The 72,089-nt window shown below is 43.2% G+C and overlaps 4 protein-coding genes across 5 annotated transcripts in view; 2 read left to right on the top strand and 2 right to left on the bottom strand.

The window, feature by feature from the left end:
* Positions 1 to 114, bottom strand: part of LOC139457520 (methyltransferase-like protein 27) — a 6,069-nt gene extending 5,955 nt beyond the window's left edge. Inside the window, exon 1 of the mRNA XM_071238907.1 lies at positions 7 to 114. Within this exon, the coding sequence (XP_071095008.1) occupies positions 7 to 114 (108 nt within the window). The remainder of the gene's footprint in view (positions 1 to 6) is intronic.
* Positions 115 to 14,079: 13,965 nt separating this feature from the next.
* LOC139457519 (integrator complex subunit 10-like) lies at positions 14,080 to 48,220 on the bottom strand. Its single transcript, XM_071238906.1, has 17 exons — positions 48,074 to 48,220; positions 43,756 to 43,823; positions 42,917 to 43,020; positions 39,575 to 39,714; positions 36,053 to 36,134; positions 34,196 to 34,342; positions 32,565 to 32,733; positions 31,212 to 31,366; positions 29,404 to 29,482; positions 27,675 to 27,826; positions 24,994 to 25,076; positions 24,577 to 24,642; positions 23,406 to 23,459; positions 22,027 to 22,221; positions 20,017 to 20,176; positions 18,020 to 18,116; positions 14,080 to 14,244 (listed from the first exon to the last, which is right to left on the bottom strand). Exons 1-17 carry the CDS (start codon positions 48,218 to 48,220, stop codon positions 14,091 to 14,093), a joined length of 2,052 nt encoding a protein of 683 aa, XP_071095007.1. The 3' UTR covers positions 14,080 to 14,090.
* A 6,899-nt stretch (positions 48,221 to 55,119) lies between these two features.
* Positions 55,120 to 67,082, top strand: LOC139457518 (uncharacterized). The gene is made up of 7 exons (XM_071238905.1): positions 55,120 to 55,283; positions 58,451 to 58,771; positions 60,451 to 60,579; positions 61,690 to 61,726; positions 63,845 to 63,879; positions 65,327 to 65,410; positions 66,201 to 67,082. The coding sequence occupies exons 1-7, from the start codon at positions 55,211 to 55,213 to the stop codon at positions 66,278 to 66,280; spliced, it is 759 nt and encodes a 252-aa protein (XP_071095006.1). The 5' UTR covers positions 55,120 to 55,210; the 3' UTR covers positions 66,281 to 67,082.
* Positions 67,083 to 71,512: 4,430 nt separating this feature from the next.
* The window catches only part of LOC139457516 (uncharacterized), a 34,562-nt gene continuing 33,985 nt past the window's right edge, over positions 71,513 to 72,089 (top strand). For both annotated transcript variants that reach the window (XM_071238903.1, XM_071238904.1), the window contains exon 1: positions 71,513 to 71,605. The gene's annotated coding sequence lies outside the window, so the exon portion shown is untranslated. The remainder of the gene's footprint in view (positions 71,606 to 72,089) is intronic.

Raw genomic sequence — 72,089 nt, 5'->3', positions numbered from 1 at the left:
CCTTACCTCATCGTAAGTGCCAGCGGCGTTTGTGAAGACATCGGCAACTTTGCCTGGGGTCATGCCATCTCTCTTGCCAAAGTCATCAAATGCGAAGTTTCCTGAGTTTTCCATTTTGAAACTAAAGGTTTGGGAAAAGGGAAAACAAGTATATTATGAATCTAGCTGACTTAATAATATATTCTTTATAAAAACTTAATAGCACACCCGGTTTAATGACATCACATCCAGATTGTAAAAAACACATACTTTTCACGACATTTCATTGTTGCGGAACGTACTACAGCCTCAGTACCTTGATAACGAATTGATAAGCATTTCCGTGTTCAAAACATAATTTTTGCTTAGGAAAAACACATGCCTATTGTTTTACATTTAGTCATTTCACTAATTTCTGATCTTGATATTTGACACAATCACGGACTATTGTCTACGTACATGATACTTATGATGATACTGCTTTCAGCAGAGTATCAATATTTTTTCGAGTAATCGACACTCGTTCTGGGTCAGTTGTATGTTACCAAGGGGCTTAAGTAATAATTACTCATTTGTGTCGTCTTTCTAACTGGACAAGTCTATAATGAGGTATTATCTAAACATTGCATAAAGTAAATCTTCCTTTTAAAAAGTCAAAGTTACAGGAGAATAATACACGCCATACTCTCTTACAACCGTAATAAAGAGAGGAGAGCACAAAATGTTCTCCAAACTACAAACTAGTCTAGTGGTTAAAGCGTTCGCTCGTCACGCAGAAGACCCGGGTCTGGTGTCTGGTGTGATATTGCTAGAGCGGCATAAAAACTAATTCACTCACTCTTTCACTCATTCACTCATTGAGGAAATTAGGTTTCAGAGGTATAACGTGAAAGTGAAGAGGTGTTTATCATTCAAACTATAAACCTATATGAAACCAATACTCGTCAGCTTCCAATAAAACACTGACGGTATAATTCCGCAGTTTGTCTTTAAATTATAGCGTTTATAGTTTGACAACTAACATGCTCCCAAACATTTAATAAAATCAAAAGGAATTAAGTAATCGCCTTTATTAAAAATATATGTGTTTTCACTCAACTAGGGTCGCAACTACACAAGGCAATATCACTGTCTTAGTAATGATACTTACGATTATAATATCACTTACGGAGATGAAAGTATCTTCTACGTAGGTGATGAATTTTGTTTAGACTGTGGCACTGATACGCCTCAATATTAATTACTGAATGTCATCCATTGATTTTGTTCGAAAATACACCAGGAGTATGCTGGAGGAAACGCATATTAGTCCATTCAAATTCAAAATGACTTACAATGAATCGTGATCCTTGTCATACAAAAATCCACAATTTGAAATCAATGCCGAATAAATAAATGTTTCGTTGTGTTTACTGTAGTTGCTGCTTTCTGATTAGCTAAATTGGCCCCAATGATTGTGAAACAATAGCCACACCCACCTGAATTATCATGCACAGGACTTTTCAGTTTAAAATTCTATTTGGTAATAAATGAAACATATACAAATTGATATGGTCAAAATCAGTTATTTTACTTTGTTTAATTCGACAATATTTGTCTTAACATTAAACATGAAATACCTTTTTAAACAGATAAATGCCTGTTTTGGTCACATGGTACAGCATTAATAGTGTAGTATCAAATGAAGTAAACCACACGTTCACGTCACTTTCAAAAGGTCCGGTGAAAAGATCGGCAACACATTACACATATTTCCCTCTGCAAAATATTTCTATCTATAGTCATGTATTTCTGTTTGTAATGTCACAGTTATGGGCAAAATATAATAATTACTACTACTCGATGTATTTGAAGTCAGAGACAAACGTCAGCGGTGCACACTGTACTGTGCAAGTTCATGTTGCAATAGAAAGAGGCATTATAAGATACTCCAATGTTGAAACCAGTGATTTTACTACAGACAATAATATTGGATATTTTGACGATTGTGTCAAGTCCTGATGGACATTTTCCAATATCATTACCAAATCCGCAAAAACAATCTTCAGGACATTTTAGATGACAATCAAGCAGTGTCATGGACAATCAACCGATGTCAAACACTGTGGCTTAATATATATATATATATATATTGTTTTCGTTGCGTGTATACATATATATATATATATACGCAAACAATATGAACAGGATTGTTTCGGCACAGGTAATGCAGCACAAGTGATGAGACATGTCTCGTTTCCATATATTTTAATCCTTGCTAAACAGTATAGTGTATGAAATATTCATGGAAGAATATTAGCATGTATTACTATCAAAGAACGTTCCCTGGGTACTACATGCACAGTGACCAGCCTGATGGAATACTGTATCAGGTTACAGCATAAAATAATAATTACCACAAACATGTAACACATTTCCCGTGGAATAATTGCTTATGATGTACGAGGAACAAGAGTATTACATTTACCTGTTCTTGATTTGAATAGGTCGTCCATATAAACAGTTAGTGATTAATTTCTTACGTGTCCATCTATTCAAACCATATACAAATTTAATTCACTGATAATCATCTATTCCCCATGTCAACATGACTTAGGCATTACAAGATTCAGTTTGCTTAGCGTTAGTCCTTTATATTTGACACAGAAGAATATGCCAATACTTCATATTTAAAATCGCATAGTGCTAGCGTTCTCTGTACTTACGTTCTTGTGTCTATCTGTTTAGTTTATTGGTGTGCTTGATCTCGTTGTGGTGATCCACATAGGCAGTCTGCACCCACTGGTAACTGACAGTGTTCTGAGGTGAAGATGATGTTAATGGTATAATTACCATCGAATGTTCATCTGACTATGACTCAAGCCAATGGCAAAGAACCCACCTATTCCTTCGTTGTGACATTTGCTTATATCTTCTATTAATATGCAGTTTGACTAGTTCAACATGTTAAGGGCCAGTGTCAATGCAAGTAGCTTTGTTGTTCCTTTTCGTTGACCTTACATTTGTGCATATTCACAACGGAGATACCTACTTCACACACGAATATATTTGTATACATTATAGAAATATAAAAATACATTTGTGTGAGGAGTACACAGCATAACTGTGAATGAGTTATAGGGGTGTGCACGTGTGTGGCTTATCACAATTGTTTTATCGTGGTATTATCGGGTAAGCACTGGTGTGGTCTAATTAAATTCATTACATAAACTCAATTTCATTTATACATTTTGATGAAAATCTCACACGGTTTCGAGTCGGAAGTGACTGGTCTTGAGCAGCAAACGGAAAGCCTTCTGTTTCACTTTTCAGGCCAGGATTCTGCTGGGTTACTGATCTTATCAACACTCTGTACATAATACATGACTTCTAATAAAGTACTTCTAATAAAGTATAGGTTCATGTGATCCATGATCTGAACAAATTTGTTTCACAACGACTACCAGATAAAAAACACGTTGTATTTTGGGCCCTGACTCCCCTACTTGGACCTTTGCTCAAAATATATGAAATAAAACTTTATCTTTCCATTTTTTATTATGGATCCAAGCTATTTTAAAATTGTATTTATCTCTCATATTTCCTTTCTCATCATAAAGAAGAACCTAAAATAGCTGAGCTATTTTTTTTACTGTATATATGTATTACCTTGTAAGACCATCAACAAGAGATCCTTATGTAGGCTGTGTTGGATCTTGTGTGTTTTATAGGAATTCTAAAATACATTGAGGAGATAAAAGATAGATCATTCCATAAATCAATGGAAGCAATTGTCATAAAAGAAAAGGAACAATAAAACGTCACACGATCCTTTTCTTGAAAGTTGTGTGATCAAGGTCATAACATTTAAGGCCTGACTAAAGCTTTCATGAAGCTTTCTAAAAGACTATTGGAAGGGGTGTTGTCTAGTACCGCATTTCTATGGACAGTGTGTCATGTCGGTTTTGCATGATAGTATCTAGAGACGGAACGACAGTGTAGATTGTCATAAATCATAAGATGATGATTGACGAAACTTTTTTTCAAATATAAGCAAGATATACTTGAAGATATACAGCAAGACAGCAATTGTCGTCATTAATTTGGTAGGCTACAAGTACATCTACGTCTAAAGACAGGGAGTTCACGTTCGACACGTAACTATTTAATGACCGAGCCTGAAATGTTTGCATCATAACGATGCCGCGATTACTCGTCTATCAGTTTTCTAACATGCTCGCTTCTTTTGATAAATTATTGTTGCTTTTTGAAATGACTGAGAGGTAGCTGTAATTGATTAAACTATGCGACCGTCTGAATGAATCACTCTAACCGTTTCAAACATTATCGCAAAACGAGACCCAGCCCGTCAACGCCATGCTGTAAAGAAATATATTGTGTCAAGAACGGTTTCACATGTGCTACCTCACACCCAGATTATGCCCATGTTACAAGGAGTGAGTTGGGTTTCATGCCACCTTGAACAGTATTTCAGTGAGTTCACGTCATGTCAGCTAATTGAAGGAAGAAAGCCCCAAGTGATGCAGGTCTCATCCCGAGGTGAGGTGAAATGGGGTTTACCGTCGAGTCCAAGACTGTTGCACGTCCATGCGTGCGTGCGTGCGTGCGTGCGTGCGTGCGTGCGTGCGTGCGTGCGTGCGTGCGTGCGTGTGTGAAATCAATAAAAATATTATCTGTGACCAAATTATAACGTGGTGCAGCACAATTGGGAATATTTCTATGTGACGGAAAAATTCATAAAACCGTTTATTGCTTGACCAACACTGAAAGAATTTGGTATAGTTTACTGACGTGATTCAAATGATATTCTGAGACGTTGTGCGTTATAGTTGTGTAAGGACGTGGAATGTTTTACAACGAGAAACCTGTCAGAACACATACAATATTGAAGAGCCTTTTTATCACTTAAGCCCTATAAATTACTTTCGAATAGTTCCGAATCATTAAATGCGTCTGTGATAACATCTGTTTGGTAATATTCAAATCCATTTGGCCCATAAAACAAAATACTACAATTTGTAAACCATAAATCTTGTCATGCATTCAAATTAGATGTTTATCTAATGAAATCTATTATTTTTACCCCCATGCTCTAGTTAGTTGAGAAAAAATACAATACGGAGGGCAATAAACAATGGCGGAAGATAATCAACGAATATTAGTTCAGTGTACTTCTTTTCCTTTTATGACAAAGTACTTCATTGCTTTCTCTATTGCCATTATCTATTTCAAAATATTCATTTTTTAGATTTTTCGAATCATGTTTTCTTGTGTTTCTGTTTCTTGCATTCCATCTCATCTCGTCCTTTTGGTTTTGTATGGGATGAAACATACTTAATGAACAACAGCCTACATCAGCATCTTTATGTCGAACATCATCCAAGGTAATACAGACAAAGTAAAAATGAACTTGATTAGCTATATTAGGTTTTTCTTTCTGATGAGAACATAAATATGACCGATTACTAAATAAACCTTAACCATAGCTTTGAACTTTGAAAGATAAAGTTCTATTTCATGAACTGTCCATAAAATATATTTTGAGCATAGGTCCTAGTGGGCAGGTAGTCGTAAAAGACAAAATCAGAGGAGAATGTATTTTTTTTCTGGTGGTCGTTGTGAAACAAATCTGTTCAAATACTTGAGCATATGAACCTCTACACATATGTTTAATATAAATATAATAATACTGTAAAAAATGCCCTCCCTCACCCACGCAAGCTATGGATTTTATTGTATTAAGAATAGCCAACTCTACAAAATAATAATGGTATGTCATTCATGATCATGATAAGATGCTGGATCACGAAAAAAAATTCAAATACGGTAAACTACGGTTATAACGAACACGCTTATAACGAACTGACGGATAATACGAACTTACTTTTTTGGTCCCGACTATTTTCTGTAGTTATGCTGTATATATGCTAATAACGAACTACGGTTATAACGAACTAAAATTAGTAGTCCCTTTGAGTTCGTTATAACCGTAGTTGCTATAAGATACAGCAAGACAGCAATGGTTGTCATAAATTTTGTAGGCTATAGGTATAAACCTATAAACATATTTCTTTATGTAAATATAATAATACTATTAAAATGCCTTCCTTCCTTCCTTCACCCACGCAAGCTATACACTTTTTTGTGTTAAAAATAGCCAACTCAACACACCTTATGATTGTATGATTATTTCACGTTTCAATCTGTTTTTGTTTTCATGTATTGTTTAGACAAAACAATTGGGAGAGTACCCGGGTTTGCTACAAGGAATACAGCCCTTTTGACAATCTAGGTAATGCAGAGGAGAGGGCTACAGTGTTGGGGAGTCTTCACATTCTCCGAATCGTTCTGGGTGGGTTTGACTAGGCAGCGCTTCCTGGAAGAAGTCCCATTCACTGTCTGGGCTGCGTGTAGGTCCTTGAGATGATGATGAGCCTAACCAGCATGACAAATGAGACCCCTTGTAAAGGGCTGTAATTCAACGTCTCGTGAGCGTGCTCTAATCTGAATCTCCCGTTGAAATGGAGTTACTTGTTTCTATCACATTTATATATTCTCAGAGACGAAGCGTTAGACTATGGTGGCCGAGAGGGGACATCGCTTTCTCGCTTTATCGTTCTATCGCTTTCTCGCTCTATAGCTTTCTCGCTTTCTCGCTTTCTCGCTTTCTCGCGGTATAGCAATATTCCCTCTTGGCCACGATATGGGTCGCATGCGTTATGTGTTTCTTTACGATAAAAAGTATATACGTAAAATAACATTAATGAATTGTTATACCCTAATGTGGGGTTTAATCATAAAAGAGAGCTGAGATTTTTCCAGTCGCATTTCAAATTATACATATGGATGGAATATTGAAATTTTCTCACTATCTACTTAAATATATTTTGACAGTACAGACATATGTGCTTTTATAACAATCCACGTATTTCTGCGTAAAAAAGAATTTGATTGATTTATGGCCCTATTTAGCTATTGGATCCCCCGCCCCCGGGCCATGTTATCAAAACAAATAGCAAATAACACCGCTCAATAGCGCTGAGTAGTACGTACTTCCTAAAAAGCAATAGTGTTTTCCTAAAAACAACGCTTATATCAATGTTTATTCTGTTTGCGGAGTAGATGTCATCAAAGTGGAAGTCCTCACCCAAGCAGTGGTAATACTACCGGATGTCCATTATGTAATTTCTAGTTTTTGGATGACATATTGTTCTCAGTAACCGTAATGTGGAAATAAAAAGATTGTTGGTTTTATATTCAAGTTGGTATTTCCGCTATTCAAAGTGTTCAGTGAGGCCGTCTTATCAACAGTCATTTCTGAGACATAAATGCAAAGAATAACTACCGTATTCGACGTAATAAGCGCCGCGTTCTAATAAACATTTAGTGATATTTGTTAATATATTGGCTAGTGAACAATCCCAATTAGCACCCCTTCCGATTGATTAATGTGCACAAGATTTATTTATTCGTGTATAATACGCACTCGTGCGTTATATGCACACTTAATTCTGGGCAATTAAATTCGGGAAAAAGATATCTGTCGTACATAAACATTTCAGGCTGTCAGCTTAAACCACGAAATTTATCTTTCAACTCAACTGTTTTTTCACCAAAATAATATTCTAATTCTGAGAGCGCACTGGGCGCTTATTACGTCGAATTATGTCTACGCTCATGTTTTTGCATTTATAATTAACTCTAACGTTAATTTCAAGATTTACAGTACATACTATTCAAAAGAAGTTAAAGAACACCCGATTCCTTCATATGACTATGGTTAGTCATTAGAAGAAGCGATAGAGCGAGAAAGCGACAAACCAATAGAGCGATAAAGCGAGAAAGAGATAAAGCGAGAAAGCAATAGAGCGAGAAAGAGATAGTGCGAGAAAGCGATAGAGCGAGAAAGAGATAGAGCGAGAAAGCGAGAAAGCGAGAAAGCAATAGAGCGATATTTCGCATAATGCTGTACATTAAAACGGTTTTTGCTGATATTTAGTGATCCATTCCTGTAATTCTCACCGCTACTTTGCCTCTTAGGATTAGATTTTTTAAACATCTTGTAGTAGATAAAAATACACACGTAATTTTTTCTCGTTTAGCTTGTATATTTTCTTGTAGTGTAATAAATAAACAAGACTTACAGAATACAGACAGTCACTGTTCATATTTTTGCATTTATAATTAACTGTAGCGTTAATTTCAAGATTTACAGTACATACTATTCAAAAGAAGTTAAAGAACACCCGATTCCTTCAAATGACTATGGTTAGTCATTAGAAGAAGCGATAAAGCGAGAAAGCGATAGAGCGAGAAAGCGATAGAGCGAGAAAGCGAGAAAGCAATAGAGCGATATTTCACATAATGCTGTACATTAAAACGGTTTTTGCTGATATTTAGTGATCCATTCCTGTAATTCTCACCGCTACTTTGCCTCTTAGGATTATATTTTTTAAACATCATGTAGTAGATAAATGTGTTACAATATACACACGTATTTTTTTTCTCGTTTAGCTTGTATATTTTCTTGTAGTGTAATAAATAAGAAAGACTTACAGAGTACAGACAGTCACTGTTCATATTTCCATTTTGTTCATAGTACCCCTCCACACACACACACACACACACACGCACACACACACACACACACACACATTCCTCCAACAATCATAAAACTGATAAAAAGGAGATCATATGTTGACAAATACTTGTCAGTTTTATTTGCCAGTCTGTATTGTTTGCTACGTCCAAAGAATTTTTTTTTTGGTCATTAGATTTGGAATTGAAGCCGAATATGTGCACGTCCGATTTCGGGATCACAATTATGTTTATTAAGTCGCTTGTACATTATGCAAACAAAAGTTGTACATGTACACAGTTAAGTTTCCCTTACAAAATACAGATGAATTAGATATATGTCTCTACCTTAAGTCACATATACGACTTTCGAGAGCGTCATTAACCCGTAACCCCATTCCTTGGACAATAGAAATGAAATGTGTTGTAAATATTTTTTTAAAACAACTCGTTTCTTATAATGACTTTCGATCAAACTGTCTTCGGGAATTAAATTTAATGCTAAAGTGCTTGTGAAATAAAGTTTAACTTTCCCGCCAGGAGAGACTAGATATCCAATTATAGTACAGGCTCAGGCAAGAACATACATATTTATGTAGCAATTCTCTATCCATTTAAACTGTGTGGTTAACAATTGTGCGTTCTGTCTTTTACACAGACAATGAGTCGGACACACACACACTCACTCACTCACTCACTCACTCACAGCGGTGTTTATCAAATTACTAAATGCAAATACATATATTTGTAGATTTGAACAAGACAAGAAACACAATTCGAGTTAAACATACATCAAATGTCAAAAAGAACATTTACGGACAACTTTATGACACACTGTAACATCATATACTACCGAAAACAAGTTATAGAACACCAACAATTGTATTTTTGCAAAACAATCAACCATGACTAATTAACCATAGTCTTCTTAACTTCTTTTGAAAAGTATATATTTAGATTTTAACCTGATTTATTTAGAGCGTATTGCCATGATCTGCCACGCGCTTTCGGCGTGATGGTCACATACAACTGAATAGGGCCATTACATTTTAAGGAAAAATCGGTGGATTGTTTTAAAATCACCTACGTCTCTACAGTTAAATTATGTTTTAAGTAAACAGTGAGAAAAGTTCAACATTAACTCCCAATTGCAGCAGATATCACATGCGGCCCCTATCGTGGTCAAGAGGGGATACTGCTTAACCGCGAGAACGCGAGAAAGTGATAGAGCGAGAAAGCGATAGAGCGATAAAGCAAGAAAGCGATAAAGAGAGAAAGCAATAAAGACAGAAAGCGATAAAGCGAGAAAGCGATAGAGCGAGAAAGCGAGAAAGCGATGTCCCCTCTCGGCCACCATATTAGACCAGCAATATTCCATTTTTATCACGATGGGGACACTGGTAATGGGGTTCGCACATGGTACCCATTCTTGGAATGGAACCTGGGCCTTCGTTTTGGCAAGCTTTAACTGGACTACCAAACATCATTAACTCTCTTGACTGAAAAGACGAACACAAATGATTCAGGTTCCTCCAAACTGGCGTGCTTCCAAACTTCCTCCACTGGCGTGCTTCCTATCACAAGGGCGCTTCCTCTAACAGCGTGCTTCCTCTCTCGGTGATTCAGGTTGGATACATGCTTAGGTGGCTTGAGGGGCGGTCGGGAAGCCTGGTAGTTAAACCGTTTGCTCATCACGCCAAAGAGCCGGGTTCGATTCCCGACATGGGTACAATAAGTGAAGCCCATTTCTGGTGTCCCCCGCCGTCATATTGCTTGAATATTGCTAAAAGCTGCGTAAAACCATACTCACTCACTTATATAAAAAAGAGAAGTAGCAGTCTCACTGATCTCCTTTATTTTAAGGTTCAGGTGGGTAAACCAGCATAAGGAAGTTGGCTATTTGATTGTTATCGAAGGATATCAGCTCAAATTACACTTTGCATTATCTTGTTTGACCTTGAGAATCACTCACTCGCTCACTCACTCACTCACTCACTGAGATTGTTTGAAGGCGGGGGCCATAGAAAGCATTTATAGTCAAGTTCTAGTTCCTAAGTTCTGCCTGAGTTAACATCTATCTTGTGTGTTGAAATTGTCAATCTCACAGTTAATTGTATCCCGCGGCAGAGGGTGATTATTCTAAGCCTTAGTTTAATGGGGTAGTTATTGCGACTATTGGTTTTTTTGTACCTCCAAATAAATATGTAAATTACACTACATTTTGTACCTCCGGTTCAATGCATAACTACAATTTATGTGCGCTCATCCGACGTAAACAGATTGCATGTATATACATGTAGGGCTGTCTTCATTTGCGTGCTTTCACCTCTAGCATGTCCCGGCCCACTCCAAACTGAAAAGGGGTTCATAAAAGGGTAACGCTATTTTTCAGGGCATTATCATTTGCAGAAGCCCGAGGTCTTCCATTAACTGCCCGACGAAGGAGTGCAGTTGAAAAGACCGAGGGCTTCTGCAAATGATAATGCCCCGAAAAATAGCGTTACCGTTATTATAGCTAAATGGATGGAATTTGTTATCAAATAAAAAGAAACAACAATGTCGATTTTGAAACATTTACTGGAATCAACACGAATGTCACTGACCCACTTTTACAAATATGGAAACGTCATAGAATAAACCAGATGACTTCACTATTGAACGTTACGTCACCTATCCCTATCCAATGACGTCACCTAACAACGGGCGTGATAATGGACCGTCGTCAAGTAATATGAGGGCATTATTAAGTTACAGTGGCCCGCTCATTTCTGATAACATGCAGGCGTTTTTATGATAATTCTATCCATTTTAGCTATAATATCAATTCATCCCCGTCCTGAACATATATATCATCCCACACTGAAGTCAACATTAACTATTTACCCTTTATTCTACCGAAGTATGCTTCATTCTGATTGGTTAAAATGAGATATCACATTTGCAAACATCAAAGGTAATTATTCTTCAAGCAGTATTCTTAAAGTAGGTTAGTTATGTCTAACAACTCAAAAACTCACATAACTTATACTGAAGTACATCCTGAGCGATTAGTATTGGTCGACGAGTCGGAAAATCAGAGCAACAGTTGCTTTAAAAGGTAGGTGCCATTGCATGTGACAATTGTTAGTCTCATACAGTTCTTAATCTGAAACATTTGTAATCAACATTGGTAATCTTGTGTGTATCTGACAGTAAATTATATCCCACGTAATGAATACCTGTTGGGGTGATACCACAGAAGGCCGAAGTGGGCATTTCCTTATCAAACCTTGATATTACACACGCACGCACGCACGCACGCACGCACTCACGCACGCACTCACGCACGCACTCACGCACACACACAGCAATATTAGTATTAGTGCAAGTCTTGGACGCGACGGTAAACCCCATTTCACTTCACTTCACCTCAGGATATGCATAAGTTCCATATGTTTATCATAGAACATACCAGTGTCACTGGAGCTTAACTGAGTTACACAAAAAATTTAACTAATTAATATAATACGTATAATGTATTTTCCAAATCCATTACGGGCAAAGCATCTGGTTGTACCCCAATTGTAAAACAGCTAACACTACACAGTCCACGGTTTGTGTACAAACCTACAGGCAGCCTACAGGTAAAAACCATACACACAGCCCGTCACTTTGTGTCTCACCATTTTCATTTCATTCTCCATGTCAAGAATGTGTTTAACGATGGTAATTGTGAAATGGGTACATACACCATGGTACATTTGCAATATCCGAAAAGCAATTAAAATAGGAACAGTTGAAATAAACTTAATTTTCTTATCCATCCCACTTGATCTAAAGCTCGAAGATGCATTTATTTAAAATTATGTTAATTATTTTAAAAAAATGATTTGGCTTCCAAAGAACAAAAATGTACGTTACGAAGTACTGACCGAAGGCTATTATGTTAAAAACAGAAAAACCCAGGCAACTACTGCAGTGCAAATAACTTTCTTACGAAGCAGGCTAGAGGATGTAACCTTCTGCATCTCAGCTCTACTTCAGTAGACATATGGTTTCCACACCTGGAAGTTGAGTAATAAAACCGAAAGTGCATAAATCCTTTTCACGAAGGTGGAAATTCAACTGTTATGGTTCTCTTAAATAAGATAGGATGCCATTAAACATGGAAGTACTCATTAAAATACACTGAGACATGCACTACCTCAGACCATGTTTTGATCTTCCTGGATCATCTTCCCCTCGAGCACCACTCCATACCTCTCAGCACCTGAGGGGGGATCGGGTAGCCTAGTGGTAAAAGCGTTAATTTGTCATGCCGAAGACCCGAGTTCGATTCCTGACATGGGCAAAATGTGTGAAGCCCATTTCTGGTGTCGCCCGCCATTATGTTGCTGGAATATTGCTAAAAGCGGCGTAAAACCATACTCACTCGCTCACTCACTCTTAGCACTGGAAAAGGAAAGAGCATCATCTTGAGTGCCCGTACTAGGTATAGGAGTCATTCAGGATGATCCATGGTTTTACTTAGTGGAATACGGAACAATGTCTATGTCCCAGTTGCCCAATAGCCACAAACTGGTTTTTTGCGACAAATTCTGGTGGTGGTCTGATTGTGATAGAGCTTCAATTCTCTGGATGAGTGAATCCCAAAATGTGTAAATAAATGATACTCCAGCTAGAAGGTAGACTGTCTTTCTGGATATCTGAAGCAGGAATGCCCCATCTGATGATTCATTTGGATCCTCAAGCAGACAACCGACAAAAACACAAATGCCCCTAATATCTTCCAGGAAGATGGATCTCATCCATCTGTTTAAGAACACAGGGATTTATTTCTTTCAAACCATCACACTGAAGTGCAAGGCTAAGACTGAACTCTATCCCTCTATGGCAGCACGACAATAGTTATCATCCTGCCGGAGATGGAGTTAATTTAACACATTCCCGCCTGTACGACATCCATATCCGTGGCTTGTGAGGAGTCCATACGGTAGCTTTTTGACTTCTTGATGTGCTTGGATGGACATGGTTAAGGACTCCAGCTGATAAGATAGGGTGGGGAGACCATGCTGGACGGTTGGCCAAGCCTCAATCAGTGGTCTTCATGGGGATCCAGGGCCAGCGGTCTATCTGTGAGGGACCGCCTTAGTAGTCTAGAGGTTTGATCCCTGGCCGCGTCATGGTGTTACTTGTTGTTTCGCTGTCTGGCGCTCGGCATTAAGGGGATAAAATAAGGACTGGTCAGTATACCTTTTCATTTCCTTCAAATGGAATCTGTGATTGTCCAATGATCACGTGTTGTTTTCACTAATTGCAATTTTTGTGTGAATACTAATAATGCTTTTCTTTTCTCTTCAATGAGTTTCAATTTTGTTTTTGTAGAAGTAGTAGTTGTATGTACCAATGTACTGGAACCAAAGCTGTCTGGCTACCTCTCATCAAGGATTCTCCCTGAAATTGAGATAACAGACAAGCTGTGCAGACCAATAACGACAGCAACAATGTGCTGGAGGTATTATGTACATTTATTTACAATCTGTACAACACTGGTGTTAAATGTTCTGAAGCAGCAGCTCTCTCTCCTCCGTCATGAAGCACAGCAGGACTTTGTTGACTGGGTCACTGACGGTCTTCACCTGTTTCTCTAGGCTGGCCCGGAAGTCCTCCTTCACACCCTTGTTGACGCCCCGGGTGACAGTCCGCTGTCTGCAACACACACAAACAGGCTGTGTGATTCAGTGGAGGTCAGACCTAGCATACCCTTGTAGGTTATATAGCAGAGTCTGGATCCAGCACACCCTTGTAGGTTATACAGTGGAGGTGGGACCTTCCATACTCTTGTAGGTTATACAGTGGAGGTGGGACCTAGCACACCCTTGTAGGTTATATAGTAAAGGTGGGACCTAGCACACCCTTGTAGGTTATATAGTAAAAGTGGGACCTAGCACACCCTTGTAGGTTATATAGTGGAGGTGGGACCTAGCACACCCTTGTAGGTTATACAGTGGAGGTGGGACCTAGCACACCCTTGTAGGTTATACAGTAAAGGTGGGACCTAGCATACCCTTGTAGGTTATATAGTAAAGGTGGGACCTAGCACAAACTTGTAGGTTATATAGTAAAGGTGGGACCCAGCACACCCTTGTAGGTTATACAGTGGAGGTGGGACCTTGCATACTCTTGTAGGTTATACAGTGGAGGTGGGACCTAGCACACCCTTGTAGGTTATACAGTAAAGGTGGGACCTAGCACACCCTTGTAGGTTATATAGTGGAGGTGGGACCTAGCACACCCTTGTAGGTTATACAGTGGAGGTGGGACCTTGCATACTCTTGTAGGTTATACAGTAAAGGTGGGACCTAGCACACCCTTGTAGGTTATACAGTAAAGGTGGGACCTAGCACACCCTTGTAGGTTATATAGTGGAGGTGGGACCTAGCACACCCTTGTAGGTTATACAGTGGAGGTGGGACCTTGCATACTCTTGTAGGTTATACAGTAAAGGTGGGACCTAGCACACCCTTGTAGGTTATACAGTAAAGGTGGGACCTAGCATACCCTTGTAGGTTATACAGTAAAGGTGGGACCTAGCATACCCTTGTAGGTTATATAGTGGAGGTGGGACCTAGCATACCCTTGTACGTTATATAGTAAAGGTGGGACCTAGCACAAACTTGTAGGTTTTATAGTAAAGGTGAGACCTAGCACACCCTTGTAGGTTATACAGTGGAGGTGGGGCCTAGCGCAAACTTGTAGGTTATATAGTGGAGGTGGGACCTAGCATACCCTTGTAGGTTATACAGTAAAGGTGGGACCTAGCATACCCTTGTAGGTTATACAGTGGAGGAGGGGCCTAGCACAAACTTGTAGGTTATATAGTGGAGGTGGGACCTAGCATACCCTTGTAGGTTATATAGTGGAGATGGGACGTAGCACACCCTTGTAGGTTATACAGTGGAGGTGGGGCCTAGCATACCCTTGTAGGTTATATAGTAGAGTCTGGACCTAGTACACCCTTGTTGGTTATACAGTGGAGGTGGGGCCTAGCACAAACTTGTAGGTTATATAGTAAAGGTGGGACCTAGCATACCCTTGTAGGTTATACAGTGGAGGTGGGGCCTAGCGCAAACTTGTAGGTTATATAGTGGAGGTGGGACCTAGCATACCCTTGTAGGTGATATAGTGGAGGTGGGACCTAGCATACCCTTGTAGGTTATACAGTGGAGGAGGGGCCTAGCACAAACTTGTAGGTTATATAGTGGAGGTGGGACCTAGCATACCCTTGTAGGTTATATAGTGGAGATGGGACCTAGCACACCCTTGTAGGTTATACAGTGGAGGTGGGGCCTAGCATACCCTTGTAGGTTATATAGTAGAGTCTGGACCTAGTACACCCTTGTAGGTTATACAGTGGAGGTGGGGCCTAGCACAAACTTGTAGGTTATATAGTAAAGGTGGGACCTAGCATACCCTTGTAGGTTATATAGTAAAGGTGGGACCTAGCATACCCTTGTAGGTTATATAGTAAAGGTGGGACCTAGCACACACTTGTAGGTTATACATTGGAGGTGGGGCCTAGCACAAACTTCAAGGTTATATAGTGGAGGTGGGACCTAGCACACCCTTGTAGGTTATATAGGGGAGGTGGGACCTAGCATACCCTTGTAGGTTATATAGTAAAGGTGGGACCTAGCACACCCTTGTAGGTTATACAGTAAAGGTGGGACCTAGCACACCCTTGTAGGTTATACAGTAAAGGTGGGACCTAGCGCAAACTTGTAGGTTATATAGTGGAGGTGGTACCTAGCACACCCTTGTAGGTTATATAGTAAAGGTGGGGCCTAGCACACCCTTGTAGGTTATACAGTAAAGGTGGGGCCTAGCACACCCTTGTAGGTTATATAGTAAAGGTGGGACCTAGCACACCCTTGTAGGTTATATAGTAAAGGTGGGACCTAGCACACCCTTGTAGGTTATACAGTAAAGGTAGGACCTAGCACAAACTTGTAGGTTATATAGTGGAGGTGGGACCTAGCACAAACTTGTAGGTTATACAGTAAAGGTGGGACCTAGCATACCCTTGTAGGTTATACAGAGGAGGTGGGACCTAGCACACCCTTGTAGGTTATACAGTGGAGGTGGGACCTAGCACAAACCTGTAGGTTATACAGTAAAGGTAGGACCTAGCACAAACTTGTAGGTTATATAGTGGAGGTGGGACCTAGCACAAACTTGTAGGTTATACAGTAAAGGTGGGACCTAGCATACCCTTGTAGGTTATACAGTAAAGGTGGGACCTAGCACACCCTTGTAGGTTATACAGTAAAGGTGGGGCCTAGCACACCCTTGTAGGTTATATAGTAAAGGTGGGACCTAGCACACCCTTGTAGGTTATATAGTAAAGGTGGGACCTAGCATACCCTTGTAGGTTATACAGAGGAGGTGGGACCTAGCACAAACTTGTAGGTTATACAGTAAAGGTGGGGCCTAGCACACCCTTGTAGGTTATATAGTAAAGGTGGGACCTAGCACACCCTTGTAGGTTATATAGTAAAGGTGGGACCTAGCATACCCTTGTAGGTTATACAGTAAAGGTGGGGCCTAGCACACCCTTGTAGGTTATATAGTAAAGGTGGGACCTAGCACACCCTTGTAGGTTATATAGTAAAGGTGGGACCTAGCACACCCTTGTAGGTTATACAGTAAAGGTGGGACCTAGCACACCCTTGTAGGTTATACAGAGGAGGTGGGACCTAGCACACCCTTGTAGGTTATACAGAGGAGGTGGGACCTAGCACACCCTTGTAGGTTATACAGAGGAGGTGGGACCTAGCACACCCTTGTAGGTTATACAGTGGAGGTGGGACCTAGCACAAACTTGTAGGTTATACAGTAAAGGTAGGACCTAGCACAAACTTGTAGGTTATATAGTGGAGGTGGGACCTAGCACAAACTTGTAGGTTATACAGTAAAGGTAGGACCTAGCACAAACTTGTAGGTTATACAGTAAAGGTAGGACCTAGCACAAACTTGTAGGTTATATAGTGGAGGTGGGACCTAGCACAAACTTGTAGGTTATACAGTAAAGGTGGGACCTAGCATACCCTTGTAGGTTATATAGTGGAGGTGGGAACTAACATGCTCATCATTTTTCCATAGTTGAGACATTATCTATGTGAGCTTTGAAGTGACGATGACATAGCATTGAAGTAACAATGACATTGTATTGAAGTAACAATTACAATGACATGGAATTGAAGTGACAATGACATTGCATTGAAGTAACAATGACAATGACAGGGAATTGAAGTGACAATGACATTGCATTGAAGTAACAATGACAATGACAGGGATTTGAAGTGACAATTACAATGACACTGTATTGAAGCAACAATGACAATGACAGGACAGAGAAGTGACAATGAGAATCAAAGGGTCAGCAACAGCATGTGAATGAGTACTGAAATGAGATTGTACTCACTGAGCAAGTGCACGTGTACTTGTGGGCATGATGTCCAGGCTCACTCGCCCTCCTTCTTGTGTGTCCAAGAAAGCTAATTCTTCTAGCATATCCATGTCTGGGGCTGGTTAAGGATTTCATGGCATGACATAATGGACAAAACCCATACACACATATTTGCTGACTAGGTATTCAATTTCCAGACACATCAAGTAAGAAAGTTACAATTCAATCACCAGTCTTGAAATTCAAGTAAGAGACTTTTACAGATATTTTGACAGGTACATATATCATAACAAATCTATCCATTAAACATCACACTTTAATTATTTGAAGTGAACCATATCAACGTGGTGAGTCACGACGTCATGACGTCATCCGTCCCAAACATTCCATGTGGAGGGACATCCCTTGGTTTTACAAACGGCAGAAAATGGCAGCTACGGCAATGTCATTCACTTGAAATGAGCACCAAGAAAAAGTTAACGCTGGAAAGAAATCCAGGCCCGGCTGATGCTGAAAATGGATTGATATTAACGTTGCTGAGGCGGCGCAGTTGGATTTCCCAAAGCAATACACGACAATTTTGTTTGGTAAGTTGGGCATTCTCTGTTATAGCTTCAAATGGACGCTTCATTTCAGTGACCTGACATGTATGAGGGGGCACGGGTGGCCCAGTCGTCTAAGGCGCCCCAATCCGTGCAGTGTTGCGTCCCTTGGGCACGCCAGAAACCTATGATTGTGGGTTCGAATCCCGGTTCGCCGCGATTATGTTTCTAGGTTTGTCAGCACCATACCCGTGCTCGTGGGTTTCACCGAAGTGGTAATCGTCTAAGACCTGCATCAACTTCGGGCTTTCCTCCCACATTAAGCTGACACGCCGCGATATAACAGGAATACTCTTAAAAGCGGCGTTAAACCCAACTCACTCACTCACTCATATATGATCTGTCTGGCCTCAAAGCCCGCAGGCATCATTCATAGGCTGAATCGATGTCGTCAGTTGTCCCTTATGATTCTTAATGTTATTTTTAGACATTGAGGAATTCCCCTATGGTAGTTCTGTTTGTCTCTGTGCGATTGACAACGTAATCACGTGACATACTGACATTCATCGGGAAATGAAAGACAGTCAGCTTGGTAGTTTTCATCTAGGCGAGGTCACCCGCTACTGTCAATATTGTGAAATGTATGAGCATAGGTATGGTAGTAACAAGCTAATATTTCTTTTTGACCAAAGATTAGGGAATCCTGGTACAGCTACGGGAGGCAAATTTGAACACCAAATTGCTGACTTATGCTAGTTCTATTGTGCTAGCATACGTAGATACTATGCCACAGGTTAACATGGATACCCCACTCAGAAACTACAAACTGATTCAGAGCCAACCAGTCAGGGTAACAACAAATACCATGTCTATGCCACAGGTTAACATGGATACCCTACTCAGAAACTACAAACTGATTCAGAGCCAACCAGTCAGGGTAACAACAAGTACCATTTCTATGCCACAGGTTAACATGGATACCCCACTCAGAAACTACAAACTGATTCAGAGCCAACCAGTCAGGGTAACAACAAGTACCATCTCTATGCGCACTCAACCACCTCCATGGTCTAGTGGTAGAGCGTCCGCCCGGAGAGCGGAAGTTCCGGGGTTCGATCCCCGACTGAGTCATACCAAAAGACGTTAAAAGATGGTACTTGTTGTTACCCTTTCTGGTGCTCGGCATTAAGGGACTAAAACAAGGACTGGTCGCTGGTCGGCTCGGAGTCAGTATACTGTGTCTGAGTGGGGTATTCATGTTAAAACTGCGGCATGGTATCTCAGTGAGCTAGCACTATAAATCGGCATCACTCCAGACTAGTACAAGCAGCCACACAAACACACACACGTACATGCACGTCGTTATATAAGTGCAATTATCTTGGACGCGACGTTAAACCCCATTTCACCTCACCTCTATGCGCACTATGTAGACGCTACTTTTACTACACCAGGGAGACAGGAGGATACTGAAGACGTAGGAGAAGAAGAGGTTGTAGGTGAAGCTGCCTTGTTTCTGGATCTTCTGTATCACGTCAAGGAATATGCTCTCATATTTTGGCCAATCATACTGCAGCAACACGATCAGGTGACCAAGGTTAAGGTCATTGTTGTGGTTGGATATCCGTTCCTAGCAATGAAAAATTCAAATGAAGTAAAGATGTGTTTAAACAGGAGAAAGTAATTTCAAATCGAGAATTGTTGAGAACTGCAAACTGTGAGCAGTTATCTCCCCTTAAAACAACAGGCCTGAACAAATGTTTGGTTTGGTTTGTTTGTTGTTTAACTCCACACTCAACAATATTCCAGCTATATGATGGCGGTCTGTAAATAATCGAGCCTGGACCAGACAATCCAGTGGTTGATATCATGAGCATCGATCCTACGCAATTGGGATCAATAAAATGTATCAACCAAGTCAGCGAGCCTGACCACCCGATCCCGTTAGCCGCCTCTTACGACAAGCATAGTCACCTTTTACTGCAAGTATGGGTTTCTGAAGACCGATTCTACCTAGGATCTTCACAGGTCCCTGAACAATTGACAGACTCGGCTTAAAGACTGCTTCGAACAGTTTTCAAAATATCATATTTGCCGTAATATGCACCCTGGGTGCTTAGAAAACTGACAAAAGGGGCCGCTTATTAAAACCATGCAAGATTTAAATTGGTTCTCTGAGATCAACAAACTTAGCTCAAACATTGTTGGATGTTTACTATATGATGTTTATTATTTGATGTTTACTTTTTGATGTTTACTATTTGATGTTTACTGTTTGATGTTTACTGTTTGATGTGTACTGTTTGAAGTTTACTGTTTGATGTGTACTGTTTGATGTTTTCCTTTTAAAATTCACTATTTGATTACTATTTAATGTCTGCTCTATGATGTTTTCTATTTGACGTCTACTATTTGACATCTACTAATTGATGTTTACTATTTGATGTCTACCAACTGATGTTTAATATTTGATGTCTACCATTTTAAGTCTACAATTTTAAGTTTACAATTTGATACCTATGATTTGAAGTCTACTATTTGATGTCTACTATTTCATTTCTACTATTTCATGTCAACCATTTGAAGTGTACTATTTGAAGTCTACTACTTCAAGTTTACTATTTGATGTTAACTATTCTGAAAGATGAATCCAAAATAGAACTGAGAAGGAAAAGATTCCACAGATTATAATATCACCTAACTGTAAACACTGTTTTAATAAAGCCAAGGACTGCTGGGAAGGACTTTGAGTTTGGGAACAAGGGAGAGAACTGTGCAGGGAAGGTGTGTGAGGTGGGGTGCAAGCTCCTCACAGCGATAGCCTGTTCGCAGCACTCTCCATACTATCACTGCCACCAATCAAAGCTCCCTTCTGTGATAAGTGGCCACAACCATGCTTGGAGTTGGACTCGCAACCGACGGTCCGTTATGTTTACAAACAAGCGATGACTGTCAGGACGCCGAACACATTTACCCTAACTAAATTATTTTCTTTGTTTATCAATTTGAGTATCTATTTCATTTCAACTATCATGTAATTGGTATAGTAAGAATGTAAGGGGAATTTGGGTGATTTTCCGTTCGTCTGCATTCTCGAACCAATCTGATCAAACAAACAACAAAGTAAATTCATCTGGGAAATATGGTCAGTCGCAAACCTTGTCAAAATTCACTATGATGGCATTCCAAAAAACATAAACAAAAGTATAAATGTTTCTTCATATGGGGTTAGAGGGCAAATTTCAAAATTCTTGTTATGGCTGCGCCCACACTGGTGGCAGCGATGTTACCGAGAGTGTAACGGAGGTGTCGCGCTGGGAAGGAGCTTGATGTGGGCTGGTAACAAGGGAGAGAATTGTGAAGGGAATAACATTCAGGTGGGCAGTGAACAAGAGAAGAACTGTGAGCTTGAAGGAAGCAATCAATGCATACATTTGACAAAGCTTGTCTGTTAAGAGTGGTCTCCCCTGTGACACTGACCTTCAAGCACGTAATCAGCAGCTGTATACAGTAAGGTATAATCTCCGACTCGGAACACTGCATGAGCATCAGATGTCGGACTGGTCCGGATGTTGTCAGTGACTTAAACCCAGGCTGACTCTCCTCGGAGGAAACGGACGGCGGGGAATGTTCCGGCAATGAGGCAACAACATCGAGCACAAGCTCACACGCTTTCTGTAAAAGTCAAAGTATCTTCTATAACTTCTACAAAAGCCAAGCATAAACGTACAGAAAAAAGTAATTGATTTTATCATCAAAATCTGGAGATACCACTGCAATGAAACTGCATCACAATGCTTTGTAGACTGTTGTGAGGTGAAATGGGGTTTAACGTCACGTCCAAGATTATTGCACTTATATAGCGATGTGCATGCACGTGTGTGTGGCTGCTTGTACTAGTCAGGACTGATGCCGATTTATAGTGCTAGCACACTGTGATACCATGCCGCAGTTTAACATGGATACCCCACTCAGACACAGTATACTGACTCTGAGCCAACCAGTCCTTGTTTTAGCCCCTTAATGCCGAGCGCCAGACAGGGTAACAACAAATACCATCTTTTAACGTCTTTTGGTATGACGTGGCCGGGTATCGAATACCGGACCTTCCGCTCTCCGTGCGGACTCTCTACCACTAGACCACGGAGGCGGTCTGTAGACTATTGTGACACCACTGGTTACCATGACATTCATCCCAACTTCATCACTCTCTGCCACTGAAACTGGTCAGCTGTACCCTTTATACACAAGACACATATTATTACTATTTATCATCCAAAACTGGCTCCGACAGGAGATATCCTTAGGTGAGCTCAAGTGATATCTACATTGTAGATATTGCTGCAATGAAATTGCATCACAATGCATTGCAGACCATTGTGACATCATCTTTTAACATCTTTTGGTATGACTCCTGCTTGTGGAGACTCAGCACATAAACTTGAATTTCTAAAAAAAAACTATAATATGACTTGTTTCAATGATTTCTTGACTGAGTTTTTCCTCAAAATGAGATCATGGAGTGAGTGAATTGGGTTTAACGCCGCTTTTAACAGTATTCCAGTTATATCACGGCATGTCTGCTTAATGTGGGAGGAAAGCCCGAAGTGATGTAGGTCTCAGACGTTTACCACTTCGGTGAAACCCATGAGCACAGGTATGGTGCTGACAAACCTAGAAACATAACCGGGGCGAACCACGATTAAAACCCACAATCATAGGTTACTGGCGTGTCCAAGGGACGCAACTCTGCACAGCGAATCGCAGCGCCTCGGACGACCGTGCCACCTTGCCCCCGTGAGATCAGGGAAGGTATGAACAAGTTGTGCCCACTCTTGTCACCTGCCTGGGATACTTACCGAGATGTTTCTCAGGCAGTAGAAGCTGGAGGCTAGTTGCAGTGAGAGTCTGGTCTGAAACATACACGTTATAGGCTTCGCTCATTACACTTGAAGGGAATATTATATTATTCCACTAAACGCAATGTTGATATAACTCTTAAATTGAAACTTGAAAATTTTACATGAAAAAAATGTGTATTTCCTGTTGGCTGACAACTGGTTTGTTTGTTTGTTTGTTTGTTTGTTTGTTTGTTTGTTTGTTTGTTTGTTTGCTGTTTAACGCTACACTCCGCAATATGCCAGATATGTGACGGCGGTCTGTAAATATATGAGTCTGGACCAGACAATCCAGTGATTAATATCATAAGCATCGATCCAAGTGATTCGGATCGATCACATGCATCAACCAAGTCAGCGAACCTGTCCAACCGATCCCGTTAGTCGCCTCTTACAACAAGCATAGTCGCTTTTTACGGCAAGCATGGGTTGCTGATGACCTATTTTAGCCTGGATCTTCACAGGTCGCTGACAACTGAGATAGGTTGACACCCTAGCAATGACCATGCTCAACCAACCATACAAAGCAGCCACTGGATTCACTGAAGTTCTGAGATATCTATGAGGTGACATCTTCCCGAGGCAAGAGAGTTAACTGACTTTACAAGTCCAGTTTCCACCCTCGCCGAACTAGGCTGGAATTCCTGGCTCAATCGTAGCGCCACCAGTGGCTATTATGAGTTATGTCCATTCTATGCCTCTCCCATATGTACCAATCAGATTCCACCTCTCGCATCACATGCATTTGTTTGAAACAAAATGGTGGCGCCCTGTCAAGACGATCTGATCAACTAACAAGATTTATTTTGTGATAAAATGTTTTCTACTTCGCGAAGTACTTCAAATCACTTGAGCACCTTGATTAAAAACCTGAAAAGATTTGGAAAATATCTGTTGACAACGAGTTGGCGATGCACATTCTTTACAAATCCTGCAATTGACCGAACTCTGCATAACAGTTTACGAACCGGATTTCGATGCACAATTTTGATTGGACTATGCATAGACTCGTTAGTCCAGCCAAAATGTAACTCAATAATCCCAGCCTAGTTCGGCAAGGGTGGAAACTGGACTTTTATAGTCAGTATTGCCTCGGGAAGATGATGAGGTGATGGAGTGAGGTGATTCCTACCTTCATCTTGCCCTTGGCCCCCATGTAGTAGCTTTGCAGCTGGGCCACAGCCTCCTGGAACGCCCCCTGCAACAAACTGTCAGTCAGTCATAGCATCCTTGTGACGAGAGCTTCGTCTGTGCTTTAGTTATTCCAGCAATTACAGTGGAGTGTGACACAATTGCAGGGATGTGAGCAGGTTTTCACAAAAAGAGAGGAAAATTGTTGGAGGATCTGAGGATCTTCCAGAAAATTTTTAACATTTAATTGCATTTTAAGCAATTTCGTGCAGTTTGGACAACATTGGCACCAAGAAATGTAATAAGTCAATGTAAAAACTCAATGTCAAATAAACAAAGAAGGCAGATGCTGTCATTCATATGAGTAGAGCATTTAACAACAAGCAAACAAAACAAACAAACAAACAAACACACCAACCTGGTAGAGACACATGTCTGTCTGGAACACCCCCATCCATGACCACAGCTCCATCCTCCACGTCTGACACATCACGATAAACTCTGGAATGTCACAATGGGTCAAGAATAAATCATTTATGGTATCAGGAACATATCACGTCAAAGAATATCATGTCATCAAACATAAAAAAATACAGCAAAAAAAAAATTAAATTAAAGAAAATTCAAATCAAAACCAGAAAGGGTTTTCTATTATTTTGCAACAACAAACAAACAAAGCATGGCATCAAGGAAAATTCTGACTTGCAAGGACCCTCAACATACATGAGATGTTGGTTGGTTGGTTGGTTTTACGCTGCACTCAGCAACATTCCAGTAATATGATGGTGGTCTGTAAATAGTCGAGTCCAGACCAGACAATCCCAGCGGTAGAAACTAACATTTTTGGTCCACTAGTCCTTATAATGATAATACGTAGCAAAACCCTTTAAAATGGCACATTTCTACTAGTCCTTATGATACCTTAATTATTGGTCAGTGTGGCAAGGACTACAGGACTAGTGCCAATTTCTAACCCTGCAATCCAGTGATTGATATCATGAGCACTGATCCACGCAATTGGGATCGATGACACGCATCAACCAAGTCAGCGAGCCTGACCACCCAATCCCGTTAGTCGCCTCTTTTAAGGCAAGAATGGGTTACTGAAGGCCTATTCTACCCCGGATCTTTAGGGTCACATGAGATGTACAAAGTGGAGAGATGATAAGATTATTGCACTTACACACCAGCGTGCACGCTTTCATGCCTACTCGTCTGTCTGCTTACACAACTCCGGACCAATGCTGGATTTATAGCACTTGTTTGACATGTATATCCCATTCAGATACAGTATGCCAACTCCAAACCGTGCAAATTTTGTTTTATCCCCTTAATGCTGAGTGCCAGGCAGGGTAACAACAAGTAGCATCTATACCAGCGACCAGCACTTTCCAGGCAGATGCTCTACCACTTGACCATGTACAATGAGGAATAGTTGATTTGTCAATTCGGAATTTGTTCATTGGTTTGTTTAATTGAAAGTACAGGTCCGTGACCTGCAGAATTTCTGTATTTTCTGCAGCAGCAGTTGAAGAATTACGTCATGGATAAAGAGTTATCAGTTATCAGGATTCTTCCAACACAGTCTTGATGCGGTCATGGCAAATTTCTTGATCAGGGTTTATGTTAAGGATTTTTATCCACAATTTACAAATGAGGCAGTAGCATTTTGGGCGAGTGAGTGAGTGAGTGTGAGTGAGTGTGAGTGAGTGAGTGAGTGAGTGAGTGAGTGAGTGAGTGAGTGAGTGAGTGAGTGAGTGAGTGAGTGATTAACTGGTGTGGGTGAGTGAGTGATTGATTAACTGGAGTGAGAGAGTGGGTGAGTGAGTGAGTGAGTGAGTGAGTGATTAACTGGTGGGTGAGTGAGTGAGTGAGTGAGTGAGTGAGTGAGTGTGAGTGAGTGAGTGAGTGAGTGAGTGAGTGAGTGAGTGAGTGAGTGTGAGTGAGTGAGTGAGTGAGTGTGAGTGAGTGAGTGACTGAGTGAGTGAGTGAGTGAGTGATTAACTGGAGTGAGTGAGTGGGTGAGTGGGTGACTGAGTGAGCGAGTGAGTGAGGGTGAGTGAGTGAGTGAGTGAGATTGGGGGAGTGGATGAGTGAGTGAGTGAGTGAGTGAATGAGTGAGTGAGAGTAATTAACTGGTGTGAGTGAGTGAGTGAGTGAGAGTGATTAACTGGTGTGAGTGAGTGAGTGAGTGATTAACTGGACTGAGTGAGTGAGTGAGTGAGTGAGCGAATGAATATAGTTTTATGCTGCATTAGCAATTTTCCAGCTATTCACGGCGAGTGATTCCCATGAAGCAGGGATGTATTGTAGGACTGTGGGTATAGTGTATGTCATCAAGCAAACAAAGAAGTGAACACGGTGATGTTCTGCCATAGAATGATGGCAGCCTTAGAAATTGGCACTCGTCCGATAGTCCTTTCAAAACTACCTAGTAATTAAGGTATCCTAAGGACGAGTAGAAATTTGCCCTTTTTAACGGTCTTGCTATATGTTATCATCATAAGGAATAGCGGACTGAAACTGTTAGTTTCTATCGCTGATGATGTGAAATAATGTGGGTGTTTCGTAGTAGGCCCAGCAGTGATGAAAACCAAATTAATTCATTTATTATGGTGTAACCACTACTAGAACAAGAACCAGAATTTGTTCTTTACTAAAAAACTATAACCAAACTATAACCAGGGATTTATCTAGATCTGCTCAGAGGCCAGCAAGTGATAGTAAAAAATCCCAATTTATATTGAAAATTTCAAAATTTCCCAGAACATTAAAATAATCACATTGTTGCAATATTAGTTATATTCCAGCAAATTGTAAATAAACATGTCTGGACCAGACAATCCAGTGATATATATTAGAAGCAATGATTCATGCTTTAAAGGTACAGTGATTTCCACCCCAATCCCTCAACACACACACAAACATACACACACACACACAATCCATTTGGTCATCTCTTACTACCAGCATAGGCTGGGGCGATTTCTGACCAGAAATCTTCTCAGGGTCATCTAGTACGACAAGCATAGGGTGCTGGGGGACAATTCTGACCCTGAATTCCCACAGTGTCCCTGATGCTATGACACTGCTACCAACCTCGACGCAGATCTTCCGAGGAGTGGAGGAGTTCAAAACACTTCATGGCCGTGATGAAGTTCTGGATGATGACCTGGGAGTTGGAGATGCTGGTGGAGGACATGATCTGGGGGAGATGTGGGTTGTCCTGGCGGAGACGCTTTATCTTCGGCCTGGAAGTCAAATTCAGGATCCATACAGAATTTCAGTCCCAAAAGTCAAAGCCTTTTCAAGGTCTTTTCACAGAACCAACCCAAAAAATCCAAAACAATCAGATAATTTTCTTCTGTCTGTGTCAACTGGCTAATATTGTGTGACACTTGACTGTAAGTGAACATGAGCTGTCATTGGGCCCTTCCAGAGCCAACCATGAATAAATTGACACAACTTGTTTTCTTCAAAGATTATCTATATATGTTTTATTAGGTAATTTAAAGATGGGGATTGATAAGGTAACTTAAGGCACACTAGCCAGTTTCAAGGCTGTAATCTATTTCTTCTCTAATGTTATGCAGTTTGTATACCAGTTGCCGGATTGATTTTTCCAAGCAGATAAGTGGCAACTCAACTGCTAAAATAATATTGGTTGCCAGGGGAAATTTCATTTGGTGACCAAATTAGTTTCAGCATTGAGGCCTGCACTAGAAGACAATTATTTTCAAAACTGGTGTAATTGTTTTCCTTAATTACTTAAATTCAGAGGTATTGTAACATTGTAAGATTACATTCAATGAAAAAAACATAAAACCGGGCAAAAATACCTCTTCCTCTTAACTGATTGTGTTATGAGTGAAATACATGTTATCTCTACAAAGCCCCAAAAGCAGTTATTGGTTGTATATATCAGGTCTAGATGAATACCTGATGTGTGGGCACCTGAGTGTCCTAAATAAATTTACACAAATTGTTTTCTCAAAGTTTTGTTTTTCTTCAAATTAAGATTATCTATATATGTATAATAGGGAATTAAAATAAGATGGGGATTGATATGAAAACTTAAGGCACACCAGCTAGTTTCAAGGCGTCTTCAGTCAAAGGCTGTTAGCTTCAAAGACTTAAAATTCAAGTCACCAATGACACCAATGATCCAATCCAATCACAACCAGCACAGACCTATTCTGACCCAGAAACCACATGGGTGTTAATCAACTTCTCTGTCTAGAGATATTACATCATACAGGCCTGATGACTTTACAAGACAGTTTTCCAGCCTGGCCATTCACTGCTGTAGGTCTAGATAAAACCCTGGAAACATCACTTCTTTCAACAATGGGGGCGGTCGGGTAGCCTTGTGGTTAAAGTGTTCGCTCGTCACGCCGAAGACCCGGGTTTGATTCCTGACATGGGTACAATGTGTGAAGCCAATTTCTGGTGTCCCCCGCCTAGATATTGCTGGTTTTACGTCGCTTTTAGCAATATTCCAGCAATATCACGGTGAGGAACACCAGAACTTGGCTTCACACATTGCACCAATATCAGGAATTGAACCAAGGTCTTCGGCGTGATGAGTGACGCTTTAACCACTAAGCTACCCAACCCTACCATGAGATTGCGAGAGCCATGTGAATGGGTCAAGGGTTTGCTGTAGGCTTATAGTAATGCTAGCCCTAGCGATATAGAGCATGGGGTTGACGGCATGATAGCATGTGCATCTACCACACATTCAGCTCATCAAAGCAAGTCCAGATGACTGAGAATGTCGTGAGATATGACTGAGGCTTGAGAGAATCCTACGGTTGTATCAACTTACTGGATTTGTGTCTCGCCGTTCTCCGAGCGGAACTTCTCCAGGATGACGACGGGGACATGTGGGGGGGATAAACTGGAACCTGCAACATCGAAACAGAGGGTATATTGTTTTATCATCCAAAACTGGATCCCACAGGAGATATCGCTTGGATGAGATCAAGCTGTAGATGTCGCTGCAATGTAATTACATCACAATGCTTTGAAGACCATTGTGACGTCATTGGCTACCAATGAGGTGTCACCCCCTGTAAAAACATCCCAAATCGGTGCTAATTTATATACCCTCTCTATAAACCAATCATGCAGTCAGCAATATTCAAGCAATATCACGCTGGCCTGTCAATAATTAAGTCAGGACAGGACACACCAGAGATTGATATCATGACAATCTCATTAAAATCAGATCTTAGTTCTCACTATCACTAAACAAAGATCTGAGGACATCCCATTACGTTGTTGCTTCTGACAAGCACTTACACACAGGCTGTAAACAACACAGAGAGAGGTCACTCAGGGTTTGGTGTCATCTACTACCCCTGCAGCAACTGGTAGCTTACTCCGTACCTGAGACCAAATCCTGGCTCACAGAGCTCCTACAATCGGTAATATTCTCCTACAATCGTGAACACGGTTTTATTGAGAGTTATCCCCCTTCAAAATTACAAAAGTGAGAATTGGTCCCTTTTTTCACCCTCATTATAAGGTTATATTGTAATAGACTACAAAGTAGAAAAAATGTAATCAATAACGAAATGACATTTTGCAAACGTCCCCTATAAGTTGCACACGCAATCTCATTAAAATCAGATCATAGTTCTCGCTACCGCTAAACAAAGATCTGAAGACATCCCATTAGGGGCCACGTCAGAACGACCTTTCATCCGACCAATCAGTGCGTTGCTTACCAGATCATGAAAGTGACCATCGGAATGTGATTTCTAATCATGCAATCTCGAAAACTTTAACATTGGGTATTCCGAACGATAGTTAGGGTTTAACAACTGATTCCTTACATTCTAGACCATCTATTAGTCATTCGAGAATGTTTTTTTGTTCAGGTATCAAATTTGTTATCCAGAATTTGTCAAAATATGTTTTCGAAACGTAGTCGCCAATTTGAAATTTGTGCCGTAAAGCACGAGAAAGCTGGTTTCTGATTGGTCATTCTATTGGTCGGTCAAAGTTTGCACAAGGTCGGTCTGACGTGACCCGTAATGGGATGTCCTCAGATCTTTGTTTAGCGATAGCGAGAACAAAGGTCTGATTTTAATGAGATTGTTGCACACGTGACCTGATACCGGGGTACTATATATAACTTTACCAGTTTGGTGTCACACCATGTCAACAGACAAAATGGCACCGAGTGCTGGAGTTATACGTGACCAGGCATCGTATAAAAAACATACACACAATTTTATTGCATATGTATGTTTGTGCTGGTGATGTGCTTCATTCTGGGTTGCTTTATAGATGGGGTATATGAATTTATTGGCATCAATTTTTAAGGGGGGTCGTTTTATAGACGGCGATATACAGAAGTGACACGCAAATCTGGAAACACAAACAAGAATGTGTCGCTAACATACAGAATGTGTTGCCGTGGTTACTCACTGGAGAGGTTTTCTGTGTCCACATGACTGACATACATGTAGAGACACTGCAGGAAGAGCACGGTGGCCACGTACAGGGTGTGTTGCCGTGGTTACTTACCGGAGAGGTTTTCTGTGTCCACATGACTGACATACATGTAGAGACACTGCAGGAAGAGCACGGTGGCCACGTACAGGATGTGTTGCCGTGGTTACTTACCGGAGAGGTTTTCTGTGTCCACATGACTGACATACATGTAGAGACACTGCAGGAAGAGCACGGTGGCCACGTACAGGATGTGCTTCTGTCCCCGCTCTGACGGCTTCTGCTTGATGCTGTTGTAGACACCTAACAAATACTGCCACTGGTAATCTCTGAAACAGGAAACAAAACAACCTGAGTTACAGAGTTATGAGGTGAGGTGAGGTGAGGTGAGGTGAGGTGAGGTGAGGTGAGGTGAGGTGAGGTTTAACATCTCAGTCAAGATTACTGCACTTGTAAAGTAGTGTCTGTCTCTGCCTGCCTGCCTGCCTGCCCGCCCGTACATCCATCCGTCAGTCTGTCTGTCTGTCTGTCTGTCTGTCTGTCTGTCTGTCTGTCTGTCTGTCTGTCTGTCTGTCTGTCTGTCTGTCTACACTAATGCCAACCAAGATACCATGCGACATTTTAACATGGATAACCTACTCAGACATATAATTCTGATTCCAAGCCAACAGTCGTTGTTAGATCCCCTTAATGCCAAGCATCAGGCAGGGAAACAACAAGTACCATCTTTTAACATCTTTTGGTATGACACGGCCAGGGAATAGAACCACTGACCTTCCGCTCTCGAGGCAGATGTCTTACCCACTAGACCATAGAGGAGTTCTCCAGGCAGACACTCTACTCACTAGACCATGGTTTGTATTGGTTTGTTTGTTGTTTAACACCGCACTCAGCAATATTCCAGCTATATGACGGCAGTCTGTAAATAATCGAGTCTGGACCAGACAATCCAGTGATTGATATCACGAGCATCGATCCACGCAATTGGGATATGATGACATGCATTAACAAAGTCAGCGAGCCTGACCAGTCGATCCCTTTCGTCGCCTTTAACGGCAAGCATGGGTTGTTGAAGACCTATTCTACACCGGATCTTCACGGGTCCACAAGATCATGGAGGCAGTCTCTAGGTAGATTCTCTATCCACTATCCATGGAGGCGGCCTCCAGAAAGACGCTCTACCAACTATCCATGGAGGCGGCCTCCAGAAAGACGCTCTATCCACTATCCATGGAGGCGGCCTCCAGGCAGATGCTCTATCCACTATCCATGGAGGCGGCCTCCAGGCAGATGCTCTATCCACTATCCATGGAGGCGGCCTCCAGGCAGATGCTCTATCTACTATCCATGGAGGCGGCCTCCAGGCAGATGCTCTATCTACTGTCCATGGAGGCGGCCTCCAGGCAGATGCTCTATCCACTATTCATGGAGGCGGCCTCCAGGCAGATGCTCTATCTACTATCCATGGAGGCGGCCTCCAGGCAGATGCTCTATCTACTACTCCACAGAGGTGGTCTACCGTCTTACCGGGATTTATTGAAAATGTCTGCTTCCATCTCCCATCCAAGATGGCCGCCAAACAACTGCAGCAGCTTGAAGAGGCTGCCCCAGGGGTCGGTGACCTGACTCTCTCTGTCCAGAAGCCCTGGGATCATGGGGAACTTCTTAGCTGACGTCTTTGTGGGGGACAATAAATCTGAAACACATTCACTCTCCATTTAAGAGTCTGGCTGGGGTTGGGGTGGGAAGAATTACTTTCAATATCACTTTAGTGTTGTCACTTTAGTATTTTAGTATTTTTTTCTAGTGTTGTAGAACTTGAAAGATCACCAGAGGTGGGAGTGGTCAAATTACAACAAAACCTTAAAAAATTGCTGTAAATACTCAGCAGCTTGATAAATGATCAGCCGGGTAACCCACGACAACCATCTTTGACCTCCTAATGCCTCAGTCACATTTGGGGGCAAGGTGGCCCAGTCGTCTAAGGCGCCGCAATTCACTGTGCAGAGTTGTGTCCCTTGGGCATGCCAGAAACCTATCATTGTGGGTTCGAATCCCGGTTCACCCCAATTATGTTTCTAGGTTTGTCAGCACCATACCCGTGCTTGTGGGTTTCACCGAAGTGGTACACGTTTAAGACCTGCATCGCTTCGGGCTTTCCTCCCACATTAAACTGATACGCCGTGATATGACTGGAATACTGTTAAAAGCAACGTCAAACCCTACTCACTCACTCGCTCAGTCACATTTGCTCTATGGCTAGGATACGGCGGCCATAGCCCCCCGAAATTGAGGTAGCCGTAGGGATTATAACGCAGAGTTAAAACTCTTTTCATTTCTAGGATTGTCGTAGCATTTAGAGAATTCGACATGCCATAGCCATGCCATAGAGTGGTTCCACAGCGACCATACGTCGGGCGTACGAGTGACCAGCTGTGACATACCTGGAGACTGTGACACGTCCTGTGTGACAGGCTGTGACATACCTGGAGACTGTGACACTTCCTGTGTGACAGGCTGTGACATACCTGGAGACTGTGACACTTCCTGCGTGACCGGCTGTGACATACCTGGAGACTGTGACACGTCCTAAGTGACAAGCTGAGACATACCTGGAGATTGTGACACTTCCTGTGTGACCGGCTGTGACATACCTGGAGATTGTGACACTTCCTGTGTGACCGGCTGTGACATACCTGGAGACTGTGACACGTCCTGTGTGACAGGCTTTGAAATACCTGGAGACTGTGACACGTCCTGAGTGACAAGCTGTGACATACCTGGAGACTGTGACACGTCCTGAGTGACAAGCTGAGACATACCTGGAGATTGTGACACTTCCTGTGTGACCGGCTGTGACATACCTGGAGATTGTGACACTTCCTGTGTGACCGGCTGTGACATACCTGGAGATTGTGACACTTCCTGTGTGACCGGCTGTGACATACCAGGAGATTGTGACACTTCCTGTGTGACCAGCTGTGACATACCTGGAGACTGTGACACATCCTGAGTGACAAGCTGAGACATACCTGGAGATTGTGACACTTCCTGTGTGATCGGCTGTGACATACCTGGAGATTGTGACACTTCCTGTGTGACCGGCTGTGACATACCTGGAGATTGTGACACTTCCTGTGTGACCAGCTGTGACATACCTGGAGACTGTGACACGTCCTGTGTGACGGGCTGGGTGGTATAGCTGATGTAGAACTCCACAGATCTCTGCAGCCAGGTGTACAGCTCAACGTCTGAGATAGAGAGGTGGCCGATCTTGTGCAGAACCAGAGGCAGCGTGTCACACACTGAAACAGAACAACACACATCATATCACACACTGAAATAGAACACACATCATATCACACACTAAAACAGAACAACACACATCATATCACACACTGAAATAGAACACACATCATATCACACACTGAAATAGAACACACATCATATCACACACTGAAACAGAAAAACACACATCATATCACACACAGAAAGAGAACAACACACATCATATCACACACTAAAACAGAACAACACACATCTTATCACACACTGAAACAGAACAACACACATCATATCACAAACTGAAATAGAACACACATTATATCACATACTGAAACAGAAAAACACACATCATATCACACACAGAAACAGAAAAACACACATCATATCACACACTGAAACAGAAAAACACACATCATATCACACACTGAAATAGAACACACATCATATCACACACTGAAATAGAACACACATCATATCACACACAGAAACAGAACAACACACATCATATCACACACTAAAACAGAACAACACACATCATATCACACACTGAAATAGAACAACACACATCATATCACATACTGAAATAGAACAACACACATCATATCACACACTGAAGCAGAACAACACACATCATATCATACACTGAAATAGAACAACACACATCAAATCACACACTGAAATAGAACAACACACATCATATCACACACTGAAGCAGAACAACACACATCATATCACACACTGAAATAGAACAACACACATCATATCACACACTGAAGCAGAACAACACACATCATATCACACACTGAAACAGAAAAACACACATCATATCACACACTGAAACAACACACATCATATCACACACTCTAACAGAACAACACACATATCACACACTGAAACAACAACACACATCATATCACACACTCTAACAGAGCAACACACATATCACACACTGAAACAGATCACAAATCAAATCACACTTTGAAACAGAACAACATACATATTACACACTGAAACAGATCAACACACGTCATACACTGAAACAGAACACAAATCAAATCACACACTGAAACAGAACAACACACATATTTCTCACTGAAACAGAACTCAATAGATTGAGTCACTTAACAATTGACAGGGGTCGCAGCTCAATAGATTGAGTCACTTAACAATTGACAGGGGTCGCAGCTCAATAGATTGTGTCACTTACCCACTGATAGGGGTCAAAGCTCAACAGATCGACTCACCTAACAGTTTCCGGTAACAGTTGACAGGAGACACGACTCAATAGATTGACTCACCTAACAGTTTCCGGTAACAGTTGACGGGAGACACGACTCAATAGATCGACTCACCTAACAGTTTCCGGTAACAGTTGACGGGAGACACGACTCAATAGATCGACTCACCTAACAGTTTCCGGTAACAGTTGACGGGAGACACGCCTCAATAGATCGACTCACCTAACAGTTTCCGGTAACAGTTGACGGGAGACACGACTCAATAGATCGACTCACCTAACAGTTTCCGGTAACAGTTGACGGGAGACACGACTCAATAGATCGACTCACCTAACAGTTTCCGGTAACAGTTGACGGGAGACACGCCTCAATAGATCGACTCACCTAACAGTTTCCGGTAACAGTTGACGGGAGACACGCCTCAATAGATCGACTCACCTAACAGTTTCCGGTAACAGTTGACGGGAGACACGACTCAAAAGATGGACTCACCTAACAGTTTCCGGTAACAGTTGACGGGAGACACGGCTCCACTCTGCCTCTCCTCCAGCATCAGCAACTCCACCAGCTTGAGCTGAAACACACACCAGCCCTGTACCACACACCAGCCTGTAACACACACCAGCCTGTATCACACACCAGCCTGTATCACACACCAGCCTGTACCACAGACCGGCCTGTACCACACACCAGCCTGTAACACACACCGGCCTGTACCACACACCAGCCTGTAACACACACCAGCCTGTACCACACACCAGCCTGTAACACACACCAGCCCTGTAACACACACCAGCCCTGTAACACAAACCAGCCCTGTAACACACACCAGCCCTGTAACACACACCAGCCCTGTAACACACACCAGCCCTGTAACACACACCAGCCCTGTAACACACACCAGCCCTGTAACACAAACCAGCCCTGTAACACACACCAGCCTGTAACACACACCAGCCTGTAACATACACCAGCCTGTGACACACACCAGCCTGTAACACACACCAGCCTGTAACACACACCAGACACACTGACCACCACAGTAACAGGAGTAACACCAGCCTGTAACACACACCAGACACACTGACCGCCACAGTAACAAGAGTAACACCAGCCTGTAACACACACCAGACACACTGACCGCCACAGTAACAAGAGTAACACCAGCCTGTAACACACACCAGACACACTGACCGCCACAGTAACAAGAGTAACACCAGCCTGTAACACACACCAGGCACACTGACCGCCACAGTAACAAGAGTAACACCAGCCTGTGACACACACCAGACACAATGACCACCACAGTAACAAGAGTAACACCAGCCTGTAACACACACCAGGCACACTGACCACCACAGTAACAAGAGTAACACCAGCCTGTGACACACACCAGCCTGTAACACACACCAGGCACACTGACCGCCACAGTAACAAGAGTAACACCAGCCTGTGACACACACCAGGCACACTGACCGCCACAGTAACAAGAGTAACACCAGCCTGTAACACACACCAGGCACACTGACCGCCACAGTAACAAGAGTAACACCAGCCTGTGACACACACCAGGCACACTGACCACCACAGTAACAAGAGTAACACCAGCCTGTGACACACACCATCCTGTAACACACACCAGGCACACTGACCACACCAGTAACAAGAGTAACACTAGCCTGTGACACACACCAGGCACACTGACTGCCACAGTAACAAGAGTAACACCAGCCTGTGACACACTCCAGGCACACTGACCACCACAGTAAAAAGAGTAACACCAGCCTGTAACACACACCAGCCTGTAACACACTCCAGGCACACTGACTGCCACAGTAACAAGAGTAACACCAGCCTGTGACACACACCAGGCACACTGACCACCACAGTAACAAGAGTAACACCAGCCTGTGACACACACCAGCCTGTAACACACTCCAGGCACACTGACTGCCACAGTAACAAGAGTAACACCAGCCTGTGACACACTCCAGGCACACTGACCACCACAGTAACAAGAGTAACACCAGTCTGTAACACACACCAGGCACACTGACTGCCACAGTAACAAGAGTAACACCAGCCTGTGACACACTCCAGGCACACTGACCACCACAGTAAAAAGAGTAACACCAGCCTGTAACACACACCAGCCTGTAACACACACCAGGCACACTGACCACCACAGTAACAAGAGTAACACCAGCCTGTGACACACACCAGGCACACTGACCACCACAGTGAAAAGAGTAACACCAGCCTGTAACACACACCAGGCACACTGACCACCACAGTAACAGGAGTAACACCAGCCTGTGACACACTCCAGGCACACTGACCACCACAGTAACACGAGTAACACCAGCCTGTAACACACACCAGGCACACTGACCGCCACAGTAACAAGAGTAACACAAGCCTGTAACACACACCAGGCACACTGACCACCACAGTAACAAGAGTAACACCAGCCTGTGACACACACCAGACACACTGACCACCACAGTAACAAGAGTAACACCAGCCTGTGACACACACCAGGCACACTGACCGCCACAGTAACAAGAGTAACACAAGCCTGTAACACACACCAGGCACACTGACCACCACAGTAACAAGAGTAACACCAGCCTGTAACACACACCAGGCACACTGACCGCCACAGTAACAAGAGTAACACCAGCCTGTAACACACTCCAGGCACACTGACCACCACAGTAACAAGAGTAACACAAGCCTGTGACACACACCAGGCACACTGACCGCCACAGTAACAAGAGTAACACAAGCCTGTAACACACACCAGGCACACTGACCACCACAGTAACAAGAGTAACACCAGCCTGTGACACACACCAGACACACTGACCACCACAGTAACAAGAGTAACACCAGCCTGTAACAAACACCAGCCTGTAACACACACCAGACACACTGACCACCACAGTAACAAGAGTAACACCAGCCTGTGACACACACCAGGCACACTGACCGCCACAGTAACAAGAGTAACACCAGCCTGTGACACACACCAGCCTGTAACACACACCAGACACACTGACCACCACAGTAACAAGAGTAACACCAGCCTGTAACAAACACCAGGCACACTGACCGCCACAGTAACAAGAGTAACACCAGCCTGTAACACACACCAGACACACTGACCACCACAGTAACAAGAGCAACACCAGCCTGTGACACACACCAGTCACACTGACCACACCAGTAACAAGAGTAACACCAGCCTGTAACACACACCAGACACACTGACTGCCACAGTAACAAGAGTAACACCTGCCTGTGACACACACCAGGCACACTGACCACCACAGTAACAAGAGTAACACCAGCCTGTGACACACATCAGACACACTGACCACACCAGTAACAAGAGTAACACCAGCCTGTAACACACACCAGACACACTGACCGCCACAGTAACAAGAGTAACACCAGCCTGTAACACACACCAGACACACTGACCACACCAGTAACAAGAGTAACACTAGCCTGTGACACACACCAGACACACTGACCGCCACAGTAACCAAAGTAACACCAGCCTGTGACACACACCAGACACACTGACCACCACAGTAACAAGAGTAACACCTGCCTGTGACACACACCAGACACACTGACCACCACAGTAACAAGAGTAACATCAGCCTGTAACACACACCAGACACACTGACCACCACAGCTCTACATTCAAGTTCATGGTAGATGTCTACTGGTACATACCCCATGCTCTACCACCAATTTCATGGTAGATGTCTACTGGTACATACCCCATGCTCTACCACCAATTTCATGGTAGATGTCTACTGGTACATACCCCATGTCTACTGGTACATACCCAATGTCTACTGGTACATACCCCATGTCTGCTGGTACATACCCCATGCTCTACCACCAAGTTCGTGGCAGATGTCTACTGGTACATACCCCATGTCTACTGGTACATACCCCATGTCTACTGGTACATACCCCATGTCTACTGGTACATACCCCATGCTCTACCACCAAGTTGGGGAATTTCCTCATGGCAAGCAACAGCAACCGACATCGCTCCAGGACATTGGAGATCTTCTCAGCAACATTCAGCAACATCTGACACTGGATGTGGGTCGGGAACGCAGCAAATATCTCTGTGAAGACACGCAAGGTGAGGTGAGGTGAGGTAAAATGGGGTTTAACGTTGCGTCCAAGATTATTGCACTTACATTGACGGAGGCAGTCAATAGTGCAAGAGTATATCACATGTGAGTGAGTGAGTGAGTTGGGTTTAACGCCGCTTTTAACAGTATTCCAGTTTTATCATGGCGTGTCAGCTTAATGTGGGAGGAAAGCCCGAAGTGATGCAGGTCTCAGACGTTTACCACTTCGGTGAAACCCATGAGCACGGGTATGGTGCTGACAAACCTAGAAACATAATCAGGGCGAACCGGGATTAGAACCCACAATCATAGGTTTCTGGCTTGCCCAAGGGACGCAACTCTGCACAGCGAAACGCGGCGCCTTAGACGACTGGGCCACCCGTGCCCCCTATATTACATGTATATAATTATATACAGGGCTAGAATACCAGATACCTTCTGTCATATTGGCAAGGAATATGCATGAGCTTCTGAGGAATAAGTTAGCCACATCGCTTACTTTGTGATTCATCGCCCGATTCTTAAAATAGTCACTGTGTCACTTGCTGCTATGCTAGGAGCCTCAAACAGACAAGCTGGACAGGAATCTGATATTCTGTAAGTGTACCATATACAGAAGTGGTGTGTCTGTTTAAGCAATTAACGACAAGTGTGAGTTGTTCATCATAAAAAAAAATTAAAAAATTAAAAAAATAAATAAATAATATGGGGTGGTCGGGTAGCCTAGTGGTTAAAGCGTTCGCTCGTCACGCCGAAGACCCGGGTTCGATTCCCGACATGGGTACAATGTGTGAAGCCAATTTCTGGCGTTCCCCGCCATGATATTGCTGGAATATTGCTAAAAGCGGCGTAAAACCATACTCACTCACTCACTCATCATAAAATACATCACTGTAGGGAGAGTAAACCGAAAGATTCACACACCATATTTCTTACATATACATGAGACATCAATTTTATGTGCAGCCTCTTTAAGGATGTTAATAAAATGTACAAGCTTTAAATATGTTTACCCGTATTTAAAATAATGATGACGACCAGAATAGAATCAGACCTCGTCAATGTCGTAATTCGGTATTTCTAGCATATTCTCACAATTTGCACATCAGTTATATTATCTATACCTTTTCTTCCACTACCAATTGTCATATCTCTCCCACTTTTGGATGCGATCGTTTGGAAATTGTGTTTAACTACATTACCCCACTACATCTACAGGGAACAACTTACTGAACACTTCCCTCTAAAAATAACGTCATTCAATTTACAATGTCATAAAGTTGCGAGCGCTTATTTGAATCTCCAGAAATGAAGTCATGATAGAACAATGTTGTAACCACTCTTAGCTATTCATTGTTCTTTTTCATTTATCGAATAGCCAGTGTTCCAACTGGCTTTTGAAACTGCTAGTACTTGTGGGCTGGCAACTCTAAAATTATTACCAGTCTCCCCTAATTTTTGCCAGTCCCAACTTTCAACAAATAAAAAAATGCATGAAAATTATTTCGTTTTAATTCCTTCAGCATCATGTTCAGTGCAAAGATGTCATCTCTGAAGTAACTTAGTTAGATCTATATATGTCATTTACACTAACTTCAGTCACAATTTTCTCCCTTTTTTTAACATTTCGAGACGAAGTCGCTACAAATGGCGGTAACAGACAAGGTGACTTTGTTCGAAAAATGCACATATATGAATCTTATCATGCTTATATCATATAAATCATTAATCATAATCTTAATCATATATGAAAGATTTATAAGGTACTTATAAGGTCCAAAGAGCCTGGCTGTCACATGAATTATCAGTCCAAGCCTAATTTTACTGGTAAAAAACTGGCAATGACCGGTATATGGGAATGCTGATAGCTATGTAATATTTTCTGGCAAACTTCTGACTTTAGGGACCCTTGGAAACAGCATGAATATTGTGAAAGTAAGTGTGATTACAAAAAACTCTGCTGAGATTAAAGAAAGGAGTCATTTAGATGGAGTGAGTGAGTGAGTTCGGTTTAACGCCGCTTTTAACAGTATTCCAGTTACATCGCGGCGTGTCAGCTTAAATGTGGAAGGAAAGCCCGAAGTGATGCAGGTCTCAGACGTTTACCACTTCGGTGAAACCCACGAGCACGGGTATGGTGCTGACAAACCTAGAAACATAATCGGGGCGAACCGGGATTCGAACCCACAATCATAGGTTTCTGGCGTGCCCAAGGGACGCAACTCTGCACAACGAATCGCGGCACCTTAGACGACTGGGCCACCCGTGCCCCCCATTTAGATGGAACGGTGCTTGCTCAGTAACTTGCCACGTGCACACTGATTGAGTCGAGTATGATCTTCATGCTGTAAGTTCATCATGTATGCACTGTTAATGATACAAAGGTTTCTCAACAAAATGCACTTCACTGCTGGTGTTATTTCTTATGTTATAATTGAAACAGATGCACAGTTAAAGGAGGTGTCATTAAAATGGGATGGTGCTTATTTAGCGAAACGCCACCCACATACACAAATCAAATGGAGCATGTTGATAGGGAAAAAGGGAAAAAACGGAGAAACTAATGCTGTGGCTGAGGGTTACCACCTCTTACTGTCAACACTGTATTGTGAGTGAGTGAGTAAGTGGGGTTTAGCGCCGCTTTTAACAGTATTCCAGTTACATCGCGGCGTGTCAGCTTAATGTGGGAGGAAAGCCCGAAGTGATGCAGGTCTTAGACGTTTACCACTTCGGTGAAACCCAGGAACAACGGGTATGGTGCTGACAAACCTAGAAACATAATCGGGGCGAACCAGGATTTGAACCCACAATCATAGGTTTCTGGCGTGCTCAAGAAACGCAACTCTGCACAGCTAATCGCCACGATGAGTGGGCCACCCGTGCCTCCAACTGCATTGTCATAAAAAATTTGTGCCAAGTAGCAAAGTTTCTTGTTACTGTAATTACTCTAATACAAAAATTTAAAACATGATAATTTTTATTTGATATTTTCCCCCAGTATTTTGTGTCTGGGAATATGTAACACAACCACACATCCGTCAAATAAAAGGCCTTATGCTATTATAAGTTAATCATTCATGTCATGAGACAAAGTTATATCCAGACAAAATGCGCACTACTGCTGCCCATAGGTGATATTTCTTGTGTCAAAACTGAAACAGATGTAGGGATGCCTCCACTATAAACACTGTACCTGTGTGGAAACTGCTCTTCTGATCTGTTGCCTCTGTTTGTAAAGCCTCAAGGATTGTGTGCACCTCTATCCACAGACGCTGCTCGTTGGGGAAGTTCTTCAGCCTCAAACACCAGACAGGTAAATTAATATTAGGTTACAATTGAGTGAGTGAGTGAGTGAGTGAGTTGGGTTTAATGCCGCTTTTAACAGTATTCCAGTTATATCGCGGCGTGTCAACTTAATGTGGGAGGAAAGCCCGAAGTGATGCAGGTCTAAGACGTTTACCACTTCGGTGAAACTCATGAGTATGGGTATGGTGCTGACAAACCTAGAAACATAATCGGGGCGAACCGGGATTCGAAACCACAATCATAGGTTTCTGGCGTGCCCAAGGGACACAACTCTGCACAGCGAATCGCGGTGCCTTAGACGACTGGGCCACCCGTGCCCCCAGGTTACAATTGAAGCAATTGAAAAACATTGTTTTGATTGTTTTCAACTCTATACATGCTAAAGAGACCGTAAATGCGATTATTTTGGCACTTGGACATTTTCGTGATGAATACTGTTACACTAAAAGACACAATCTGTCAATGATTGCATGAGGACCCTGATGAGTGAGTGAGTGAGTGAGTATGGTTTTACGCCGCTTTTAGCAATATTCCAGCAATATCACGGCGGGGGACACCAGAAATGGGCTTCACACATTGTACCCATGTCGGGAATCGAACCCGGGTCTTCGGCGTGACAAGCGAACGCTTTAACCACTAGGCTACCTGACCGCCCCGAGAACCCTGATGACCTATATGATAAACAATATATGAAACTGAATAACTTGAGATGTGCAGGACACTCACATCTCCTCCAGGTGTTTAGCAGCATCCTTCACATTCTTGGATGATTTTTCAAGCTGGTACGACTCAAACTGAAACAGAATAACAGACACATAAGTCAAGAGCATCGTCATTCATTTGCTTTCGTTTGTTGTTTAAGGTCACACTCAGCTATGTATAATGACAGACCAGTCGGTGAGGTAAAATGGGGTTTAACGTCGCGTCCAAGATTATTGCATTTATATAGCGACGTGCATGCACGTGTGTGTGTGGCTGCTTGTACTAGTCAACTGATGCCGATTTATAGTGCTAGCACACTGAGATACCATGCCGCAGTTTAACATGAATACCCCACTCAGACACAGTATACTGACTCCGAGCCGACCAGTCCTTGTTTTAGCCCCTTAATGCCGAGCGCCAGACAGGGTAACAACAAGTACCATCTTTTAACGTCTCTAGGTATGACACGGCTGGGGATGAACCCCGGACCTTCCGCTCTCCAGGTGGACGCTCTACCACTAGACCACAGAGGCAGTCACCGATAATCCAGTAAGTGAAAGTGATTTGTCGCGTCACAACGAGTGGTGTGACGTCATCAAAACTGCTGATTTGAGAGGGAAGACATCCAGTCTGTCTCAACATTGGGTTCATGTGAAGTACTGTACAACTTTCAGAACAGTCTGTCCTCATACATAATTTTGGTGTCGTAATGATGAGTACGAGAAAAAGTGTGTTTACACTACAATTTGCTAAAAATTCATATTTTGTGAATAGGTTTCAAACTTTTACTTTTTGAGTTCAAATGCCAACCTGCAAGAACTCTGTTAGAACTGTGCACCAAAACACGTCTGATCATTCATGCAAACTCTGCAAAAGTACCAAACAAATCAGATATCCGTCAGGTACTATGTGCAGCAGAGTGAGTGAGTGAGTTGGGTTTAACGCCGCTTTTAACAGTATTCCAGTCATATCGCGGCGTGTCAGCTTAATGTGGGAGGGAAGCCCGAAGCGATGCAGGTCACAGACGTTTACCACTTCGGTGAAACCCACGAGCACGGGTATGGGTGCTGACAAACCTAGAAACATAATCGGGGCAAACCAGGATTCGAACCCACTATCATAGGTTTCTGGCGTGCCCAAGGGACGCAACTCTGCACAGCGAATCGCTGCGCCTTAGACGACTGGGCCACCCGTGCCCCTATGTGCAGCAGAAGTTCACAAGATGAGGCAATGGCAATCATGCCTTTTATCAATGATTTTATTCTTATATTTCCTTATTGGAATGTAACTGAATTTGATTGTTGAAGTATTGTTCCAGTATGAGCACAAATTTAAGTTTTGATTCATTCATCACTCAAAATATCAGCTATGTCGTCTTAACCTGTTCGAAAATAGGTTATGCGAGGATTCATCAAGTGTCTTTATCCATTTCGAAAACACAAACTTTAGCCTGTCATTGCCTCAATCGATAACAGTGTTTTTAGAATCTCTTCGCCACATAGACAGGGTTGGTTACCTTTGGGAGTTTTGTTTGTTTGTTTATTTGTTTGTTTGTTTGATGTTTAACGCCGCACTCAGCAATATTCCAGCTATATGATGGCGGTCTGTAAAGTAATAGAGTCTGGACCAGACAATCCAGTGATTGACATCATGGGCATCGATCCACACAATTTGGATCGATGACATGTATCAACCAAGTCAGCGAGCCTGACCACCCGATCCCGTCAGTCGCCTTTCACGACAAGCATAGTCACCTTTTACGGCAAGTATGGGTTGCTGAAGACCTATTCTACCCCGGGATCTTCACAGGTCACCTTGGGGAGTAGTGCACTTTACTGGCCGCACTTTTTCAGATCAAATTAGCGCCATGGGGGTTCGAACGCGCTTTGCCGGCTCACCGGCTTGGCTTATTTTCGACGCTCTACCACTGGACCACAAGCTCTATCACATGTAATCAGTGTTCGTTTAATGGGTCATTAGCACCCCATTAACATGCATGCATAATTCAGTAAACAATGAATTGCGCATGAGTGTGACCTTGAAACCACGGCCCCGAAACCACACCCTCCATTGTTTATGTAAACATGACCGACCAATCGGTTTCCCTGAGACCGAAAAGGGGTGTTGAATCATAAAGACAAGTAAGTTTCCCTAAGACCGAAAAGGAGTGTTGGATCGTAAAGACGTGTAAGTTTCCCTAAGCCCGAAAAGGGATGGATTGTGAAGCGAGAGTCACTTGAGAGTGAGCAACAGTAACGGAATAGCGTGACAGCGGTTGAGCTAAAGCGCGGTAATTGACCTGATGGTAGCGCTCGGTCTGCGCCCGGTAAACTGCATTGTTGCCTGGGAGAAGTGCACTTTACCGGGCACACTTTCTCAAATCCAATTAATGCTTTGGGGGCTCGAGCGCAGTTCGCGGCTCACTAATTAATGCGTTAATTAGCTGACGCTCTACCACTGGACAAACGCGCTATCACATGTAATCAGTGCTCATTATGTTAACATAAACACTCAAACCTTGTGTATCGATGTAACACTGTGATGCCTGATTGCGATATCAGAGCTCCAGATAAGCTTTTGGTGTTGTGGGTATTTTACCCATGCATTTTAAAATCATTGGGTATCAGTAATTCTATCTGGGTATTCAAATTTCTGTTACCCACTATTTTTTACACATGTGGGTATTTAAGTTAAATATTAAAAAAACACTATTCATCTAGCCCCTGCAAACTGGTGTCGTGTGGGTTCGAGAGCTTTATAGGACTCAAAAAGACCACGATACTTCCACAAGAAAGTGTGATGGCAAATGATCATGATGTAACTGTCATCGTGGAGTTTGGCAAGGTAGGTTGACGGAATGCCCGTTTATAATTTCAAAATAAGTTGCTGATTTGCAAATCGAATACGCAGGGTTACTTCACAATATTTTGATGATACTCACAAGTTTTATTTTTGTAGCGTATCTGTAATATTCGTTGCGTATTTGATACGCTTGGATTCTATTTTACTGCATATTTCTCATGCGTATTTTACGCAGATACGCAGCTTATCTGGAGCTCTGAGTAAATATAATCGGACCCTGTGGTACCTCGTCATTCATCGTATCGCGGCATTTGTGATTTCCGGTAGTTCACGCGGGACACGCCTCTTAGCAGCTGTCTTTTAATGCAAATCAGTAACCAGGAAGTGCTCACTTCGTAAACAATTTCAATTTCCTCGGAATGTTCCATCTGCTGTAAGTAAGGAGTTATTAATGCGTTGATACTTACTTCTGTCATCTTTTTTAATATTGCCTTACCCCCATCTATCAATGGCCAACGATATTATAACACGCAGTTCCCCAAGTAAACTTTCTCTATCGACCTGAACTAGATCATCTGCATATTCATGGCGACTAATAAGGTAAAGGAAGTTACGTTGTCCGCACATTTTTTTCCCCCTCTGTGCCCAGAATCTATTGGATGATCACAAGGGCATTAATCATGATAATGCCAAACTTTGAAATAGGTTCTTCACTTGTAGCCAAAAGATAAATACATACTTTGGGCATACTAGGAGTGTTTTTTAAATATTTATTATTGACTTTTAACATTTTTTCCATTTTGTGACAAATTATTGTCACCCAATCATTTTTAAAACAATCTTTGAATATCATTTCTGATATTTTGTTGTTGATTTTTAAAATATTTTTCTCTTACTTTTCGGTAAATTATGCATCAAATACCTATTACTGATAACACATTTAGAATTTTACTTGTGTGGTCTTTGCACTTGTCTGGACAAATCACTGATGTCTGGCATGATCAAACTAAGTGGTTGGTAGAAGTATGTCCTTTTTCGGTCCAATTCGAACCTCCATAAATAACATTTCTCTGTACCGCGATACGATGGAGTTCTCTCCCTTGTCAAACTGAGCGCGATGCCCGTCTTATACTCGGCGCTACTAATATAAATAATAAACTTTTATCAGTAAAATATGCATTGTTAGGTAAAATAAATAGAGAACACAAATAATCATAAAGGTTAGTGAGTGCATTTTGTTCCGTTTAGCGTACATGACAAGTACCGCGATACCCCGAGGCTGCAGGCTACCCCCAAGATGTAAGTTGAGAAAAGGAGCGTCTAACTTGACCTAACTTAGCCTTTCGATCAGTTGGCGAGTAGTCTCAGTACTGACTGTGAACCATGGATGTTTGTAACGATGTATGGTAATGTCAGCTCTTCCTATAGCCTGTGTAGGCTACGTGCTGTCACCAACCGGTCCTTACCATAGGCAAACGATACCTGCTGTTAACTGAACCAGTGAATTCATCGTGTTATCAAACAGATATTGTTTACACACCTGTATAAGAAAGCATCGTGGAAACAGAGATCTTGCAGTTATCAACCATGCCTTTGCAGCAAAAATGTCAGTTTTTGAAAACCCACGAGCTCGCATAACAAGCCACTCAACATCGCTTAACTGCACGTTTTCAACTACGGTAGCCATTTTGAAATTACTAAAATCCGGACGATTCGAAGTTGATCCCGCCTGAGCGGCCTCGTTTATATCCGGGCGACTTCAAATAAATTGACATGCTTATTTATTGGGCTCAGTCGTTCGTTTGATCTACCCTTTTGGTTAACTTCAGTTGCAATGGTCAATTATTAGTTGAGATAAATACAAAAGTAAGATTTAGAGCACGACATAAACTGCCGAGAAAAAGAAAGTGTTTGATGGAATTTTTTACCCTGGTCGATGCATAATTTAAACAAAATTTAACCCAACTCACTCACTCACTCATAGGCTTTTATCAAAACAAAGCGACAGCGAGGACTAAGATCTGATTTTAATGAGATTCGGCTTTGATTGGAAACAACCTTTTCATGTTGAATGAGTATGGTTTTACGCCGCTTTTAGCAAAATTCCAGCAATATCACGGCGGGGACACCAGAAATGGGGTTCACACATTGTACCCATGTCGGGAATCGAACCCGGGTCTTCGGAGTGACGCTTTTCATGTTGAAAGTCGTAAACGGACTGAAGAATATGTGTGCCTTACACCATTTACATACCTTATGTACACACCTTATAGCTGACCCGTGCAAATCTGAGAAGAACAGGTCTTCAACAACCTATGCTTGCCGTAAATGGCGACTATGCTTGTCGTAAGAGGCGACTAACAGGATCGGGTGGTCAGGCTCACTGACTTGGTTGATGCATGTCATCGATCCCAATTGCGTTGATCGATGCTCATGATATTAATCACTGGATTGTCTGGTCCAGACTCCATTATTTACTGACCGCCGTCATATAGCTGGAATATAGCTGAGTGCGGCGTTAAACAACAAACAAACAAACAAACAAAACCATTTACATGCTTACGCATAGTAAATTTACATATACTCACTTATGTAAAGTTACACTTGTGCCAAATTACTTACGTGTGTAAATGTTGTGCAACGGGGCATTAGACGCCCGGGCGTCTATCAATTTCAACAAAACGTTAACCCGGTGTTTATTGGAGGCCGCCGTAAACTTATCCATCAGTCGGATTGTAACCACGTGATCAAAACTCCTTGTTGGTTTTTATCGCTAAGAAAATAGACATTTCTTGAAATGCGCACTTTGCAAGTTTTGTCATTTCTGTAAGTGATATTCCCTATCGGCGGAATGGCTTGTTTTCACTTTGCGAGTACTAGCCCACATGTAGCTAGCTTCGTTAATTAATCATCGCGATGTTTCGTGATTCTATTTCAAGTGACGAGGACGACAGATACACAGTGTCTGATAGAGGAAATACGGTATGTTGCACTTTGGAACCTGACTCTGATGTTGCGTAATACAAACACAGGGAACTGTTCCGCCTGTCTCCTGGTTGTATCACGTGACCAGCGGAACACAGTGTCGGGGTTTATATGTAGCATGAGTCAATTTGAAATTTTCAGTATCCTGACAGACTTGGAAATCCGCCTCGGTGAGATTCGTGAGCAGAATATGTACACACTGTTGTTGCCGCTGATCTAGGTGTAGTGTGTGTGTGTGTGTGTGTGCGTGCGTGCGTGCGTGCGTGCGTGTTGTGTGTGTTGTGTGTGTGTGTGCGTGCGTGCGTGTGTTGTGGTGTGTGTGTGCGTGCGTGCGTGCGTGCGTGCGTGCGTGCGTGCGTCTGTGGGTGTGCCCTTATAAAGCATACAAAGTGAGTGAGTGAGTATGGTTTTACGCCGCTTTTAGCAATATTCCAGCAATATCTCGGGGGGGGGGGGGGGGGGGGGGGGGAGAGAGAGGGGGGGACACATAAATGGGCCTCACACATTGTACCCATGTGAAGAGTCGATCCCAGGTCTTCGGCGTGACGAGCGAACGCTTTAACCACCAGGCCACCCGACCGCTCGAAGCATACAAGAATATAAATGTACAAAAGATACACAACTAAATAATAAAATCAAGGTTTCCTGTATATTTGCGTGTCATCGTGCTACGTGGTTGTCGCTTTCAATCAGTGGTTTTACCTGTTCCAGAGACGTGCCGCTGTCATATCGGCGGAACATTGCTGACTGCGGCGTTAACCAACATTCACTCACTCATTGCATGTTGCCATGGTAGCGGCAGAACGTTGCCGACTGCGGCGTTAACCAACATTCACTCACTCATTGCATGTTGCCATGGTAGAGGCGGAACGTGGCGACTGCGGCGTTAACCAACATTCACTCACTCATTGCATGTTGCCATGGTAGAGGCGGTGCGTTGCTGACCGCGGCCTTAAACAACATTCACTCACTCATTACATGCCTCATGGTACAGGCGGAACGTTGTTGACTGCGGCGTTAAACAACATTCACTCACTCATTGCATGTTGCCATGGTAGAGGCGGAACATTGCTGACTGCGGCCCTAAACAACATTCACTCACTAATTGCATCTTGCCATGGAATGTTGGTGACTGGAGCGTTAAAAGTGGCGTCCCATGAGGTAGTTTTGGTTGCATACTCCTTAGGGAGCTGAGAATGAAATCTCTGTGCACAGCGATCCATTGACAAGGATGATCATAATGTTGCGCCATCAGCGAATGGTGAATGGAATCTGACACATGATTAATGAACTTATAAACGCCAGACTGTCCAAACCACTCCAGCCTGAACTATACTATTCTATTCCACAAACCGTAAAACTCGTTGTAAGTCTCATAACAATCTTACTGACACGATATTTCGCTTCAAGCAGAGAGGTTGTGTATGGGAGTAAAAGGTCTTCACACACACAGCGATTTGGCGTCGAAGTAAAAGATCTTCACACAAAGCGATATGGCGTCGAAGTAAAAGATCTTCACACACAGAATTGGCGTCGAAGTAAAAGATCTTCACACAGAGATATGGCGCCGAAGTAAAAGATCTTCACACACAGGGATATGGCCTCGAAGTAAAAGATCTTCACACACAGCGATATGGCGTCGAAGTAAAAGATCTTCACACACAGAGAAATGGCGTCGAAGTAAAAGATCTTCACACACAGGGATATGGCGTCGAAGTAAAAGATCTTCACACACAGCGATATGGCGTCGAAGTAAAAAATCTTCACACACAGAGATATGGCGTCAAAGTAAAAGATCTTCACACACACACACAGATATGGCGTCGAAGTAAAAGATCTTCACGCACACACAGATATGGCGTCGAAGTAAAAGATCTTCACACACAGCGATATGGTGTTAAAGTAAAAGATCTTCACACACACACAGATGTGGCGTCGAAGTAAAATATCTTCACACACACACAGATATGGCGTCGAAGTAAAAGATCTTCATGCAGAGACGTACAGTACAAGAGTAAAGATTTCCACACTGAGATGAATTGTATCGAAGTTTGTTTGTTTGTTTGTTTGTTGTTTGTTTGTTTGTTTAACGCTGCACTCAACAAAATTTCAGCTGCATGACGACAGTCTGTAAATAATCGAGTCCGGACCAGACAATCCAGTGATTGACAGCATGCGCGTCAATCCACTTGACTGGGTTACGATGACACGCATCAACCAAGTCAGCGAGCCGGACCACCCAATCCCGGTAGCTAGCTCTTACAAGCATAGCCGCCTTTTACGGCAAGCATGGGTTGCTGAAGACGTATTCTAACCCGGATCTTCACGGGTCATTGTATCGAAGTAAAAGATCTTCAAACACAGGGAGGTATGTAGTCCTGCACCATCACCGTGGAATATATATATTTTATGAAAAAAAAGTAATCTTGAAATGCATACAACAGCAAGTCTAGCCAGCTCAAGCTAGCTCTATTCCACATCAGCATAGGGACTTTTTTTTATATATTTTTAGAGTTAAGAAGGATATTGTGTAATATAAGATTTCAGAGACTAAATGTTAGTCTAGGAGGTATGGTATCGGAGTGAACGATATGGTTCAAATGAGACGGAATCGTTCTTGACGCGTTCTGATGACAACAGACGAGGACCGCCCCACGACGACCGACGTGTTTATTCTAAATTCTTCAACCGTGAAACATAATGTGCTTGAAATTGTAATAAAATTCACATCCATCATGCCCTGATAGCTTTATTATAACGCGACACATAAAATCTATGTCTAGTACTTCGTGAAGGAAAAGAAATACTGAGGTTTTGAAGGTACGCATTCCTCTAGCTCCAGATTGTCTTAAGATTGTGGGAGCGGTGGGGTAGCCTAGTGGTTAAAGCGTTCGCTCGTCAGCCCGAAGACCCGGGTTCGATTCCCCACATGGGTACAATGTGTGAAGCCCATTTCTGGTGTCCCCCGCCGTGATATTGCTGGAATATTGCTAAAAGCGGCGTAAAACCTCACTCACTCACCCACCAACCCATCCACTCACTCACTCACGTTTAACGTATTTAAAGTGTAAATGTGGTATACTGTAAGAAAAATATGTTTGTTCTTTAACGCCACACTCAGGAAAGTCCCCGAGCATTTACCTGTCAGTGAGCCTGACCACCTGATCTATCAAGTCGCCTCTTACAACCAACACAGGTTGATGGAGACCTAGGCCCACTTGCACAAAGCGATCTTAGCGCGAGGAATGATCTTAATCCCCATACTTTAACATAGGCTTACGATAGTCTTAGCGCTAAGATCGCTTTGTGCAATTGGGCCCTGGGGCGGTCGGGTAGCCTAGTGGATAGAGCGTTAAAGCGTTCACCAGTCACACCGAAGACCCGGGTTCGATTCCCGACATGGGTACAATGTGTGAAGCCCATGTCTTGTGTCCCCCGCCGTGATATTGCTGGAATATTGCTAAAAGCGGCGTAAAACCATACTCACTCACTGATGGAGACCAATTCTTACCCGGACTCTTCACGAGGAACGAAACAATGAATTAACATTTTGACACCAAAGGAAATGCATGTAAACTTCACATAGTTTTAGTTCGCTGTTTTGCTATATTGGACACCTAGATATGTTCCAGAAACCAAAACCCTTGCTTGCCATGAAAGGCGACTATGCTTGTCGTAAGAGGCGACTAACGGGATCGGGTGGTCAGGCTCGCTGAAGTGGTTGATGCATGTCATCGTGTCCCAATTGCGTTATTCTAAATTCTTCAACCGTGAAACATAATGTGCTTGGAATTGTAATAAAAATCATATCAATCATGCCCTGATAACTTTATTATAACGTGACCCATACTCTATGTTTAGTACTTCGTGAAGGAAAAGAAATACTGAGGTTTTGAAGGTACGCAACATGAAGTCAAAAATTGTGAACGTAGCTCGATACTCGTTCTAGAATGCGTTGTTGTAGGTTCGGATTGTCTTAAGGTTATGGGGGCGGAAACAAGAGGGAACGCTCAGAAATGGGGGAGAGGGTAACAGAATATGCCACCTGGTGGTGTCAGAGCTCTTGTGGGCCTGAACACTGCAGTGAGTGAGTGAGTTTTACGCCGCTTGTAGCAATATTCCAGCAATATCACGGCGGGAGACACTAGAAATGGGCTTCACACATAGTACCCATGTCGGGAATCGAACCCGGGTCTTCGGCGTGACGAGCGAACGCTTTAACCACTAGGCTACCCGACCGCCCCGTGAACACTGCAGTGAATACAGCGGCATGTAAACTATGGCTGGGACGGGTAACTCGGGTACTCGGGTCGGGTGGGTCCTGAGTAGGAAACGGGTACCCACAGGACTTCCCGGACTGGTGGTTAGTGGCACGCCAGAAACCTATGATTGTGGGTTCGAATCCCGGTTCGCCCCAATTATGTTTCTAGTAGGGCTGGGACGGGTAACTCGGGTACCCGGGTCGGGTGGGTACTGAGTAGGACCCGGGTACCCACAGGACTACCCAGACCCGTGGTTAGTCACGTGATATATTGTTTAATGACAAAAATGATCTAGAACAATATGGTTACACTACAAGTCACTAATGTTCGCATTTCTTTCTGACTGTGCACACATTCCTTCTGATTTTTCATATGGTTGAATAAAGACATAACATAATTCAACTTCAGTGTATTAATGATCAGATTGTTTATTACGTGTATCTAAATACGATTTGCCAGGGCTATGCTTAAAATGTTCTCAATCGGACATTTTAAGACATCTCCTGAGACCTACAGTGGGTACCCGGGTAGGGTCGGGTAATAGGGGGCTGGGTACCCGGGTATTAAATTTGGACTCGTCCCAGCCCTAGTTTCTAGGTTTGTCAACACCATACCCGTGCTCGTGGGTTTCACCCAAGTGGTAAACGTCTGAGACCTGCATCACTTCGGGCTTTCCTCCCATATTAAGCTGACACGCCATGATATAACTGGAATATTGTTAAAAGCGGCGTTAAACCCAACTCACTCACTCACTCACTCACTCACTCACTCACTCACTCACTTACTCACTAAATATCTACAGCGGGTACTGCGGAAGGGTCGGGTAATAGGGTGGTGGGTACCCGGGTAGTAAATTTGGACTCGTCCCAGCCCTAGTGTAAACTTATGTGCAGTAGCATATAGCACGGTTGGGGTAAATTCCATGGCGTTATGGTACACCATTGCTTTAAAGAAGCATGGACGATTTTCCTCGCTTACATTACTCGGGCATCCTTGACAATACAACACATTTGTTTACCAGAAGGGCTGAACAGCTTCACGCTTACTGCGTTAAACGTGCATGGTTCACTTCTTTATACCAGACATCGCCCGTAAAACCCAGCATTTGTCCGCGAACCGCGGGAGCGTCGAACATGCCATTGACTCTATACGCGACTGGAGCTCTCTTTGAATAATTTATTCTGTAGACAGAGATGAATGAATGGCGATCGCCCACTGGTTGCTGGTGGGGGTTGTAATATATTTGTACCTGATAGAGGATGTAAGATACGTCATGGATGATAAAAGCGGAAGAAAAGTTTGCTTTTTGAATAGACTTAATACTTGGTCCCGCCCATGGTCTTTCATGCTGAGGGCGGAATGTATATACCCGACAGTGGGTATGGTGTTGCCGTCTTGAGTCAAAGTAAGTCAGTGTTAGTTACAAGAGGATGGAGTTCCACAACGTTCCCGCGTGTTGCTTATCAATGTCTGTGTACTTTCTGTGGATTTCTATCAGTAGAGGTAAGTTACCAATGTCATTTATCTCTGACTGAGAATAATTTATGACTAATTCGTACACTTACCAATTCAACACTTTCTTAATCAGAAAAATACATTTTTGTTTTTTGTTGAATAATCAAATCATTGCATCCCCTGAAACAAACACAATGGTCGGTTTCATTAAATAGAAAAAAGGTCTACCTCTTCACTTCAAAACAGTGTATTAATTCACGGGCTTCGTTTTGTAACAATGGTGGACTCCCGATAATCAATAAACCAAAACGCTGCGGGAAAACAGATTCACTCCTAACTTAACTACAAAAAGTTAAATTTCTTTTCAAAATGTCACGGTAGGTAGCCTAATGGTATATCGTTCGTCCGCCACGCCGTTGATCCGGGTTCGAATCTCCCTTGGCTACATATCTGTGAAAACACTCACTCAGTTCTAGCATTGAATTTAACGTGGCTTGGTTCGCTAATGACCGCCTCCGTGGTCTAGTGGTAGAGCGTCCACCCGGAGAGCGAAAGGTCCGGGGTTCGATCCCGGGGTGTGTGTCTCTGTATGTGTCTGTCTGTCTGTGTGTGTGTGTGTGTGTGTGTGTGTGTATGTATGTCTGTGTGTCTGTGTGTATGTGACTGTCCGTGTTTGTGTGTGTGTGTTAGCATGTGTGTGTGTCTGTGTGTGTGTATGTCTGTGTGTATATGTATGGGTGTTTGTGTGTGTCTCTGGGTGTGTTTGTGTGTGTGTCTGGGTGTTTAGTGTGTGTGTGTGTCTTTTTGTGTTATGTGAGTGTTTGTATTTGTGCTTGTGCTTGTGCGCGCGCGCGTGTGTGTGTGTGTGTGTGTGTGTGTGTGTGTGTGTGTGTGTGTGTGTGTGTGTGTGTGTGTGTGTGTGTGTGTGTGTGTGTGTGTGTGTTCCTTCTAGATGACAGTACCTCCAAACAACAAAATACCTACTTGTCACTTAAGTATTTTCTACACACACACAAACACACACACACGAACACGCGCACATACACACACGAACACGCGCACATACACACACACACGCTCGCGCGCACGCACGCACACACACACACACACACACACACACACACACACACATACACACACACACACACACACACACACTAATACCACTACAGATGACCCGTCTGAAATGTGCCCTCGCCCCTTTACAAATCCTTCATCACCCTCTGACAATGCACGAGGCTAAATGATATCCCCCGTCATGATGTCCCTGGGGTGTTGATAAAGGGTGAGTAAGACATTAACCACGACATATACCAAGGTGCAAAGACGAAGACACTTTCTAAAGTATAAATGCTTTCTTATCCGATACATATTCGCTACCTATCACGTCTCCCTTGTATGAGATCAGGGCGTGTATGTTTGGCTTCATCTGACTCACATTGGACTTCTGAATGGCGAGAACATAACTGCCCAGGAATGAATAAAACCATTGTCCACTGTGGGAGTGGGAGCTGTGGTTGTGACATGATTCTGGGCGTATTTCCATGGAGTCGTTGTTTTTTTGTTCAGTGCTCGTGACACGATTGCATCGCCTAGTTATAAATACACGATTCGCATAAGGAAGTGCACTTCGTAACATAGACGTCATTATTTCATAATCATTGCAGCAATATTCAGATTATATGATGATTATTGATTGTTTTAAACCTAAGTCTGTCAGATTCCAGCTATACCACGTCGGTCTGACAATCACAGGGTCTTGACCAAACGAACCAGTGGATTACAACATGAGCATCAAAGGCACACCGTTTGAGTTCTATGATATGTCATGAGTACCATTCCTTGGGTACTGGGGACCGCGATTTCCTCAGTGGTAGTCTATATGGGTATTGGGGACCGATATGTTCACGGTGGTAGTCAATAAGGGTACTGGGGACCGCGATGATCTAGACTATATGGGTACTGGGACCGCGATGTTCATGTTGGTAGACAATATGGGTACTGGGGACCGCGATGTCCAAGGTGGTAGACTATATGGGTACTGGGGACCGCGATGTTCACGGTGGTAGGCCATATGGGTACTGGGACCGCGATCTCCTCGGTGGTAGACTATATGGGTGCTGGGGACCGCAATGTTCACGGTAGTAGACTATATGGGTACTGGGGACCGCGATGTTCACGGTGGTAGACTATATGGGTACTGGGGACCGCGATGTTCACGGTGGTAGACGATATGGGTACTGGGGACCACGATGTTCTAGATTATATGGGTTCTGGTGACAGTGATATTCTAGACTATATGTTTACTGGGGACCGCGATGTCCTAAGGTGGTAGATTATATGGGTATTGGGGACCGATATGTTCACGGTGGTAGTCAATAAGGGTACTGGGGACCGCGATGATCTAGACTATATGGGTACTGGGACCGCGATGTTCATGGTGGTAGACAATATGGGTACTGGGACCGCGATGTTCATGGTGGTAGACTATATGGGTACTGGGACCGCGATGTTCATGGTGGTAGACTATATGGGTACTGGGACCGCGATGTTCATGGTGGTAGACAATATGGGTACTGGGGACCGCGATGTCCAAGGTGGTAGACTATATGGGTACTGGGGACCGCGATGTTCACGGTGGTAGGCTATATGGGTACTGGGGACCGCGATGTCCAAGGTGGTAGACTATATATGTGTACTGGGGACCGCAATGTTCACGGTAGTAGACGATATGGGTACTGGGGACCACGATGTTCTAGATGATATGGGTTCTGGTGACAGTGATATTCTAGACTATGTGTTTACTGGGGACCGCGATGTCCTAAGGTATGGGGAGGTCCTCGGTGGTAGACTATATGGGTACTGGGGATCGCTATGTCCTAAGGTATGGGGAGGTCCTCGGTGGTAGACTATATGGGTACTGGGGATCGCTATGTCCTAAGGTATGGGGAGGTCCTCGGTGGTAGACTATATGGGTACTGGGGATCGCTATGTCCTCGGGGATGGGGAGGCCCTTGGTGGAAGACGTTTTGGGTATATATATATATATATATATATATATATATATATATATATATATATATATATATATATATATATATATATATATATATATATATATATATGCAGCCAGGATACAGGAATATAACATTTCAAAAACTAAACCAATTTCAAAAACTATTCAGAATGAAGACTCACTTACATCTTCTCTACAGGGGCTCCAGTCCTGACAAGTCTCCCCGACCCCCCGACTGAGGGGGCGCTTATAACCCTCACCTGCACAGAGGATGGAGCACTGGATCCGGATCAGGTAGTTTGGTACAGAAATGATACAGATAAGAAAGTTCGCCCGACGTCAAAGAACATCATCTTCAACGGCATCGTTAAAGACCTCAACATCAGCGTCAACAACCAACAATTCAGCCTTTCGTTTTTGTTCCGGACTAGTCAGGAGAAGGATGTTCCCTGGCGATGTGTGCATCAAGGTGTACCAAGTAACACCATCACCCTGAAGACGGCTGTTGCTCCAGAGAATCGTGAGTATACCCGAGTATATCCGAGTATATCCAAGTATACCCGAGTATACCTGAGTATACCCGAGTAGACTCATCCATTTTTCAGCATGGTTGGTTGGTTGGTTAAACACCGCACTCAGCAATATTCCTGCTATATGACGGCGGTCTGTAAATAATCGTGTCTGGGCCAGACAATCAAGTGATTGATGTCATGAGCATCGATCCACGCAATTGGGATACGATACGATGCATTAACCAAGTCAGCGAGCCTGACCACCCGATCTCTTTCGTCGCCTCTTACGACAAGCATAGTCGCCTTTCATGGCAAGCAAGGGTTGCTGAAGACCTATTCTACCCCGGATGTGCACGGGTATTTCAGCAAGGTAGTACAGTTGCAAGTGTTTTCAGCTACTCGCCTTCCATATTGTACTTGCGTGATGCCATATACACTTGAACACAGTTGTGTCAGGTCCCGGGGATTTCTTAAATAATTTTAATTATTTCACCTCTCATCGAATCGGATGTTAACGTTTATTGGTTTCCGGAACACATTTAGGTGTCCAAAATAGCAAACAGCGAACTAAAAATATGTGAAGTTAATATGCATCTCCTTTGGTGTCAAAATGTTAATTCATTGTTTCGTTCCTCGTGAAGAGTCCGGGTAAGAATAGGTCTCCATCAGTGAGTGAGTATGGTTTTTCGCCGCTTTTAGCAATATTCCAGCAATATCACGACAGGGACACCATAAATGGGCTTCACACATTGTACCCATGTCGGGAATCGAACCCGGGTCTTCGGTGTGACTGGCGAACGCTTTAACGCTCTAACCACAGGGCCACCCCACCGCCCTAGGTCTCCATCAACCTGTGTTGGTTGTAAGAGGCGACTTAATAGATCAGGTGGTCAGGCTCACTGACTGAGGTAAATGCTCGGAGACGTTTATGAGTGTGGCGTTAAAGAACAAACATATTTTTCTTACATTAAAATATATTTACACTTTATTACTTGAGTGAGTGAGTGAGTGAGTGAGTGAGTGATTGGGTGGGTGGGTGGAGTGAGTGAGTGAGTGAGTGAGGGAGGGAGTGAGGTAGTGAGGGAGTGAGTTATATCACGGCGTGTCAGCTTAATATGGGAGGAAAAGAACTCAAGTGATGCAGGTCTCAGACGTTTACCACTTTAATGAAACCAACGAGCACGGGTATGGTGCTGACAAACCACTGGCTGAACATGAACGTTTATATCCGTAAATCCACAGTAATTGACGTCTGATTTGATGCCTTTGGTGTTGTGAATAATGCTGGTTTCAGATTTCAGTACAATGAGAATCAAAAAAGAAAATTATTTACACGCCCTGTTGATGTGAGTAATATTGTTTTACGCCGCTTTTAGCAATATTCCAGCATCATCACGGTGGATGCCCAAATGTTGTAAATTTGCAAAGGTGCTGATCATGACTTTGTTTTGAAGCTGCAACGGCAACCCCTTCCGACACAACAGACCTGTCCAACATCTACACAATATCGATCACTAGATTGTCTGGTCTAGACACAATTATTTATAGGTCGCCTTCATAAAGAAGTGAGTGAGTGAGTATTGTTTTACGCCGCTTTTAGCGATAACGCCTTAACCACGAGGCTACCCAACTGCATCACACGCTGTGCCCAAATGTTTTTTTATGTAATGTTGATTTTGTTTTGAAGCTGCAACGGCAACCCCTTCCGACACAACTGACCTGTCCAACATCTACACCCTGGCGGGCGTCGGAGCAGCTGTCATCGTGGTCACCATCATCATCGTCATCATCGCCGCCACCAGGGGCAGCAGAAGTGGTAATGCCACGTAACAATACAGAAACTATAGTCCTCCCCACTTGAAACAGAATCAAGAAATATCGCGATTATTTATTAACGAGTGAGTGAATTGGGTTTAACGCCGCTTTTAAAAGTATTCCAGTTATTCCACGGCGTGTCAGCTTAATGTGGGAGGAAAGCCCAAAGTGATGCAGGTCTCAGACGTTTACCACTTCGGTGAAACCCACGCGCACGGGTATGGTGCTGACAAACTTAGAAACATAATCGGGGCGAACCGGGATTCGAATACACAATCATAGGTTTCCGGCGTGCCCAAGGGACGCAACTCTGCACAGCGAATTGCGGCGCCTTCGACGACTGGGCCACCCGTGCCCCCCACATCCATATAGCGATTATTTATTAACGAAGACAGCTGCATGTGTGCTTATACTTATGATATGAAAATAAACCATTCCGTCAATAAGGAATCTTACTTAAAGTGATGACATTGCAAAGTGCGCTTTTAAAAGAAATATTCATCTTGCTAGTGATTAACATCATCAGGGAGTATTGAACCAGGGTAAGGATCGTCAGTCGTTTGACTGCGCATCTCGAACAAAGTCAATACCGCTTTATACACCATATGCACTTATTGTCTTTCCGTTCGTGCCGGTAATGTACGTCCAAGGCTATTGGTCCAGCTCCAAATTTGTATTTCTTAGTGAAGTGGAAGTAAAATTATTTTATTATCACTCACTGTCACGATGCATTCGTGTATTTGAAGACCAATATGTGTTAAATTAAAAATGTGTTTACAGAAATGACCAGTAAAAGAAATCAAATGGGTAAAGAAGAGACATGATGCTTGAAGCTTTCTATTTAGAAACAGATTTAATATTCCACCCTCCCAATTAATTCTCCACACGTATCAATTATGAAAGGTTGGCGATTTACGGAATTGGCTAATACAATTTACGGGGAGAAAAGAAAGAAGTTTCATGAATTTATCTGACAGTCGTAAATTTAGTGGATCTGTAAATAAGTAGAAGTGGGCGTTTCTCTCGTAATTAATATCCCCGTCCCTGTCTCACAAATGTGGACAAAATTAGAACTATCGTCAGATCATATTGACATATTTGAATGTTTCAGGTCCAGGAGATAAGCGGAGAAGAAGAAGAGGATCAAGGTGACATTACTTCCATTATAAATATAGTGATGAAGTTATTGCACGTTCTCAAAGTAGGAGCAAAATGTTCTCAATGTCGGGCGTAGACACTACCCGACCCCTCCTACACTACCTCCACCTCCAACACTACCCCGTCCCCTCCAACACAACCCGCCCCTCCAACACTACCCCCCTACTACACTACCTACACCCCTCCTACACTACCTACACCTCCAACTCTACCCCGCCCCCTCCAACACAACCCGAACCCTCCCACACTACCCCCCTACTACACTACTTCCACCCCTCCAACACTACCTCCACCCCTCCTACACTACCTACACCTCCAACTCTACCCCGCCCCCTCCAACACAGCCCGACCCCTCCCACACTACCCCCCTACTACACTACTTCCACCCCTCCAACACTACCTCCACCCCTCCTACACTACCCACACCTCCAACACTACCCCGTCCCCTCCAACACTACCTACACCTCCAACACTACCCCGTCCCCTCCAACACTACCTACACCTCCAACACTACCCCGTCCCCTCCAACACTACCTACACCTCTAACACTACCCCGTCCCCTCCAACACTACCTACACCTCTAACACTACCCCGTCCCCTCCAACACTACCTACACCTCTAACACTACCCCGTCCCCTCCTACACTACCTACACCTCCAACACTACCCCGTCCCCTCCAACACTACCTACACCTCCCACACTACCCCCTACTACACTACCTCCACCCCTCCTACACTACCCCCCTACTACACTACCTCCACCCCTCCTACACTACCCCCCTACTACACTACCTCCACCCCTCCTACACTACCCCCTACTACACTACCTCCACCCCTCCTACACTACCTACACCTCCAACTCTACCCCGTCCCCTCCAACACTACCTACACCTCCAACACTACCCCCTACTACACTACCCCCCTACTACACTACCTCCACCCCTCCTACACTACCTACACCTCCAACTCTACCCCGTCCCCTCCAACACTACCTACACCTCCAACACTACCCCGTCCCCTCCAACACTACCCACACCTCCAACACTACCCCGTCCCCTCCAACACTACCTACACCTCCAACACTACCCCGTCCCCTCCAACACTACCTACACCTCCCACACTACCCCCTACTACACTACCTCCACCCCTCCTACACTACCCCCCTACTACACTACCTCCACCCCTCCTACACTACCTCCACCTCCAACTCTACCCCGCCCCCTCCAACACAACCCGACCCCTCCCACACTACCCCCCTACTACACTACCTCCACCCCTCCTACACTACCTACACCTCCAACTCTACCCCGCCCCCTCCAACACGACCTCGACCGCTACTATACCACACCACCCCTCCTACACTACCCACCCTTCCTACACTACCGCCACCCCTATTACACTACCCACCCCTCCCACACTACCCACCCCTCCTACACTACCCACCCCTCCTACACTACCCACCCTTCCTACACTACCGCCACCCCTATTACACTACCCACCCCTCCCACACTACCCACCCCTCCTACACTACCCACCCCTCCTACACTACCCCCCCCCCTTTCCTAACTACCCCCACCCCTCCAACAGTACCCCACTCTCCTACAATCCTCCCACCCTCTAACACTATCCCACCTCTCATGTGTGTCGTACTCGCTGACTGATGCCGACTTGAACGTGTGACATTATGTTCGTCGTCGTGACGGAGCCTTGTGCACAATATCGATCACTAGATTGTCTGGTCCAGACTCAATTATTTATAGGTCGCCTTCATAAAGAAGTGAGTGAGTGAGTGAGTATGGTTTTACGCCGCTTTGAGCAATATTCCAGCAATATCACGGCGGAAATGGGCGTCACACATTGTACCCATTTCGGGAATCGAACCCAGGTATTCGGCGTGACGAGCGAACGCTTTAACCACTAGGCTACCCGACCGCCCCTCATAAAGATAGACTATTGCTGAGTGCGGCGTTAAACACACAAACAAACTTTCGAGCTCCATGATATGTATTTCATGTAATCAGATGTCAGGTGTAATATACCATTACTGAATATCAATATTCTCCATATCATGAATAAAACAATGTTACATTCTGCTATTGTATTTTTCAGCTTGGTCACCGCTTTCAGCGACAGACGAACTATAGGTAATTAGTGATTGAGTGAGTGAGTATGGTTTTACGCCGCTTTGAGCAATATTCCAGCAATATCACGGCGGGGACACCAGAAATGGGCTTCACACATTGTACCCATGTCGGGAATCGAACCCGGGTCTTTGGCGTGACGAGCTAACGCTTTAACCACTAGGCTACCCGACCGCCCCTATAGGTAACTAACTTCTGCAATCCAGCTTAATGTAATCGTTACATAACGAGTTCTCAGTTTGAATTTTACTTATTTATTAATCTGAAAGTTTCTCGATTAATGGAAACACTGTCCATCTTTGTATTTCTTGCCCATGTGCCTTGTGCCGGCATTAGAAAGGACAGCAGCCAAGCCATCTGGAGGCAAAGCGACGGGCTTTGTGCAAACAATACGAAAAATTACCTCATTGAGGATAGTGAAATAAGACCACTTCATCAATGTGAGGTGAGGTGAAATTGGGTTTAACATCGCGTCCAAGATTATTGCACTTATATAGCGACGTGCATGTACGTGTGTGTGTGTGCAAGAGAGATAACTGACATTAAAAGTCCAGTTCCCATCCTTGCCGAACCTAGGCTGGAATTCCTGGGCTCGATCTTAGCGCCACCAGTGGCTATTACGAGTTATGTCCCTTCTAAGCCTCTCCTATGGACCAATCAGATTTCACCTCTCGTATCACTTGCATTTGCTTCAAAGAGAATGGCGGCGCCCACTCAAGACGATCTGATCAAAACTTAAGATCTATATTGTGATAAAACGGGTCTTACATCGCGAACTGCAGCAAATCACGTGAACACCTTGATTAAAAACATGAAAAGATTTGTAAAATATCTGTTGACAACGAGTTGGCGGTACATATGCTTTGCAAATCCTGCTCTCGACCGAAATCTGCACGGCAGTTTACGAACCGGATATCGAATTCGTTGCTCGATTTTGATTGGACTATGCATAGACTCGTTAGTCCAGTCAAAATGTAACTCCATAATACCAGCCTAGTTCGTCAAGGGTGGAAACTGGACTTTGATAGTCAGTTAACTCCCTTGCCTCGGGAGCTCCAGGCAGGGTAACACCAAGTACCATTTCTTAACGTCTTTAGTAAGACGCCACCGGGAATCGAACCCCCGACGTCCCACTCTCCTGGCAGACGCTCCATCTACTTGGCCACGAACGCAGTCCCTTATATAATACATAAGAGTATTAAATATATTTTGTAGATTAATTTGCATACAGGTAAAAATAATTTTACACCAATTACATCAAATATTATCAACCGGGAGCAACCGCTTGATTTTTCGGGGAGGCTGGGGGTGGATATTTTGGTTTGACATAAGCCTATGTTATAATGTTGAGGACTGTACTCTCGATTGCAAGAAAAGAGCACTTTGTTATTTTACTACGATGCGAGGCATGTTTAATATGTTAGTATGTTATTGTTATATTTTACCGCAGACATGGTCAACAACGACATGTACAGGACTTACCTAGGCCACAGTCAAATACCAAAGCCACGGGTATGGCAAGATAATTTTACAGGTTAGTATTCGACCATATTTCAAAGTTTCCATGTGTTGAAAAGGGACAAACATTGATATCTTTGATTTCTCCGAACGAATGAACCCTCGACGGCCCACTCTCCGGGCAGACGCACGAGCGAACGAACGAACCAAGGAACGAACGAACGAACCAAGGAACCAACCAACGAACCAACGAACCAACGACCGAACCAACGAATACACATACATACATATGTTTTACCTGTTGGCAGCGATTTCAACTCGTCTTTATGTCGCCAATTCATGTCTCACACAGGCAGATATATTTATATCTCACGATTAATACCTTTGCTAGTGCGATAGTTTTCGAATACAATGTTAATTAAAACATGGAGATGTTTTTAGCATTTCATAACCGCATTGGAATCTTTGTTTTCCACCTGTTTTCTGTTGTGATATATCATCAGTGTGAGGGTTGTTTGGTTGCGGATAACCCAAATTTCATGATGTGGCAGAAAATTAATATTTAAAGATGTTTCACTTAATTCCAAGTTTACAAAACGATTGCAGCAATGAAACAAACTTCTAGTAGGCCGATAGCGTAAGGAAAGTAACCATTTGACCTTGGTACCCCCGAAACAATTAATAATTTAATTTTACAACCCTGGCATTTAACATGTCGGAATGGGTTTTTTTAGGTTTTTGTTTTAGGTTTAGTTTTAGAAGTGACCCTGCTATTTCACACACAGCATCGGCAAACACGTACATGTACTTACCATGACAGAATTATAAGATCCACACTAAGTCTTGCCTGTGTGATTGTATTGCAGAAGTGTACAGCCAGGTGATCAAGCCGAGGTACAACGACTACCAGTACAGCCTGGGAAGAATGGGGCACTCGCGGTTTTAAAAAAGATGACTTTGCGCCCAGTGTGTTAAAGAGTAGACGAGACCCGTGAAGATTCCGGGGATAAATAGGTCTTCAGCAACCCATGCTTGCCGTTAAAGGTGACTATTCTTGTCGTAAAAGGCGACTAACGGGATCGGGTGGTCAGGTTCGCTGACTTGGTTGATGCATGTCATCGATCCCAATTGAGTGGATCGATGCTCATGATATCAACCACTGGTCCAGACTCGATTATTTACAGACCGCCGTCATATAGCTGGAATATTGATGAGTGCGGCGTTAAACAACAAACCAACCAACTAAAGAATAGAAGAAGAATGTCTGGAGCTCTATCGTGAAGGCATACGATCTGGTTTCTTTTCCTCTAAAACATGTTTGGTATATGGTAGAGGAATATTTCGTTTACACACCCATTTGTGAAATAATACGACGGCAAAGAACGCGCCTCGGTGACCCCGACGTCGTATTTAGATATCCTGATCTCCACACAGCGGTATCACGTTCTTCTCCGCAAGAGGAAACGACTTTGTTGTGGTATTACATTACCATGTTTGGTTGTGTTTGAACAGCGTAATGTTTGACGCTTGTTTGCGATATCTTATGGTGATGCTATTCTATTCGGTTTTGGACCGCCTCCGTGGTCTAGTGGTAGAGCGCCCGCCCGGAGAGCGGAAGGTCCGGGGTTCGATCCCCTGCCGCGTCATACCAAAAGACGTTAAAAGATGGTACTTGTTGTTACCCTGTTTGGCGCTCGGCATTAAGGGGCTAAAACAAAGACTGGTCGGCTCGGAGTCAGTATACTGTGTCTGAGTGGGGTATTCATGTTAAAACTGCGGCATGGTATCTCGGTGTGCTAGCACTATAAATCGGCATCAGTCCGAACTAGTACAAGAAGCCACACAAACACCCGCACACGTGCATGCACGTCGCTATATAAGTGCAATAATCTTGGACGCGACGTTAAACCCAATTTCACCTCACCTCACCTATTCGGTTTTGATTTTCAATTTGCCAGAGTCTGGTGAAGTGAGATGAGGTGAGGTGAGGTGAGGTGAGATTAGGTTTAACATCGCGTTCAAGGTGATTGCATTGACATAGCGACTCGTATGAACGTGTTTGTTTGTTGTTTAACGCCGCAAAAAAAAAAAATCGACATGTACATAACCTGGACCAGTCTCGCCCAAACCCTCCTATGATTAACATCACGAGCATCAATCGCAATTGGACAACGATGACATGCATCAACCAAGACCACCCGATCCCGTTAGTCGCCTCTTACGGCAAGCATGGTGTGTGTGTGCGTGCGTGCGTGCGTCTGTCCGTTTGTGTGTGCGTGCGTGTGTGTGTGTGTGCGTGCGTGTGCGTGCGTGCGTGTATGTTTTTATGTGCGTGTGGGTGCGCGCGTTTGCTTGTGGTAGTCGGGCGTATGTAGGTTATATAGCGCTATATATGCCGCCATCTCACTCAGACACAGTATACTGTCTCCGCGCCGACCAGTGCAGCTATATCCCCTGGTGCAGAGCTCCAGGCAGGGCAACAACATGCACCATCTTTTAATCTCTGTCTTTATGTATGTATGTCTTTTGGTTTTCACGCATATTTAATCCGGAAAGAAACAACTCATATTTTTGCTTTTGTAAAATTATATTGTTCACAAAGATTTCTTGCTTTCAACGACAATATCTAGATACACCATTATGGAAAATCATACCCCCCAGTACGCACAGAATTTGAAAAAAAATGTTTATGAAGAATAAAGCGGAAATGTAATGTTTTATGTGTACAAGCAGCGACTTGATATCTTTCTTTCCCAATTCACCACTTCATATAGGTGTAAAATTGTATAAACAAAACGTATTTTATGAATAAACTGAATTAAATGAAGTTCATTGTTATTGTGTATCTTTATTTATCATATAATGGGTAGGTTTCTCGGCAGGATAAAGCCAACGGATAAAAACGATATCCGTTGGGGTCATATGCGGATAGAGATGCAAATATCAAAGGTCAAGTAGGGACTACTTTCACTGTTTATAAACAAACATGGCGTCGCCCTCGTCATTCGGGGATCGAGTCAGAATTAACCATCTGCAATCTGGATAAACTACAGGGATAATTGATATCATTATTAAGACACAGTCTTATATACTGAAAATCAGTGTCTAACTGTGACGTAGATAAGGTATTTTATAAGTTTTGGCAACTTTGGAGAAATAAATTTCGAAACAATTTTGCGAGGGCACAAGGCCTAGCCAAGCGGGATCAGTAGCCATATCTGTGCTTGTAGACCTCTGCGGCTTGAAACCTTCTCCACAAATTAAAATAGTTGGATTTGGCCGAAATATATGTGAATTGTTATCTTGTTTAGTTTTGTCGCTGTGTGTACATCTGACTACACTTCTTACGTTATGACAGGACAGACAGACTGTCAACAAGGTCTGAACGTGTCCGTGACGTCTCAGAGACTAGGGTTAGAGTAGCTTCCCTTTGACAAAGGGCAGTTACTCTAGCGAACAGACCGATGGATTGCCGCAAAAGGCAATTAAAAACAATTGTTGTTTTGCGTTTATGTTGCTTCGCCACTGTATAAGAAATAGATTTCAGTTGGAACTATATTGGCTGCTGTCACTGTCCGACTGACACGTCACTTACCCTCTGACGTAATAAATATTAATGCGCGCATTGCAGGAAAACTCGCAATGTTTCGGTTATGTTTGTGAGAGAGGGAAAGCGATTTTTAAGCACAGAATTAAAGAATGACATTATATGATAAACAGGTTATCACGCTTGTGTGTTTAGGGATGGTAAATATCCTGTATTAGGAATAAACACTATGTATTTAGCTCGCCAAGGCTCGCTAAATACAACGTTTATTCCTAATGCAGGATATTTACCATCCCCAAACACACTCGCGTGATAACCTTTATTGATCATATGTCGAGGGAAATATCACGTTTGTCTCATCGAGTGACGGGGGAAAGGAGACATTTATTGCATACTTTTTTGTATAGTTGTCTACCGGAAAATCAAATTATTTCTTCACAAATGTAACACCTTGAAGTATAAATTCTCACCACCTCTTATAATTGCGACTTAAAAGTAGTTCCGTGTTCGTAAAATCTTAATAATATAAACCAAAGTAGCTAGTTAATTTTTGAGGTCAGTGAATGTTTTTAGCATACATTTGGATATCATTATATACAAAATCAACTTAAACAAAACATATTCCTGAAATCTATGAGGCCGTTGCTGTAAGCGAAATAATACAGGCTGGTCAAGTAACAAAAATGGCACTTTCCGACTGACCAGTTAAATGAGAAATTTAAAGTTTTCACGAAACAGTTTCAAGAAAATAACAAGCAGCAATAAGCTTTATTAATTCCATCTGTCATTATTTTGCCATGTCAATGTTGAACTAACGTAACAGGGTCAACAGTTTCTGTAGGGGCTGTACATTTACGATAAAGGGGAGATAATTTCTGAGGAGAAAACTATTGTTAGAAAATAGTTCGGTAAAGTATTACCTTCACTGCAGTGAAATATCAGGTGTTATGTTCATTGCGGACCGCCTCCGTGGTCTAGTGGTAGAGCGTCCGCCCGGAGAGCGGAAGGTCCGGGGTTCGATCCCCGACTGCGTCATACCAAAAGACGTTAAAAGATGGTACTTGTTGTTACCCTGTCTGGCGCTCGGCATTGAGGGGCTAAAACAAAGACTGATCGGCTCGGAGTCAGTATACTGTGTCTGAGTGGGGTATTCATGTTAAACTGCGGCATGGTATCTCAGTGAGCTAGCACTATAAATCGGCATCAGTCCGGATTAGTACAAGCAGCCACACACACACCCACACACGTGCATACACGTCGCTATATAAGTGCAATAATCTTGGACGTTAAACCCAATTTCACCTCACCTCACCCACCATTTCACCGCACCTCACCTTATGTTCATTGCAGTGAAAATATCACTTTTCCCAACTCCAGAAAACTCTTTCACACTGCAGTATATAATAAGATGCTAGGTAAAATAAGTGCCATTAAGATTTAGTTACAGTGAAGTCAAAGGGTAAATTACTGTTGCTCCTGTGTCAGCACCATACCGTGATCGTGGGTTTTACTCACGTAACAGACCCGTGAAGATCCGGGGTAGAATAGGTCTTCAGCAACCCATGCTTGCTGTAAAAGGCGACTATGCTTGTTAGAGCGACTAACGGGATCGGGTGGTCAGGCTCGCTGACTTGGTTGATGCATGTCACCCTATCCCAATTGCGTGGATCGATGCTTATGATGTCAATCACTGCACTGTCTGGTCCAGACTCGATTATTTACAGACCGCCGCCATATAGCTGGAACAGTGCGGCGTTAAACAACAAACAAATAAACAAACAAACAAACAAGTGATAAAGACCTGATTCCGGAACAACTTTGGGTTTTGCTCCCACATTAAGCTGACACGCTTTATTGTACCTGAAAATAATGTTCAAAGCGACATGTGTTATCGAATCCAAAAACATATTCAAAACGAATCGGAATTCGAACACGATTACAGATTTCTGATACGCCTAAGGGAGGCAACTCTTTAGATCCTTTAGAAGACTGCTAACAGCCTAACACCGCTCATCTGGAATCACAAGGGACACAACTCTGAGAAGACTGTCCCTCCCTTGCCCCCTGCTATCAACCTAACACCGCCAACCCAGAATCACAAGGGACACAACTCTGAGAGGCAACTCTTTAGATCCTTTAGAAGACTGCTAACACCCTAACACCGCTCATCTGGAATCACAAGGGACACAACTCTGAGAAGACTGGCCCTCCCTTGCCCCCTGCTATCAACCTAACACCGTCAACCAAGAATCACAAGGGACACAACTCTGAGAAGACCGGGACATCGGTGGTCCCTGGTAGCAATATAGTCCATCCCCTTGAAGATCCATGTTAGAATTCATCTTCAGCAACCCGGCCTTGGTTGATGCATGTCATCGTATCCAAATTGAGCAGATTGATGCTCAGGGTGCCAATCACTGGATTGTCTGGCGCAGATTATTTTCAGACGGCCATTATATAGCTGAAATATTGCTAAGTACGCCGTTAAACAAAACACAATATTAACCACCCACGGATGATATTTTGCGAAGTAATTAACAACAGTAGTATCTACATGACCTCACTGACGATAGTGATACACTTCCTGGTTGATGTGTGGGCGACACAGCCTTTCCGCCCTGCTAAACAAGGACGTGAAACACCCCACTATTTCTCATAGCAGTTGCTTATAAAGGCTATTCAGTTGTGGGATATGACAGCATCAGTTGTATTATTATTTCCGAGGTAGGTGCATTTTATTTTCACCATTATACAATGTTAAATATCTGCTGTGAGGTGAAATTGGGTTTAATGTGGGTTTCAAGATTACATACATATAGTGATGTGCATGTACGTGTGTGTGTGTGTGTGTGTGTGTGGTGCCTGGTGTGTGAATGCGATGCGTGTGTGTTTCTGTTTGGTGTGTGCGTGTTTAAGTGAAAGAGTGTGTGTGTGGTGTGTGTGCTTCTGTGGTGTGTATGTGAGTGTGTGTGTTCTGAGAATTTGTGTGTGTGCGTGCGTGCGTGCGTGTGTGTGTGCGAGTGTGTGGGGGGTGTATGTTTTTGAGGATTTGTGCGTGTGTGTGTGTGTGTGTGTGTGTGTGTGTGTGTGTGTGTGTGTGTGTGTGTGTGTGTGTGTGTGTGTGTGTGTGTGTGTGTGTGTGTGTGTGTGTGTGTGTGTGTGTGTGTGTGCTGATCCGAACGATATGCGGTTCAATAGTGCGAGCCCA

Source organism: Haliotis cracherodii, unplaced genomic scaffold (genome assembly GCF_022045235.1).
Source record: "Haliotis cracherodii isolate W230 unplaced genomic scaffold, xgHalCrac1.p SCAF_12, whole genome shotgun sequence".
Classification (NCBI taxonomy): domain Eukaryota; kingdom Metazoa; phylum Mollusca; class Gastropoda; order Lepetellida; family Haliotidae; genus Haliotis; species Haliotis cracherodii.
This window is presented reverse-complemented; position numbering and strand designations above follow the sequence as displayed.

Bases quoted from the DNA above. Each gene is read 5' to 3' on its own strand.
- LOC139457519 (XM_071238906.1), bottom strand. From the start codon at position 48,220: ATGGCTACCGTAGTTGAAAACGTGCAGTTAAGCGATGTTGAGTGGCTT. The intron at 32,734-34,195 runs GTATGTCACAGC...AATGTGTTTCAG, and splicing joins GGACGTGTCACAGTCTCCAG to ATTTATTGTCCCCCACAAAG. The intron at 25,077-27,674 runs GTTGGTAGCAGT...GTGACATTCCAG, and splicing joins CTCGGAAGATCTGCGTCGAG to AGTTTATCGTGATGTGTCAG.
- LOC139457518 (XM_071238905.1), top strand. From the start codon at position 55,211: ATGGAGTTCCACAACGTTCCCGCGTGTTGCTTATCAATGTCTGTGTAC. The intron at 55,284-58,450 runs GTAAGTTACCAA...TCTTCTCTACAG, and splicing joins GTGGATTTCTATCAGTAGAG to GGGCTCCAGTCCTGACAAGT. The intron at 61,727-63,844 runs GTGACATTACTT...TGTATTTTTCAG, and splicing joins AGAAGAAGAAGAGGATCAAG to CTTGGTCACCGCTTTCAGCG.